This window comes from Mercenaria mercenaria, chromosome 1 (assembly GCF_021730395.1).
Source record: "Mercenaria mercenaria strain notata chromosome 1, MADL_Memer_1, whole genome shotgun sequence".
NCBI classification, from domain to species: Eukaryota; Metazoa; Mollusca; class Bivalvia; order Venerida; family Veneridae; genus Mercenaria; species Mercenaria mercenaria.
Genome location: NC_069361.1, coordinates 23,094,710 through 23,162,811, shown reverse-complemented (window position 1 = coordinate 23,162,811; position 68,102 = coordinate 23,094,710). Strand labels below are relative to the sequence as shown.

The 68,102-nt window shown below is 35.0% G+C and overlaps 2 protein-coding genes across 7 annotated transcripts; both read left to right on the top strand.

The window, feature by feature from the left end:
* Positions 1–5,392: 5,392 nt before the first annotated feature.
* On the top strand, positions 5,393–12,001 carry LOC128556638 (CD209 antigen-like protein B). Its single transcript, XM_053542211.1, has one exon. The coding sequence runs from the start codon at positions 9,934–9,936 to the stop codon at positions 10,966–10,968; it is 1,035 nt and encodes a 344-aa protein (XP_053398186.1). The 5' UTR covers positions 5,393–9,933; the 3' UTR covers positions 10,969–12,001.
* A 19,356-nt stretch (positions 12,002–31,357) lies between these two features.
* On the top strand, positions 31,358–60,076 carry LOC123543810 (extracellular tyrosine-protein kinase PKDCC-like). 6 transcript variants are annotated; one of them, XM_053542175.1, is made up of 7 exons: positions 31,358–31,752; positions 40,540–41,258; positions 41,831–41,953; positions 52,852–53,060; positions 54,146–54,402; positions 54,862–55,038; positions 57,736–60,076. In XM_053542175.1, exons 2-7 carry the CDS (start codon positions 40,635–40,637, stop codon positions 57,822–57,824), a joined length of 1,479 nt encoding a protein of 492 aa, XP_053398150.1. In that variant the 5' UTR covers positions 31,358–31,752; positions 40,540–40,634; the 3' UTR covers positions 57,825–60,076. The 6 variants fall into 6 exon arrangements, with proteins under 6 accessions (XP_053398150.1, XP_053398146.1, XP_053398162.1 ...); XM_053542171.1 differs by having other exon boundaries at positions 31,358–31,805; XM_053542187.1 differs by lacking the exon at positions 31,358–31,752 and adding an exon at positions 32,881–33,001.
* Positions 60,077–68,102: the final 8,026 nt, after the last annotated feature.

Sequence of the window (68,102 nt, the reverse complement as noted above, 5' to 3'; positions counted from 1 at the left end):
TGGAATCACCCAGTGCAGTGACTGTATACTGGAATCACCCAGCGCAGTCACTGTATACTGGAATCACCCAGTGCAGTGACTGTATACTGGAATCACCAAGCGCAGTAACTGTATACTGGAACCACCCAGTGCAGTGACTGTATACTGGAATCACCAAGTGCAGTGACTGTATACTGGAATCACCCAGTGCAGTGACTGTATACTGGAATCACCCAGCGCAGTGACTGTATACTGGAATCACCCAGTGCAGTCACTGTATACTGGAATCACCCAGCGCAGTGACTGTATACTGGAATCACCAAGTGCAGTCACTGTATACTGGAATCACCCAGCGCAGTGACTGTATACTGGAATCACCCAGCGCAGTGCAGTGACTGTATACTGGAATCACCCAGCGCAGTAACTGTATACTGGACTCATCTAGTGCAGTGACTGTATACTGGACTCATCTAGCGCAGTAACTGTATACTGGAATCACCCAGCGCAGTAACTGTATACTGGACTCATCTAGCGCAGTAACTGTATACTGGAATCACCCAGCGCAGTAACTGTATACTGGAATCACCCATTGCAGTGACTGTATACTGGAATCACCAAGTGCAGTAACTGTATACTGGAATCACCCAGTGCAGTGACTGTATACTGGAATCACCCAGCGCAGTGACTGTATACTGGAATCACCCAGCGCAGTAACTGTATACTGGAATCACCCAGCGCAGTGACTGTATACTGGAATCACCAAGTGCAGTCACTGTATACTGGAATCACCCCGTGCAGTGACTGTATACTGGAATCACCAAGTGCAGTGACTGTATACTGGAATCACCCGGTGCAGTGACTGTATACTGGAATCACCCAGCGCAGTGACTGTATACTGGAATCACCCAGTGCAGTGACTGTATACTGGAATCACCCAGCGCAGTGACTGTATACTGGAATCACCCAGTGCAGTGACTGTATACTGGACTCAGCTAGTGCAGTGACTGTATACTGGAATCACCAAGTGCAGTAACTGTATACTGGAATCACCAAGTGCAGTGACTGTATACTGGAATCACCAAGTGCAGTAACTGTATACTGGAATCACCAAGTGCAGTAACTGTATACTGGTTTCACCTAGTGAGTAAGAGCTTGCGGGAACCACACAATTTAGTAAATGTTTATGAAACCACAAAGTGCACTACTTGTTTGCTCGAACCACACAGTGAAGTAACTGTTTGGTCGAACCACACAGTGCAGCAACTTTTTGCTCGAACCGCACGGTGAAGTAACTGTTTACTGTGAAGTGTTATTGATGACTTTGCATAAGCTCGGAAAATACCAGCTCGCTGTGTACACACGTAAATACAATAATTGAAATAGGACTTAACGAACGCTAAGCATAATGCAAAAATCTCAAAATATATTTCAGCGATTGTAAGCATCTTGTTAAACCTAACAGGCTTTTATTATTGTTTACATTACACCAGGATGTTTACGTCAGTCTGCTATGTAAGCAGGATACACGTTCTTTTATTTTAGATTGGCATTCACTATATAATGTTTGCATGCCTTTAAGTTTCACTTTTATTATCTACAATCAGAGTATAGTAAGTAAATAACAGGTCTAACGTTTAAATTTGTTAATGGCACAAAACAGACTTTTTTCCATATTTCTCTGTTTTATATGGAAGCTAAGAGGGAGCATGTGAGTTTTATTTTTATGCCACGAGATATAAAAAAGAAAAAAAAATACAAAAAGTTATCTCGTAGTCACGAGATATAAAAAAGAAAAAACAAGACGAAACAACAACGAGATATTAAAAGAAACGAACAAAAACGACATCAACATTCCATGGAACATTAAAATACCGCCACGGCATCAACATTCCATGAAACACTAAAACATTGCCATGACAACAACATTCCGTGAAACACTATATCGCTGCTTTGAAGTAAACATTCCGTGAAACACTATAACACTGCCTTGACAACAACATTCCGTGAAACACTATATCGCTGCCTTGAAGTAAACATTCCGTGAAACGCTATAACACTGCCATGACAACAACATTCCTTCAAACACTATAACGCTGCCTTGATGTAAACATTCCGTTAAAAACACTATAACACCGCCATGAGGTGAACATACCGTGAAACACTATTACACTGCAATGAAATCAGCATTCCGTGAAATACTACAAGACTGCCATTACATCAACATTCCATGAAAGGCTTTAACACTGCCATAACATCAACATTCCGTGAAACACTAAAACACTGCCATGAGCTTAACATACCGTGAAACACTATTACACCGCAGTGGAGTCAGCATACCGTGAAACCCTGTAACTCTGCCATGACATCAACATTCCGTGAAACACTGTAACACTGCCATGAGGTCCACATTCAATGAATCACTATAACGCCGCCTTGAGGTCAACACACCGTGAGTCACTATAATACTGTCATGAGGTGAACATTTCATGTGTTTAACATTGCAGTAAGAAAAACATAATGTGAAACACCATAGCTCCACCATGAAGTCAACACATGGTGAAACTCCATAACATTGCCTTGAGGTCAACATACCGTCTATTCAACATTGAAATGAGGAAAATATACTGTGAAACACTATAACATTGCCATGAAGTCAACACACCGTGAAACACTATAGCTCTGCCATGAGGTCAACATTCCATGAAACACTATAACACTGCCATGAGGTCAACATACCATGTGTTGAACATTGCAATGAGGAAAACATACCGTGGCACATTATCGCTCTGCAGAGAGGACACCATACCGTGAACCACTATAACGTCGTCATGAGGTAAGCATACCGTGAAACACTATTTCACTGCAGTGAAGTTATTATACCGTGAAACACTGTAACTCTGCAATGAGGTAAGCATACCTTGAAACACTATTACACTGTCATAAGGTTAACTTATCATGAAACACTATAACACTGCCATGACGTAATACTAGTATTTCATGGAACACTGTAACACTGCAATGAGGTTAACATTTTGTGAAAAACTGTAACACTGCAGTGAGCTTAATATAATGTAAAACACTATAGCACTGCTATGAAGTCAACTTATCTTGAAACACTGTAACACTGCAATGAAGTCAACGTACCATAGACCACCATAGCACTGCCGGAAGGTCATCATTCCGTACAACACTGAACTGATAAAAATTCCTTGATACTCTGTAACACTGTTGTGAGGTCAACATTCAGTAGCATACTGTAACACTGCCATGATGTCATTATACCTTGAATCATTTTAACACTGCAGTGAGGTGAACATTTCGCAGACCACCGTGACACTGCCATGAGACCAACATTTCGTAGAACATTGTAACACTATGATGAAATCAACATACCTCTGACCACTGTAGCACAGCCGTGAGGTCAACATGCAGTAGAACATCGTAACACCGCAATAACGTCAACGTTTCGTGCACAACGGTACAACTGCCATGAGGTAAACATACCATGAAACACTAACCTTGCCGTGAAGTTAATTCTACCATGGAACACTGTAACCCTGCCGAGAAGTCAACATTCTGTAGAACACTGTAATACTGCCATGAGGTCAACATACCGTGAATCATTTTAACACTGCATAAGGTGAACATTCCATGAACACTGTAACATTGTCGTGATGTCAACATTCCATAAAAAACTGTAACACTCGGAGCAAACATTAGAACTGTTGCACATTATAAAATCGAAAAGAGTGTCCTTTGGAAGAATAGAATGCAACATCTGTTCGACTGAGTATGGTCATGAAAGGTAACGAATTATTCAATACGTCATAACACCAGATTTAGAGGAACTCGGTGACAATATGGCATTAAATGGACTCCATAATTCCAAAGCACCTGCGTTATGATAATAACAAGGAGTATTGGAATGCTTTATACGCTGTTCATTTTTTTTTCAAACAGGTAATAGTTACTATGTATTTTATGAAAATGTTTCCAAGAAAGATCTTTGTATAAAAAACCCCAATATTTATCGTTATTCAAATGTTATTGATAGTGGCTTGAAATAGGGCCATAAAGAAGCTTAAACCGTTATGCTTTTTCTACCATGCAATTGCTGGGATACCATTTCCAGTATAATAACAAGTAAGAATTTCAATATTAGTTATATGATAAACCAACCAACAAATCGCGGAACAGAGCTATTCTCGTCACGGGCAGGTTAAAACAACGAGCTAATTGAGACAATGAACAAACTTTACGATTTGCATGTGTGTACTGTTGTTTACACATCATGTGATGATAGTTCCGGGAAGATTGCACGTAGGAATTTAAAGACGGTATCTTTTCATAATTATAGTTATTCATGTGAAGAAGCAGGATGTATTCAGTAATGATTTTACAAACTCTTACGTAACTGTTTCTTATTTTAAATAATAAAACACAGTCTTCTCGTGTTTTCCAATTAGAGAAACGTATGGATGGAACGACAGTTGTCTCAGGATACATATGCGTTTCGGAAGACATAGACAATATTCAAGAGGTAGTAGGAAATAGTATAAATTGCTCGTCGGAAGTCTCGATGGTACAGAAAAAGGACGTTGAATCCAGTATATCTAATAGGAAAATAGATACTGCGTTGGAAATTGTAAAGAAAGCAATGTCAGAAGAAAAGCAACATATCAGGACTGCTCTAAATCAAATGGGGACGGAAATAGAAGGTATTCAAAACGCATTCACGGGTATGGAAAATAGATTTGTCAAAGAACTTCATGCTCATGATATTGATTTAAAGAAATTGCAGAATGATGTTGTCTTTAAAGGCTCACAGCTTCAGAAAATTAAAGAAGAATTAGAAATGAAAGAAAAAGCAATAGATATGTATCAGCGGTTTAATGTTGAGCTAGAGAAGCAAATTACATCCTTGAGAAACGAATTTCATCAGGAAAAAGACAACTGGGACTTCAAAGTCAAAAAAGTGGAAAAGAAATTAGAACTTGTGGCCACATAGTTCATGGACAAGTTTTGGAACATCATGTTACCATGTCGGGAATGACGCATTAACCTGGGAGGAAGCAAAAGTAAAATGCGAATCGTATGATGGGATACTTGCAGAAGTGGAGAATGACTCTGAAAATACATTCTTGATAGAACTGTCAAAACAAAAAGGTACACGTGGTTCGGGGGCATGGCTAGGTGCTAGCGACCTGGGAACAGAAGGATTATGGATCTGGAGTTCAAGTAAAAGGCAAATTGTTGACGTGTTTTCAAATTTTAAAGGAAGCGAACCAAATGGAAGGGCTCGCGAAAATTGTCTTCACTTATTCAAACAAGCAAACTGGAAATGGAACGATGCAAGTTGTAATTTCAAAATGGGATATATTTGTGAAAGAGAGAATCTATAACGATTTCCGTATTGTATTGAAGTCAAACTGTTCTCGAACAATGTAATTTTATGCAACATTTGAAAACGATGAATTATCGCTTAAAACAAAAACAATAATCGTGGTAGTTAAATTATGAGTAAATGGATTAACACTACGTTACCTGATTCGAGATGAAAATTCTAGATCAAGGGTTTTTATACATTGACCAACTAATGGACATAATTATGACGGTTAAAAACACAAAATGGTTAATTTTTACACAAATTATTGTAATGAGTTAGTTTGACACAATGAGAATATTTTCATTTATCTCTTTTTATAGTGTCAAACAACAAATTAATTTCAAAATAGGTTACGTCCCATTGTTCACTTATACGGCTGTCTTTAAAATTTGACAGAAAAGGGAAATTCGGATTTACTGGCATATCGGCATACAAATATTCCTTGGTCATCTACAACTAGGGCCTATATTAAAACTGATGGCCAAGTTGTCATATATACAGTCAAACCTGCTTAACAGACCAGCTGTATTTAGCAAGATCTTTTGTTATAAAACCATTGATTTTAGGTCCCTCTATAGTGCATTTCATATAGATTGAACCTGTATTAAAAGACCACCTGTCTTATGATACCACTTTCTTGTTCTCCCTTAAGTGGTCTCTTAAAACATATTTCACTGTACATACAAAATTCTTATGAGTTACTGATACTGAAAACATCAAACAGCCAAACAAACGGTTACATACTCTTTAGATTTTTTTTAACGAGCGAATGATCTTAATTTAGAAACCGTAATAATTAAAAGACTGTTCAAAGGTGATAACAATACAGAACATGTCGCTGTGAACTTAGATAGCGTGCAAGTCAGACAAAAGTATATAAAAGAATATTTTCTACTTTAGCACCCTAAAGATTATTTATATTTATCAGACAAAAATCCTCTGAGACTGGCTTCCATTTAACTGATCAATTGATGAAAGTATTTTACAAATAAATTTTATGCCGGGAACGTCATTGTTTTACTCATGACGTTATGCGCGTGAAAAGCGTAAATTGCTGTTAAATAAAAAAAAAAAATAAAAAAAATAAAAAAAAAAAAACAATCTGATTCGAAGGTTACTGTTTGTAAGGACGTGGATAAATTCACCGAAAACGTCAGTACGGTGTTCAAAGTGGTATATATTACATGTATATACTTTCCAGCAAATCATTTTCTCAAGATAAACACTAACGCAAATTTTAAGAAAAGTTATGAATTGCAGAACAAAATGTGCAGCAGAAATTTATGTCCTTCAGAATCATTATAAAAAGGCATTAGATTGAAATCTTGTCGGAAAATCTGCCCATTAACCAAACAGGATAGAGAAATACATGGGCAATTTAGATTTCCTCTTTGCTGTGGATTGCAACATAAAGTTATTTTAACGTGCGGCTTTATTTTAAACAAAAAAAGTATGAATGCAGAAATGATGAATGTTATCTCATTAATCTAACATCTTTTTGACATAAATTCTGCTGCAAATATATCATCATTATTATTATTATTATTATTATTAGTTGTAGTAGTAGTAGTAGTTTTGTTGGGTTTTAGTCACGACACAATTCAGGTCATATGGTGACTTTCGAGCTTTAATGGTGGAAGAAGACCCAAGATGCCCCTCCACCTGGGTAGAACCACTGACCTTCCGTAAGCCAGCTGGATGGCTTCCTCACAGTGCAGTAACTGTTTGCTGCAATCACATAGTGTAGTAACTGTTAGTTGCAACCACCCATTCCAGTAACTTTATACTGGAATCACCCAGTGCAGTGACTGTATACTGGAATCACCCAGCGCAGTAACTGTTTGCTGAAACCACACAATGCAGTAACTGTTTGTGAAACCACAAAGTGCCCTACTTGTTTGCTCGAACCGCACAGTGCAGTAACTGTTTGCTCGAACCACACAGTGCAGTAACTGTTTGCTCGAACCACACAGTGCAGTAACTGTTTGCTCGTACCACAGTGCAGAAATTGTTTCCTGTAGGAGGACTATTCCACTTTGCATATGCTCAGAAAATACCAGCTCACTGTGCACACACGCAAATACAATAATTGAAATAGGACTTAACGAATGCTTAATATAATGCAAAAATCTCAAAATATATTTCAGCAATTGTAAGCATCTCTCGATCTTGTCAGTGTTAAACCTTACAGGCTTTTATTATTGTTTACATTACACCAGGATGTTTCGTCAGTCAGTTCTGTAAGCAGGAAACACGTTTTGTTTTCTTAGATTGGCATATACTATACAAGGTTTGCATGCCTTTAAGTTTCACTTTTATTATCTACACCACTCAGACTCTGGTAAGAAAATAACAGGTGTAAGCTTTAAATTTGCTAATTCAAAGACACAAAACAGATTCCCCCCCCCCCCCCCCCCCCATTTTTTCTATTTTAGGAATTTGCTACCAATTGCAAAATAATTTTTGAATTATTTGAAATGACTTGTACATTATTTTATGGTATAATGGCGTTAATATATTGGTGAAATTATCACCATAACACAAACCGGCAGTATAACACCTTTATCAAACGGCTACATTTAAGACAAAAGTAATTTGCCGATCTGAAAGTTTATGACCTCAGTTTTTCAGTAAAGATCCAGATTCAGTTATCCAAATCGTAGATTTGTTAATGCTGTAAGATTAAAAAGTCTACATATAGTGTTCTAGTTGTTTGTGCATATTGTATGACACTCACCTTGCACAGATCATGTTCATGAAAGAGTTCCGGCACTAGTAGTTTGTATAAGCTGATGGCAATTTTAAACTTTCCAATATTTTCGCAATAACATTAAAAGGATACCGAGTAAATCCTGTAACTCTGTCATGACATCAACATTCCATGAAACACTATAACACTGCTATGAGGTCAGCATACTTTGAAACACTAAAACACTGCCATGAGGTCAACATACCGTGAAACACTATAACACTGCCATGAGGTCAACATACCGTGATACACTATAACAATGCCATGAGTTCAACATACCGTGGAACACTATATCACTGCCATGAGGTAAACATACCGTGATACACTATAACACTTCCATGAGTTCAGCATACCGTGAAACACTATAACTCTGCCATAACATCAACATTCCGAAAACACTATAACACTGGCTTGAGGTCAACATACCGCGAAGCGCAATATCACCGCAGGGAAGTCAACAAGCCATAGAACACTGTAACGCTGCCATACCTTTAAACACTATAACACTGAACATTCCACAGACCCCCGTGACACTTTTATGAGGACACTATAACACTATGATGAGGTCAACATACCTCGGATCACAGTAACACTGCCGCGAGGTCATCATTCTGTACAATATCGTAACATTTCCATGAAGTTAATATGCCGTGGAACACTTTTACACTGCCATGAGAAGACCGCTCGCTTAGCTCAGTAGGTAAGAGCGTTGGTCTACGGATCGCGGGGTCGCGAGTTCGATCCTCGGGCGGGGCGTATGTTCTCCGTGACTTTTTGATAAACGACATTGTGTCTGAAATCATTAGTCCTCCACCTCTGATTCATGTGGGGAAGTTGGCAGTTACTTGCGGAGAACAGGTTTGTACTGGTATAGAATCCAGGAACACTGGTTAGGTTAACTGGCCACCGTTACATGACTGAAATACTGTTGAAAAACGGCGTTAAACCCAAAACAAACAAACAAACAAACAAACAAACAAACAAACACAGCCATGAGATCAACATTTCGTGGAATACTGTAATACTGCTCAGAAGGAGAAGTCAACCACTGCCCTGAGGTCAAGATACAGTGAATCATTTTAATTCTGCCATGAGGTCGGTATTCCGTGAACACTGCAACACTGTTGTGAGGTCAACATTCCATGAAAAACTGTAACACTATCATTAGGTCAACATACCTCAGACCAAATATTAGACCTGTTGCACATTATAAAATCGAAAAGAATAATAGAATGCAACATCTGTTCGACTGAGTACGGTCATGAAAGGTAATAAAAACTTCAATACCCTCACGCCCTCCTAGCACCAGATTAAGAGGATGGCATTGAATGGACTCCATAATTCCAAAGCACCTGAAGTAATAATAACACGAAGTATTGGAATACTTTATACGGCGTTAGTTTTGGGATGTAGGTAATAGTTACTATGTATTTCATGAAAATGTTTCCAAGAAGGATCTTGGTAAAAACATATTTCTTTTTTCAAATGTTATTATACAAAGTGGCTTGAAATAAGTCCAAAACCAAGCTTAAACCGTTGTGTTATTTCTTTCATGTAATTGCTGGGTTACCCCGTCGCATCACAAAAGTAACTTCCGTACCATTTCCGATATAACAAGTAAGGATTTTAATATTACTTATATATAAATATATCAAAGCGTTAGCATTCATAAACCAACCAGAAAATTAACAAAAATTACGATTTGCATGTGCTTACTGTAAGTCGTTTACACATCATGTGATGTTAGTTCCGGGAACTTTGCATGTGGGAATATAAAGGCGGTATCTTTCATAATTTGTTACGCATGTGAAGAAGCAGAATGTATCCAGTAACGATGTTTCGTACTCTTACATTACTGTTTCTTACTTTAACTCATAAAACACAGTCTTCTCATGTTTTCCAATCGGAGAAACGTTTGAATGGAACGAAAGTTGTGTCAGGATACATATGCGTTTCGGAAGACATAGACAATATTCAAGAGATACTAGGAAATAGTATGAATTGCTCGTCGGAAGTCTCGATGGTACAGAAAAAGGACTTTGAATCAAGTATATCTAATAGGAAAATAGATGATGCGCTGGAAACTGTAAAGAAAGCAATATCAGAAGAAAAGCAACATATCAGGACTGCTCTAAATCAAATGGGGACGGAAATAGAAGGTATTCAAAACGCATTCACGGATACGGAAAATAGACTTTTCAAAGAACTTCATGTTCATGATATTGATTTCAAGAAATTGCAGAACGATGTTGTCTTTCAAGGGGCACAGCTGCAGAAAATTAAAGAAGAATTAGAAATGAAAGAAAAAGCAATAGATATGTACCAGCGGCTTAATGTTGAGTTAGAGAAGCAAATTACATCCTTGAGGAAAAAACTTCATCAGGAAAAAGACAACTGGGACTTCAAAGTCAAAACACTGGAAAAGAAATTAGAACTTGTGGCCACACGCCAATGTTCGGATAGCTCATGGACAAGTTTTGGAACATCATGTTACCATGTTGGGAATGACGCATTAACCTGGGAGGAAGCAAAAACGAAGTGCGAATCGTATGATGGGATACTTGCAGAAGTGGAGAATGACTCTGAAAATACTTTCTTGATGGAACTGGCAAAACAGAAAGATACACGTGGTAAGGGGGCATGGCTAGGTGCTAGCGACCTGGAAACAGAAGGATTATGGATCTGGAGTTCAAGTAAAAGGCAAATTTTTGACGTGTTCTCAAATTTCAAAGGAAAGGAACCAAATGGAAGGGCCCGCGAAAATTGTCTTCATTTAAAAAAATCGAAATGGGAATGGAACGATGAAAAATGTCATAACAAAATGGGATATATTTGTGAAAGAGGGAATATATAACGATCTGCGTATTGTATTGACGTCAGACTGTTTTCGAACAATGTAATTTTTATGCAACATTTGAAAACGAAGAATTAAAACAATGATCGTGGTAGCTTAGATATGTAAAGTGTAAAATGTTTGTTTATTATAGTGTCACTCCTACTGAAAGGGCTAGCCAATTTGGCTGATGAGGCATCTACATACATTGAACAGCATTACTTCCCGATCCCTATTTTTAATGCCAGGCACCAGGCAGGTAGGCAATCGGTAATCCGGGGCAGGTACCTTATCCATTAGGTCACCGCAGCTCGACACAAATTTTGCCATAAATTATTGTAATGAGTTTGTTTGATACAATGAGTTTTCCTTTTTATTTATCTCTTTTTATAGTATGGAACATCAAATTAATTTCAAAATAGGTTACGTCCCATTGTTCACTTATACGGATGTCTTTAAAATTTGACAGGAACGGGAAAACTCGGACAAAGATATTATATGGATATACAAAATTCTTAAGGGAGACTAATACTGAAAACATTCAACATCCAAACAAACGGTCGAATACCCTTTCTTTGTCTAACAGGGAGATGACCGTAATGATTAAAGGACTGTTCAAAAGTGAGAACAATACAGAAAATGTCGTTTTGAATTTAAATAACGTGCAAGTCAGACATAAGTAGGAACTTCTTTTTGATTGCGACTAGATACTATTTTTTTCCATTTTATATGGTAATGTTTTCGGAGAGAAAATCACAGTCCAAGTCAATTACTTAGAGGAAAGGTATTGCTAATGTTTCTGAAGGAAACATATTTTAAACACTTGATATCACATCTGTTGCAATTTACAGGGTTTAATTTTGAACAATGTTCAAACGGGAAACTAGCTAGTTAATGTACCTGCTTGCATATGTCTAAGAAAAACTTAGATTTGGAAAGGAATTTATATAAGCTACTAGCTTTTTTTCCAGTCCATGCATTTGAACTGTGAAACTTTGTTGTACATATTATATGTATGTTGTTTCAAAATAAATATTATTTAGACTAAAACCTACATTTTTATATCACTGGACTAGTGAATATTTTCTACTTTACCACCCTTATTATTTATATTTATTTATCAGACAAAAATCTTCTGCGACTGGCTTCCATATAACTGATCAATTGATGAAAGTATTTAACAAATAAATTAAAAATTTCGTGAATACAAGATATTACATTTTGCATTTTTATTCTGCTACCATAATGACAAAAGTACAGATTAATGTTTTATTTATATCTTACCAGCGTCCATAGCCTGGTTAACAAAGCGCAATGGTAGTATGGTAGGACAGTAGGACGGGCGATGGTAGGATGACAGGATGGCATACAACCATCCTACCATCCCACTGACGCTATCCGCCAATCCTACCATCGCTATCCTGTTAACCGATTTTTCGACTATCGCACCATCCTACCATCCTGCTATCCTACCATCATACCATTCTACTGTCCTACCATCCTAGCATTCTACTGTTCTTCTATTCTACAAACGTCTTTCTTCCATTTCTTCCAGCGTTATAATATTTAGTGGCTATTGCCCTACATCAGTCGAGGGTAACTGTTGGCGGCGACGCGGATCTCACCGAAAACGTCAGTACGGTGTATTATATACTTTCAAGCAAATCATTTTCTCAAGATAAACACTAATGCAGTTGTGAATTGAAGAACAAAATGTGCAGCAGAAATTTATGTCCTTCAGAATCATTATAAAAAGGCATTAGATAGGAATCTTGTCGGAAAATTTGCCCATTAACCAAACAGGATAGAGAAATTCATGGGCAATTTAGATTTCCGCTTTGCTGTGGATTGCAACATAAAGTTATTTTAACGTGCGGCTTTATTTTAAACAAACATTAGTATAAATGCGGAAATAATGAATGTTATCTCATTTATTTAACATCTTTTTGTCATAAAATCAGCTGCATTAGTAGTACTCTAGTTTTGTTTGTTTTCTTGTGTCTAACGTTGCATCGACACAATTCAGTTCATATGGTGACTTTCCACTTTCCAGTTTTTATGGTGGAAGAAGACCCCTGCAGGTGCCCCTCCGTGCATTATCTCATCACGGGTGGGCTCGTTGGTAAAACCACCGACCTTCCGTACGCCAGATGGATGGCTTCCTCACGTTTAAAATTGGTCCATCATTCAATTTGGGCAGTACCATTTATTATTCAAAGGGGTGTCACTTAAAATTTGCTGACTGAACAGCGAACAGTGCAGACCATGATCAGCCTGCAGGAAATATTTAGTGGGAAACATCCGAATCAAAATCTTGAACGTATTTGATACTTTCCCCGGAATCACAGATACAAATCCACCTTCACATATTAATTGTGAAAGTTTGAGGATTTTCATACAACGTATTTTCTAAAACTAATATGACAAATAATACAATAGTAACAAGGAAAAATATTTCTTTTAGTGATGCATTGTACATTAAGGAAAATATCTAAGACAAAAAATGATTAAAGAATGCATTCCAGTATAACATAATTAATTACCTATGAATCTATCTGAGGGAAATTTAACAACACGTGTTTTGATAATGCATTTCTTAATAGCCATATGCCTGTTTCTTGAAACAACTGCCTTTAATTTCATAGAAATGTAAAGAAAATAACGGACGTGTCAATGGCACATGCATGTCAAATCGCACATGCGAAATGAATCATGGATGTATGTTTCAGAAAATCTGTGCAGACTTTTCTTGTTTAAAATGCGTACAATTTAACTTTGCTCTAATTTGATAACGTATCATATAACAGGGATGAAAATCGAGGTCTTTTGTTACAAGTGATCTTGGGCGATTCTCTAAATATATAATAGATTCTTGGTTAAACAAACATTTCATAATTCTTTTCTTGTTTCTGAAAGTGAAAGAGATACCGAAATAGAAATGTCATGCACGGATCAAGTGCATCAAATACGCTGCAGTGAAATTTGGTCATTTATGTACAGTTTGTAATCATTTAACTAGACCCATAGGCACCTAAATATGTTGTATTGGAATGCATTCTTAATCATTTTTTTTTGTCTTAGATTTGTATTTAATGTACAATGCATCACTAAAAGAACTATTTTTCCTTTTTATTTTTGTATTGTTTGTCAAATTAGTTTTAGAAAATACGTTTTATGGAAATCCTCAAACGTTCTGAGTCCTGCGGATTCAACCGGTACAATTTATGCAACTCACTTTATCCAACATTTGTTCTGACGTCTGAAAAGTGATTCCAGACAGCTGTTATAACTTACTTATTTTGTTAAACACCTTTCTTCTTTGTTTTAATAAAATAAACAATATAATGAAAGAGGTTTACTCTTGTCACTCTGCTAATATGTCCTTTTTCGTGTACGTTTGAGTAATTTTACAGCGTCTGGTCTACATGCTTTTAACGAAAATAAAAATTTAATATCCTCCTCAGCTTCTTTTTTTTTCAACAAGACTCTCAGAGAAATGTAGATAAATTAGAAAACAAACTAAGGAATTACGGAGCCAAATGTGTGCGTAATGAAGATTAATGGTAGGCCGCTTATCACACAGACTTCAGCAATCACTGATGATATGTTTTTATATACGTCTGGCTGGGTTTGATAAAAGGATTGAAACCAGTGCATTGTACAAATAAATCACTGATAAAACGAAAACGTATGCTTGTATTTCAGATTTTACTGTCTGTGTTATACATGATCCGCCAATTACTGAGAAATATCTCTGGTTAGCAGTGTCATATTTGCAACTGCAAGTAAGTGACAAGTCAGATTTCACGTGATCATTCCAAAGTATATTATTTTGATTGTAACACGTTAATTAAGTAAATGATTAGTAAATACTTATAGATGCATAGAAACGCAACAAGAGCTCAAAGTATTTGTAGTTTTCATCACATTTGTGGAATTATTTTCAATAAGAGTATGATACATTCGCCCATCATTTGCTTGCAGAAATAATTGGATGACAGTGGAAACAAGTGAGAAAACCAGCAATTAATGTATGTTCGTGTGTGTCTGCTTTTGTTTAGACTGCTTGTTTGAGACAAGATACAATGAACTTTTATGGAATGAAATGTCAGACAATAAAATAATTTAATATGAAGATCACGTATTTATGTAAAAAAACAAAGAAAAGTATCAAACAGGGAATGAAAGCCGGTCTTGTCTATAGTCTTTAACATTGTAATTCCGTAGACAGAAATCTTCTTTTCGTATTATCAACTGTATAAAAGTATATGTCTAAACAGAATTTCAAACAACCATTGTATAGTTTACTTTTACTGTCCAAGGCTAAATATTTCGCTTAGGTGTAGTACTTTCCCTCCTGATGACATATGTGTCAATTCATGCCAGCTTGATTTCATTACTTTTAATATGTACAATGTTGCTTTTAGTCCTTCCACTACCATGAATATAAAATTGGTAAACACAGTAAAAACATTTAAACCGTACTGAAAACAAGCAGCAGCATCATACGTTGATACAAGTATTGAACAAACTAAAGTACAATAGGTTTTTTTATATCTTTACAATTGTTACAAAAACGTATGAAAGCAACATCATACTTATTGTACAAGTATAATAGGTATTTAACATCATTACAGTTGTTAAAGAACGTACTGTAAATATGCAGCCGCATGCTATTTAATATAATTACAACAGGCAGCAGTACACTTTCATTTACAAGTATTGAACGACTTAAAGTGCAAAGTGTAGTCGGTATATTATTACTTAAGCGTACTAAAAGCTTGAAATAAGACCATAATTCTGTTGCAAGTAATGTACGATTTAAAGTACTAATCACATCAAAGCGTAACACCGAGTACATTGATGAAGTCTCTGTGAAAGTCGGTGACTCTGTGATAAAATCCACAAAATGTGTTAGGAATCTTGGTGCAGTATTTGACAACAGCATGGATATGGAACAACAAGTCAACTCTGTGTGCCGGGCTGGATAAGCACAACTACGCAAAATAGGTCACATCCGACCAGTGATGCCACAAAGACCCTTATCAACAGCATGGTTACTTCACGGTTAGACTATAGTAATGCATTTTTATGTGGTATTCCAAACAGCACACTTAACAAGTTGCAACATGTCCAGAACACGGCAGCTTGCGTCATCACTAAGACGCACCGTCGCAATCATATAACACCGGTTCTGAAGGAGCTCTATTGGTTGCCAGTGAAATATAGGGTGCAGTACAAGGTTCTGACCCACACATTTAAGGCTTTACACTATCAGTCCCCTGCCTATATTAGGGATATGATAGAAGTTTATAAACCGGTCAGAAATCTAAGACCACAAGACACGCTGTCGCTGGTTATGCCAAAAACTAAAACCATGATGTATGGCAATCGCAACTTTTCGTTAACTGCTCCAAAGCTTTGGAACTCCCTTCCCGTTAAGATCAGGGAAGCTCACACGCTAGCTGCTATGAAAAGCCTGTTTAAAACCCACTTCATTGTACAATATTTTGTTAACTGACCGATACATTGATGTTTTTTGTCTTCTTCATAAAACAGCGTAGAACAGTATTTTATCCTAGGGTCACTTAAATACTTTCAAATATGTATGTAGGGATAACGCATGTTTTTTCGTGTTATAATATCTGCAGAATCCCGAGGGATTGGTTGGTGCCCGAGCCCGTTAGGGCGAGGGTACCAACGTATCCCAACGGATTCTGCAAATGTTATAACACGAAATGAACATGCGCTAACGCTTATCTAGCATAACACGCGTTAAAACTGATAAATGAATAAAATGTCACTCAACGTCATTAAATATCCACGAAATGCACGGGAATGTCTGAGTTGTTTTTTTACTTTGAGGTCATTTCGTTTTGAATTATCCGTTTTAGGACCGAATGACGTTTACGCTTTGCCACGGAACGCGCATATATAAAAAGGTGTTATAACAGCACGCGAGCGCGAGAATCTCTCTGTTAACACACGTTTTCTCTCCTGTTAAAACACCCCCGAAAAGTGACAATAACAGCAGTTTTATGCTAGAATGTATGTTTGTCTTGTTTTATCTTTATGTTTTACATTCATGATTTTTGTTAATGTGGAATGCATTATTTTTGTATGCGTATTTGTTTGTATTGTTTGCAATTTATTCTGTAAAGCACTTTTGAACGTGTGCATGTGCATGAAAAGAGTGCTATATAGATGTGGTATAATAATAATAATAATAATAATAATAATGATAACAACAATAATAATAGTATACAAAATAGCGCGTGAATTGTAAGTAAAATGTTCTGAAAACTTGAAGCAGCAGCATGTTACTGTTACAAGTATTGAACGACTGTTTTATACTGATAAAAATGTTACAACTTGACTATAGAAATAAGAATTCTACCTGACAGTACATGATTGCATTTGCCGATAGAAATGTTGTGTTAGCTTCAAACTTGTGTTGGCTTCAAACGAATGAGATACAAAATTCGAAGAAATTTGCTTCAGCAACCAAGGGCATCAGCCAGAGTAAAACAGTCTAACGCATGTGCTTTCCAGTCCTAAAACTGCTATTTCACTAGGAGACTGAGCAAGTGCAAGTTGATAATCCGACTGCTTTTTGTCTTTTGCTACCTAAGTACAACTACAAATTATGAAGACATTTATTGATATGTATGCGTTCTATGTACATTAAATGAAATTCAGGTGTAATTTCCAGCGAAAACCATCAAGTTTATCCTAGCTCGTCCTTTTGTTCTAAACAAGGAAGTTGTGACGGCTTAAAGAGCGTATAAGTAATGGTGTACAAATAACTTTTGAATACATTTAGTACAAGGATTATCTCTATTTGAACGTTTTTGGGACATATATTCCTTACTCGACGAAACAAACTTCACTGTAGGTAGCGCTGAAGTTAGGTGCTTTTTACTGCAGATCTTACTTTATGATCGGGTACTAATTGATTCCAGTCCTATGATTCGTTTGAGTTATCGTCATGTAGCGTCAGATTCAACACCATGTAAAGAACCACAGCAATCTGTAGCCTTCTGCAGCCTTCCATAGCCTTCTGTAGCCTTCTGCAGCCTTCTGTAGCCTTCTGATTGTTAACTATGACGGGGAAATAATTGTTATATAACATTTACATGAAATGGATTAATTCCGTCTGTGTACCGTCTGCAAAGGCAGAATCAGTCGTGTCCAGCATGGTAAGGGTTAAACGATTTGTAAAAGTAACAGTAAAAGTTGTCCTATAATTGAATTATATATTACTTCGGATTGAGATTTTGCATACAATGTAAAATGTAAATATCTGTAAAGTTCCTATCAGTACTGCTCACGGAATTATATTTATTTTCTTTAAAGGCAGACTGCATTTTTAATCTGATGCATTTTATTTACAGTAAATCTTATTGAGTGACTATTATTTCGTTTGTTCCATTGAATTCTATACATTCCTGTATAAGGCGAACATATCAGAATAACAAAACATTCACAAGGAATGGATTGTCTGTCTATTCCTAGGCAATTAGCACAGTATGTTATATGCCATCTTCAACGAAAACATAGACCAAGCTCAAGATATTAACATTGGATACAAATTGAAATATAACGATTGTTTATGAGTTAAAATGCATCTTGTTTTCGTATAAAACGTTGCATATTATTTGGCTAACTATGTATAAAGTTATACTGAATACAGGAGAGGATATGGCATCAATAGCTGAAACGAATGAGCCGCTCCATCAGAAAACCAGCATTTGCGACCAGCATGGATCCAGACCAGCCTATATGCTGTTCGCTAACAGTTTCTCTACTTGCAATAGGCCCTGAAAGCGAACAGCATGGATCCTGACCAGACTGCGCGCAGGCTGGTCTGAACCCATGCTGGTCGCAAATGCATTATGTTGGTTTTTTCTCATGGTGCAGCTCAAATGATTTGTTTTTAAGGGACTTAAATATGACTTCGAGATTTAATATTTAGGACAAGATTTGATTTATGAATAAATAGCGCTCCTAAAAGTTTAGCTAGAATGTGGCTATTGAGCTAAATTATCTACAAAAAATAAATAATTTAGAAGAGAAATGCACTGAAGAAATATGTTCAAAGCAGTTAATGCTCAATATGCAATGATCCTTATAATAAGAAATGCAACAATCTCTGCTACGTTGTTAAGTGAGACATCTTTTCAGTTTGCTCCTGAAAAAACTTGCCAGCAGCAATGTTTTGAAAAAGAAAAAATGCAAATCTCCACTTGTTATGGGTCAAAAATACAAAGAAGAGTGCGGATGAATGCTGAAAAAAGCCAAATCAAGTTATTTCTTGGCGCGTATGAAAGCTCATGGCGCGCATGAAAGCTCCGACGCTGCCAAATTGTCCAGTTTTATAGAATAGAAGGAGAATAGTCTGGTTATGATCTGCTGGCGGTAATTACATATGATATGTAATGAATAAAAAGTTTCTTAGACAAATACGTACAACAAATTATTGACTTAAACAAAGATGTCTGTAAATTTATAATATTTTAAAGTAATGTGCACAGTTTTTAGATTTTCCTATCACTATTATTACATGCGCAGGGATCAATTATAGAATCGCCACACAGATTCTGAATAATAGTGGGAAAGGGCTTTTATAGATATTTTGAAGAAGACGATATTGAAACAGATAAGACTGGCTGCAGTCTCGGTCAGTACGTTTCGTTAACACTGACATAATTAAGCAAGTACGTCTGAATAACTGATAATTTCTTTAACTCTGCTTAATATGTCCATTGATGCCAGAATTAAAAGCACCCGTAAAATCTACATAAATTACTTCTTTTACAGAGGAGGGCGTTTTAATTTCTTTTGTTCAGCAATGCGTTCTATCATGTTTTATTTTCATGTGTTTGATCAAAATTAGCAATTTATAAGACTATGATTTTCAACAGTGACTATGTACCTTTCTTTGTAACCGAGTCTTCTATTATTCTTCTTGGTTGCATTTTTTGCTTCCAAAGGATCTTTTTACAGATTTTATTAACTATCATAACAGCATTCTTTAAGTGCCGTGTGGCGGCTGTAAAAAGTCTCCCCGTACTTGGATTCAGTGTTGTTATGTTTTCTGGTGCTTTGGGATCATGGAGTCTATTCAACACAATAAATTATGTGTAATAGAGTTCCACAAGTTTAAGCCGGTGCTAGGGGGCGTGAGAGGTGTTGCACTGTTCATTTCCTCTCATGCACAGACTCAATCAAAACGAGTCTGCTATTATTCTTCTTGGTTGCATTCTTTGCTTCCAAAGGATCTTTTTACAGATTTTATTAACTATCATAACAGCAATCTTTAAGTGCCTTGTGGCGGCTGTAAAAAGTCTCCCCGTACTTGGATTCAGTGTTGTTATGTTTTCTGGTCCTTTAGGATCATGGAGTCCATTCAACACAATAAATTATATGTAATAGAGTTCCACAAGTTTAAGCCGGTGCTAGGGGGCGTGAGAGGTGTTGCACTGTTCATTACCTCTCATGCACAGACTCAATCAAAACGAGTCTGCTATTATTCTTCTTGGTTGCATTCTTGGCTTCCATAGGATCTTTTTACAGATTTTATTGTAAAAAAGAAAAATTTTAATATAATAAGATTCACGAGACTTGTGTAGGTCTTGTGGTTTCCGTCACCTTATTTAAATCCCTTTTCAACTGGAAAGTAATTTAGAGAACTCAAACTGATGACAAACATTCATTCAAGTGATAATTTCCTGATCATGTGCTTAACTGTTATTATATTGCGTCTGGATGAACAGTTCTTTTTACGAAAGCTATAACCGGTGAAATTTTACTACTTCTAATGTTTCTGCTGCTGAAGACCACATTTGATTACGAGTCTGGTTTGAAGTACCTAATAACTGGATTTCTATGAATTTGTTCAGATTCAAATTTCAATGGTCTTTATTTACCGTTTAAAGCTAATATTGATGAATAGAATGTGACTGGAATAGCTTGTATTAGAACAAAGATTTCGAAATTCTATTCATTCAGTTTGTGTTTAAAATACTCAAATACATATTTTGTATGACTGTCTGTTGCTTAAACTAACACTATCAAATGGTCTTAATTTATTGTCTTCTATCTCTTGTATTGATATACTGATATTAAGATTGACACTACTCCGCCACCTGTGTTATTCCTAAAATTGTTGCAAAGTTTTCCTATTCCGTTTGTTTAGTGTTAGCCAGATATTCACTGTAATTGTTTCGTCTTCTGGTTCTGAATAATGAAAAAGTTTATATAGATTTCTTTCTTGTGATCCCCTTGCATATATGCGAGTATTATTTGTATCTTGAGGATCTTTGAAGAACGGCATTTTGCCGTCAAAACACTTCATAAGAAACCAGTCCAATTGTGTGCTTTCTTTCCCACCGAGAATGAGAAACTTCTTTTGTTGTATTTCTGTAGGTTTGATAGCGCTGGTAAATTCGTTTAGAAATAATAACCACCGAAATATTGATATCCTTGTGAGACTTGAATTGACTTTTCATTTATATAGCGGGTCAATTTGTCAATATTGTGTTGCTAGCATGTCTACCAACCTGCTAGCGAATGTATCTAGTTTCTTCAAAACACTGGAGCAAGACTGTTCATTTTCTGAGTTTCCATCGAAGTATTTTTCTTTTGTACGGGTTGCTCGTTACTTTTCCCTTGCTTTGGCATTTACTTCCGTGTTGCGTAAGTGAATTACGTCCACAATTACGGGGATAAATATATACAAAGTTAATTTAGTAAGTTTGTATGTAGATGATGATGTGAATAGATTTCACGAGTTAAATGTTGAAATTTGTATTTCTGTAGTTTAAAAAGCCAACCTCCTGACATATCTACATTTATGAATTACTTATTGTAGTTATAAAAGACAAACAATTTTATTATACGGTTTGGCATTGTTTCACTGGTTTAAGTACATCACAAACGCCCATTTGACTTTAATGCTAAAAAAAATACTGGCAGTAGCTTCGCAAATGTTATGCGCAAATAACCAATCTGCACGTTTTGTAAATAACCAATTTGCAATTAGCTCAACGATTGGTAAATTCTGGTCTTGATAACATCTTAACTAAGTTTGAAACTCAGTCATTTCGGTTGAACAACTACGTCACAAGACTGAATTTAAGAACAACCTTGTATACAGAATACATTTCATTCAATATACCGAAACTTAGAAAGGCATTTGTTTTTCTCCAACATTCATGAACCCCCATTAGACTGTCTATTTGCCTAAGGTATACAACGAAGACACCAGCATCTTTATATCACTTCCTGTTCTACACTGCTTTGTTAGGCGCGGAGTTTCCTTTAGCTCAATCTTGCTGCAACTTTCGTACTTGTATCATACGATGCTGATATTGAGATATTTGAGCCGCGCCATGAGAAAACCAACAAAGTGCGTTTGCGACCAGCATTTATCCAGACCAGCCTGCGCATGCGCGCAGTCTGGTCAGGATCCGCATGCTGTTCGCTTTCAAAGCCTATTGCAATTAGAAAAACTGTTAGCGAACAGCATGGATCCAGGCGCGGATGCGCAGGCTGGTCTGGATCCATGCTGGTCGCAAACGCACTATGTTTCTTTTTCTCATGGGGCGGCTCATTTCTCGTATGTTTGGTTTGGTAGAATAATGGATTAAAACCGGTGCACACACATATACATTACCGATAAAGTGAACAGACTTGATAATATTTAGATCTTGATGTTTTCTCTCAGCATAATACCTGAAATGTTGCCGCCAGTTAATTGATCGCAAGAACTCTTCGGGTGATTTGTTTGCTTTTGTTTAGTCTGATAATTAGTGTCAAGATATTTTGAAGTAATAAACGCTGTAGAATTTGATCTATAATAAATGAGACAAAACACAAAACAAAGCTTCTTTAATTCTGATCTAGAATTTTTCGACATTTAAGTACATGCGTGTAACACCGCCTCAGTAGTCAGAGGTTTGTGTTATTAATTTTTAGAAATTAAATAAACGTATATGTCCAGGCAGATTTTTTTCACACTCATTTTTCAAAAGTTTTAGCGCTTTCTATGTTGGCCTTATCAGTTAGTTATGTCTTAAAAATCTTTAAGAGTTTTGTAATTGTACTTAATAAATAGAATAGGTTAACATGTCGTCTTCTTTAAAGTAAATTCTAAAATACATAGCACAGCATTTATCAAGAATTAAATGCTATATTTGTGTTTTATACGGGTACAAACAGCACTGAGACTTCTTGCAAATTCATGAATCGCACTAATGTCGATTCAGTTTTGATCTGTATCGTTACAAAAATAATTTTACCAATATTTTAATATTCCTTTTGAAATTTTGGCGTCAAAATTTGAAATAATATTTCGATTTAAATGACATAGAATTGCGCATGCAATCTCGATGAAAGGGCCTAGTCCAATAATGATAACACGAAAATACTTTTTTTTTCTCCCATTCAAATATACAGTGAATGTAAAGATTGAAGTATAAAAGCAAAAATCGGAAGACAATGTTCAGTAACAAGTAACGTTTACAGGGAAAATTAACAGATTCTTTTTATTATCTAATACCGTGTTCACACTAGCAGAACGGTTTTATTTTTATTAGGCACTAATTGGCTATAATTGGTATTTGACATTCAAAACCCATCAAAATATAATCTAGTTTGCGTCCACACTAGGCAAAGAAATATGGTTTAAATATGTACATGCAATGTTGGAAGTTAACAAATATCTTGCAATAAGCAAAAAAGGTTTCAAAGAATTGAGGCTAACAGAAACAAGAAGGGGTCATCAATATTTAAACTTCTGTGTTCATCTAAGAATTTCTGTTCATTCCATCTATTGTCCATTTTGAGCGTCAGCATGACTCCATATCGCAATTTAATGTTTTTGTTTCAACAACAGTCCAGTTACTTTTGCCAGCCACAGCATCAATTGTTTGATAAAAAAGAGAAACACATGGTATTCTTCCTCCAAAAGGTAAGATCTGTGGATTTGGGATTGTAAAACCAGTTATAACCCACATTTGCGTTCACATTTGTAAAATAATGTAGCATTACTTTTTAATGTAGTATTAAAACCACCTCCCGAGGTAGTTTTAATGCTACATTACAGAAACCACCTGACCTTTACAAAATTCACGTTTTACACCACATATAGTGTGGACGCAAACGAGTTTAAAAAATAAACCCAAGTTAATGTAGGATTAAAAACGTAGTCTGAACACGGTATAAGAGTAATTTCGTATCAGCAGAGGATAGACAAGAAATTCTCATGTCAGCTTCGTTTATCTGCACATTAAATAACTAATAAGCTAAATTGACGTTTGTTTCGCTCACTTGAAAATAAACACAACGTTTTGATTGTATGATAGATGCATTTATTACACTGAGTGAATTCCTAGTGTGCTAGAAATTCAGAACATTTGGAATGATTCGGCGTTAAGGAAACAGAGATAATAAATGAGCCGCGCCATGAGAAAATCAACATAGTGCGTTTGCGAACAGCATGAATCCAGACCAGCCTGCGCATCCGCGCAGTCTGGTCAGGATCTATGCTGTTCGCTAACGGTTTCTCTAATTGCAATAGGTTTTGAATGCGAACAGCATCGCACAGTCTGGTCTGGATCCATGCTGTTCGCAAACGCACTATGCTGGTTTTTCTCATGGTGCGGCTCAAATTATATTTTAAGAGTATTTCACTTTTATCAAAAGTAGATACGCACTGCGCATTTCCATTAAATGCAGTCAAATGCATGTTCGTGTAATTTGTATTGTTATATCTGTCTTTGGCAATTTAATTCTCATAGAGATTAGACGTTCAGAGTAGAAGTTAACACTACATGCTTAGTTTAATATCATATATTAATAATTTCTTACGTAGGCCTAGTTTACTTTTATTTGGTAAAATGCTAAATGAATGTTTATAATTTCATTCCTGATTACAAATCTGGAAAATCTAAACGTGGTTACTAATTCACACGTTCAAGTTATCATGATTTGCTTTCAAACTGATTTTAAAAAATGGCTCCTACTACAGATCTACCTAAAGTCAAGGTCGAATCACTTAGACCTTAAAAGCCGCCACTGTACCATACAGTATTGAGGTAGACTAGAATAGTGTAGACTAATTTTTAATTTTTATCGTGGTTGCTCTAAAAAACACAGGTGCCTGTCCAGTCTTGGTGCCCATATGGGTGCTGCCCCCTAAAAAATTTAAAAAACACTGTTTTAATCCGAAAACGAAAAAAAAAAAAAAAAAAAAATTTGAAAAAAAAAAAAAATTCCTATACATACTCTTATATGGAAAAGGTGCTTGTCTTGCCGTAACGCTATGGAGGTTTACTAGGACATGCTGTGGAACAACCAAAAAGTCCAGTTCAGTACCAATGCAAGCTACCCTGCTGCCGTTTACACATTGGGCATTTAGAAAACAGTAAACAATCCTATTCTACCTAATATACAACATTAAATAACTTACATTTAAATTCTAAGATGCCAAGAACTGGATAGGTTTTCTACTTTCGTTTTGAAACAAAATGGCCGATCGTCACTGTTATTTTGCAAGTGTCCAGACAAGTTGGCTTGTTTGAATTTAAATGTAAGTTATTTAAGGCTGTTGACTAGGCAGAATAAGATTGTTTACTATTTTATAAATGCATGATGTGTAAATTGCAGCAGGGTAGCCTCTATTGGTACTGAACTGGACATTTTGGATGTTCCACAGCGTGTCCTAGTAAACCTCCATAGCGTTATGGCAAGACAAGCACCTTTTCCATAAAAGCGTTTTTTTGTTTTTTGTTTTAAACTTTTTTTAGGGGGCGGCACGCATATAGACACCAAGACTGGACGGGCGCCTGTGCTAAAAAACTGATAAAATGTTCGACCGATCGTCACAACGTCACAATCATCCTTCGAATCCTGACGCCATTGATATTGTAATGACTTGACCGTATAAATGTAAAACTGATACGACAGGTAGATATCGGCCTGATAAATGCATAGTGATATAATAAAATTTACCCCAAAAAATTGTTTTAGATGTTTATTCATATCAAACAGCACTTCGGCTGTAAACTTAGTTTAGTTTCTTTTTTTTTTACTGACTGACCTATGAACTGTAGATTGCATATTGTACATATTGCGCATAGAACAGAATATAAGTAATCGTTTTCATCTTTTAAGTATTGACTTGATTGATTTAATTCAAGATCTTTAAAAAAATGAATCTTAACAAGGCCAGTTTTTATTCATATTATTATTATTCATTCAATTATTTGTCATTATGGAAGATATAAGAAGAACTGAGAAAAATAAAACGTTTAATGCTTAACACCATTTTGTTACATTCCTCCTACCCAACGGGACACCTCCATGTCTCAAAGCAATCATCGCCGTTGTTGTTGAAAGATACATTAACCTCGCGTTGCCGCTAAAAGAACTGGAAAAACAAATTTGTAGTAATAAAAATGCAAGGATGAATATCCAACAGCGAATGCCACGTTCCAAAAGCGCATCATTCCCAAATCGCAACTCAAGTATGCAGGCGTGCACAAACACGCACACACAAACAAAAACACACACTAACACATACAGGGCAAACACACGGGGACAAAAAGATAAAGGAACACAGTGGGGCACCGCCTTGAAAGGGTCAGTGGCGAAAACACTACTGGCGAGCTGAAACCAGTTTATGGTGCGCACATTACGACACTCATACCCCCATCATGTTTCAAAGTCACGGAACAGTCAAAATAAAAGTAATTCCCGCCAGGTGAATGCCTAACACACGCAATGGCACTAGAAGGCATGACATGTAAAACAAGAAATTGTTCTTGTAAATTTATATGAAAAGCAAACCTTAAGAACTAAAAACGCATAAACTCAGTGCCTTTGCAGAAGAGAAACGGCCGTGCCGTAAGGGCCCAAGAAGAGAGAAATCAAAACAATCCAGTCCCGGTTGGTTTTAAAATGTCCTCCGCCTCTTCCGTCAGACAGAATCAAATAAGTAAGCGTATCGTTTAAATGTAAAAGGGTTAAACACTTAACATGCGGTGTATCTCAAAACAGTTGGGTCATAACCGCTTTTTAAAAAACTTTTATTTATGATCTTATCAGATGCAGTTGGAAAATTGCCATGATTGCAGTTAAGAAATATAAAAAAATAAAAATGTTGTGTTCACGCTCAATCTTAAGACATGCGCATTGGTCAGTTTCAAAATTTTAGGTAAATGTCTCATATTGTTTCCACATATCCCCATAGGGATTAATTTATGATCACTTTGAAGGACATAGATAGGCTTGCAAAAGAAACATAAATATGCTTTAAGATTTAGTTGCATTAGTTAAAGCGGTGAAGTTTTTAAAATGGCCAATATTTTTCAAAATCTACCAAATTCTTCAATCTTTATCAGATAAAAATTGAACGACAGGAAGTATAAGATTGTTTTCGATTTTTACATTCCAGATCCAAACGAAATAAATTGATAGGTGAATGAATTCATCTTAAGCAATTATAACATACTTTTACCTAATAATATAACTGTTTTGAAAGTATAACCGTCTTACTTCTAAGCACAAGAAGAATTTTCGCACAAATGAAAGTCTGAAACATCTTAAAGCTATAGTATGGCATATGCATGCTCTCAGATTAAAAACTATATAAAATATGCATGACAAAAAATCTCGTCAAATGCCGAACCTGTTTTCCTGTTCTGTGCTAAAAATAAAAAAAGCAAGTTCTACCTACTTAAAATAGCCTTATATTCATTGATACACTTACTTTGAAGTAGGACTTCACCAGTCACAGCAAAAAGTGTTACATTGTGCTTTCTGCCGTTTGATTTGTATGTTTCTGATATAAGATACTTTTGGGAAATACTTTTTTCTTTTAAAAGTGATTGGTCACGTAAACCAATGCAAAGCAATCCTTAGAGCTAAACAGATTTCTGGTGATAACTCATGCTCTTCAAAGGAATCACAAATTTTCCAAATTGGATTATTCGAAAAATTACTAGAAATTTACCTATGTATAGTAAACTTTTCAAACGAACTTTTATACGTCAACTGTAGTAAAGGAAAGACAACTCTGCATGGAGGTTGAAAATCCAGGGACATCTGTATCAAGAAGTCAATGAAGGCAACGGAATTGTGAAGGCAATTTGATCAAAACAGAAGATACCGTAATTTCATTGTGTTATGATTATTTCATAAATAGTATTGTTATTGCATCATATAAAGCTATCGATCATTTCGAATTCAAGAGAAAGCAGTCATAATAAAATGTACTTGAAGTTCCTAGAAATCCGAACAGTCGTAAACCTGCAAGGCAAGCATGATTATCGATGCCAGGTTTCTCTGGCTGCGACAACCTGTACAGTGCCGTATCCGATCGTTTTTGAGGCTACAAATGTGTTCAAGGATTTTTTGTTAAAAGCTAAATTTCCAGCTAACATTTGTCAGCACTACCAAAAACATATTCTGGTACTAGAACATTCTACTAAATATAGCAATTGATTAATAAATATGACATTTGAAATATTAGACAGCTAATACAAAATCTTGTCATTAATTTTGTCCTTGTTGTACTGATAACTGTTGACGAATTACAGTTAATAGCGGCAGTGAAATTGTAATTCAAATGTTTGAAGGTTTGTATATGGATAAGGGTGTGGGATGAGAAATTGTTTAGCTGATCTACGTGAACATGCAATATCATTTAATGTAAAATATTGAACAACAAATAATAAAACCATGTATGAAGCAGATAACATTGTTTCGAGTACATGGTTTGAAGTACGGGTTACACTGTAAAATGTACACTTTTTATATCCAATTTGCTTAACATAATCATGTCAATTCGGAAGGCGAAAAGACGACGTTTGGCGGGGTGACGTTCAGAGGGGCGATATTCGGCGGGGCGACGTTTGGCGGGGTGACATTCAGCGGGTCGACGTTTGTCGGGGCGCCATAACGTCGTTCGGCGGGGCGACATTCGTCGGGGCGACGTTCGGCGGAGCGCCATAACAAAGTTTGTCATTGCGACAGAACGAAATAACGAAATGGCACAAATCAGCCACCATAATCTTTAGATATTTTACCAAGCGTATGTGTATGGTACATCTGGTCATTGAGTCACGCAATTTATGATATTGCATAGGAAGCATTTCCTTCTTGTTTTTTTTTTTTAATTTAGAGGAGAATTTATTTTCTCAAGATGAACGCTAAAACAATTGTTAACAATGATCTCAGATTGCAGAGTAAGGTGCAGCAGTAATGGCCTCCTTAATCATGTTTAACAGGCATTAGACTGTAATCGTATTTGAAATCCGTCCATTAACCAAGCAGGATAAAGAGATTCACGGGCACCTTACTGTGAATTGAGTACTGCTACTTACCATGCAGTAATGTGGCAGTCTGTTCATATAGCAGAGGTACGTGCAATATTGACAGAATCTGTCGATATTTCAAACTCAAAGCTTCCTATATTCGAGTTATCCTCACACTTTGGATAAAGGACTTTCATCATGAACGCAAACCCATTGATATTTCAACAATTAGAGCACCTAAAAAAGTTGACCATTACATCGCTCTTAAAAGTTAGATACAAGATACAAATTTTAGATACAAATTTTATTTAAAGTCGGTGTTAATATACAGACAACATTAGCTATGTATAGCTATTGACCGACATAAATAAAAATAGTATATTTAATAACATAATAAAAATGTACCTATTAAAAGAGTTACAACAATTAGCAAATCAAGTTTATAAATAGTACATGAGTTATACATACAAATTGGTTAAACCTGAAATACATCTGTTAATCTTGGCCTAGGCCTAAAAACTAGTTAAAAGCAAAAGATGGTAAAACACTGAACTGAAAAAGAACACTAATGCGTTTTTAGAAAATGGTTTAAGACATCTACCACATCAAATCAAATTTGTTATGGACTGATTAACAGCTGTATTTCAGAAGTCAATAAAAGAAACTTAAGGACTACTTAAATGATTAGTTTATTTACAGTATGCTTATTTTTACGTTAAAGGCTTACTTTTGTTGCCAGTTTCGTGCTGCCCGTGCTAAATATGATTTACTATACACACAATAGTGGTAATTGTCATCTTAAGGAATCTAAGGTTCTGTTCTGGCCGTCCGCTATCACCTCTTACAATTTAAGGGGCTGCTATCACTTCTTGCAATCTAAGGTTCAGCTATTACTTCTTGCAATCTAAGGTTCAGCTATCACTTCTTGCAATCTTAGGTTCAGCTTTGGCCGTGCGCTATCATTTCTTGCAATCTAAGGTTCAGCTTCGGCCGTGCGCTATCACTTCTTGTAATCTAAGGTTCAGCTTTGGCCGTGCGCTATCACTTCTTGCAATCTTAGGTTCAGCTTTGGCCGTGCGCTATCACTTCTTGCAATCTTAGGTTCAGCTTTGGCCGTGCGCTATCATTTCTTTTAATCTAAGGTTCAGCTTTGGCTGTGCGCTATCACTTCTTGCAATCTAAGGTTCAGCTATTACTTCTTGCAATCTAAGGTTCAGCTATCACTTCTTGCAATCTAAGGTTCAGCTTTGGCCGTGTGCTATCACTTCTTGCAATCGAAGGTTCAGCTTTGGCCGTGCGCTATCATTTCTTGCAATCTAAGGTTCAGCTATTACTTCTTGCAATCTAAGGTTCAGCTATCACTTCTTGCAATCTAAGGTTCAGCTTTGGCCGTGCGCTATCACTTCTTGCAATCTAAGGCTCGGCTTTGGCCGTGCGCTATCACTTCTTGCAATCTAAGGTTCAGCTTTGGCCGTGCGCTATCACTTCTCACTTCTGCTCTAGTCGTGTGCTATCACCTCATGCAAACAAAGGTTGTAGCGCACGACAAGTGCAGAAACTTGGATTGCATGATTACGCTTGGCCAGAGGTTCTGCTCTGCTCGTACGCTACGATCTCGTGCAATTCAAAGTTCTGCTCTGGCCGTGCGCAATCATGAGAATCTCATGTAATTCAAAGTTCTGCTCTGGTCAAGCGTAATCACCTTATGAAGTCCCAATGTTCTGCTCTTGTCGTGTGCTATTACATCGTCCAAGGTTCTGGATGTCAATTATACAAAAGCCTTTTCACATTACTCTTCACGCATTAAGCTGGAAGCTATGCCCACTGTTTAACTCTGTTATATAATGAAGAAAACATGCGTATCTGAGTAAATTATAAGATATCGTTTTTCAAAACATTTCCACAGAATGCGTTTTCAAAATGTTAATGTTTCATCTCATTAACTCTGGTGTATTGCATAAACAGACTGTTTGCAAACAGATATTTTAGAAAAAGTTTACAATGTTTTTATAAAAATGTATCTTGTAATGAATCACTTGAGTTTTTTTCCATTCCTTCTATACCGTCCTTGATATGTTATTGTTCTTACCTTAGAACTTATTTATCAAACTTTCTTGTACAGGGATATTTGAACTCGCTTTTCTTTTCGTTTAATACCCCGAATCTTTTGCGCAAGGAGTAAGGCGGATAACCCTGCATATGAATACTTGGAATTTAATGTATGATAAAAATTAGTGTTGTTATAAAAAATTGCCGGCAAACACATGTACACGTTATTGATATCTGAGCAGTTACAAATCACTGTTGATCTGAATAGCCACAAACAGTGCTCGTGACGTGTAAAATATATTTTATTTCACTCAACAGAAGACAGACGTTCTGTCGTATCTGCATTACGTTGCCGTATCTATAGAATGTATTTATAAAATAATAGAGTATTGTAAGCTGGGATCTATTAAAACTTCCTGTATCAACTGTGTTGAAAGTAAGTGTTCTTACGATGTGGATAATACTTTTGGATTTTATAAAATAAACGAGGTAAATTTTGATATAATCTTAAATACTTTATAGGCATGGTTGCTGCAACGAAAAAAAAAACACAGATGCAATTAAAATGTGTTCATTTCTTACTTTAAATATCGACTCTGACGCATAAATATTTCTGATTTGTTAACAAACCTATTAAAATAATGGTTCTTTGGATAAGACCTTTCATTCAAAAATATGAAATTACTGTAAATAGTTCAGTATTTTGAGTTACAAGATATTTAGTGCAAAAGTACTGTATCATTTAGTTTAATGTATTTTCCTGATTAATTTCAGTACAAATAGCAGCCAATTTATTGAAAGGTGTATTTATTGAAATGAGTCATTTGCAAAACAAAGAATCGAAGTACAAAATAAGGCTGTAAAAAACAAACAAAAATATTTATGGACCGCGCCATGAGAAAACCAGCATAATGCATTTGCGACCAGCATGGATCCTGGCCAGTCTGTTCGCTAACGGTTTCTCTAATTGCAACAGGCTATGCACAGTCTGGTTCTGGATCCATGCTGGTCACAAACGTCTCATGGTGCGGCTCATATTGATTGCATAAAATCATTCAATTTTGTCGGCATAAAATCTTGCTGGAAAGTACCCTTCGTGGATTATACACATTTATAAAAGAATCCCCTTAAATCTGTATGATTAAATTTAGTGGACATATCGGAAATAACTGTTTATGTTACATAATTGAATTTTTACATTATTATGTTATTAAAGAGTTTATTGTTTTTTTGTTTTTGTTTTTTTTAAAATAGATGACCATATGTTAGACTCGCTATAGCCAAATATGTTATGCTCTTGAAATAAAGCTATTATTATTAGAATTATTATCATAAATTAATCCATCACGAATATCAATGACTTATCTAAATTTCACGTTTATAAGATAATTATTAGGCTTTCATGTTTGTTATAAATCATGTGTAAATAGTACGCGAAAACAATCCAGTATATTATACATCGCACAGATTTCAAATTTCTTCTAGATGTATTCAACTTTATACAAAACAGGGAAAAGCCTGCCAAAGTGTCTAGATTTTGACAGGCCTGATGGGTTTATTATCTCAAATTTCGGCTAAACTTTGCTGAAATTTTACGCTTTTAAGATTAACTGCAACAAACAATTACAGTTTTATTAGTCATTTATCGCATTACATTTTGCATATGATATGGTGTAGGTCGTTCGGTAAGATTTAAACACTTTACATTTATTCAGCATTTGCTTTTATGATAAAAATGGATTTAAATGTAAATAAAGTTGTTTGTTTATTATAGTTTGGGAGATAACATTCTGTGTGGTAAAATGTCATATTCAGTTAACAAAATATATAATGCGGAATATTTGTGTTAGTTCAAAATTGTTTGGGTTTGAACAGGTAAGCAGATAGATTAGTTAGGAAGAAAACCGAACTTTATTTTGACAGTAATCACGGATATGCAATATTAATTATATATATATAAAAAAAATTCATGTGGCGGATGTTTCGATGACAGAAAATCAGGTAGTTTATCCCCGACTTTGGATGTCGGTCACTGAAAGATATGATTTCTGACAAGTTCTGAGCAATGTTGAGGACGAATTCTTTGTTATTTGCCGCCTCCGAGAACGAAAGTAGGCTGGCCTTTTACAGAGTTAATTTGTCTACTGAATATATATATTCTGTTTTTGATAATAAAGTTTTATTTTGCCTCAAAAAGTGATTACCACTGAACAAATTATGTAAATAGCAAAATAAACATAATGTCATATTCTTTTTTAAATGACGAGCCATTTTTCTATGTTATGGATAATTATAATTGAGCCGCGCCATGATAAAACCAAATAGTGGTTTTGCGACCAGCATGGATCCAGACCAGCCTGCGCATCCGCTGACGGTTACTCTAATTGCAATAGGCTTTGAAAGCGAACAGCATGGATCCATGCTGGTCGCAAAACCACTATTTGGTTTTATCATGGCGCGGGTCATTTATGATGAAGTGTGTATGGCAGAGGAGTCGATGGTTGCAATTCCGCCTCGCAGGAAGTGAATACTGTGGTTGGTTAGTGTGTTTTATATAGCCATGACAAACATTGACTAAAACATATGAGAACTACATTTGATGTAAAATGAATAAATGTCTGCTAACCTACAAACTGGTAACATTTCTGAAGTTTGTTCACGCATTGTTTCATGCAAAATACGCAATTTGCAAAACAATATATTCAAATAAGTGTCATGTTCAGTCCCATAAGTTTAATCCAAACCTACACATGTACAAAGCCCTACAGATTACTCTTATGGTAGAACTATACGATTTAGTATTTGTAATGATCCTTTGGTATGTCTGACTGAAATTTCGTTCAAAATTTGAAAGAAAATGTTTGCATGTAAAGTCTACAATCCTGTCCTTGGTTTTCATCGTGCAGCGACGAAAACAATTATAAGACAAACTAACTTTGTTGAGATATCGCTTTAAGTGACAGCTTATCGACACCTGCTATATTTTTTTTTGTTCTGTTGTAGGTGCTTTATCAGGTTTTATCAAGGAAAGAAAATATGGTATTAAAATCTTATTTTGTGCAATAAAAAATCGCTATAGATGTTCAAGAAAAAGCAACAAAGAGAAAGACATATTTTATTTTTTTTACAAAATATACCACACATATATTACAAGAATGAGTCTAAATATTGGCGATACGCCTTTAACTATACCCAACATTGGTAAGATAACTTTTATCACAATATGTCCTACGCTTTTTGTGTTACACAGAGATATATGAATGTCTGACGTTTAATGAATTAATAAGCAAGTTATAAATGCGGAAGGGAAAATGGTAAGTTCTAATCGATATTTTATTATAAACGAACTATTTTTATGAGCACGTACATATTTTTATGACAGCTTTAATTTAGTGTTATTCTTCCAAATACCTTGCAACGGCACACCTATTTGTTAAGTAAATCATAAAGTTCATCAAACAATAGGTCGTTTTAGTGTTCTCTTAATATATAATTAACATTTGTCAATATCAATGCTATGATAAATACACTTTGAACACAAAATCTCTTTCTCTTTGTTACTCTAGTGGTATTATGTTGTTCGTTGTTTTATTAAGGAACCGAGTGTTTTACCATTAAAATTTTATATTCTAATATCGCATTACCTTATGAGTAATAGTGTTTTCTGATAATTTTAGCTGTTGTAAAGTTCAATTAATAGTTGTATGAACAAATATTATGGTTGATATTATACATTTCCACTTTATATTTCAGTTGACACTGCCGCTATATTTTGCAGCAATGTCAAAAAGCTCACACGTAATATTTTGTTTAATTGTATATTCTATAGAGATAGTATAACATTTATAGTAAATAGCAAATTCCTTAAAAAAGAATAATTGAAACATCATTTTTAGAATCAGTTCTATGAACATTACACAATGAATTATAGATAAACACATGCTTTCTGTGCAAATTGTTTTATCCTCTATCAGATTCAAGAAAAAGAAGTAGTAGATTTTTGTATTTTCAAAGAAAGCAGATATATTCAAGTTGAAAATAATTGGTTGTTATTGAAAATATTTTAGTAAGATTATAAGATTCTTTCACTGGTTGTAGGTGCAGATGGGAATTTCCGGCCTCGAGGGTAACTGTTTAGGCGGTAACGAGGTTCCTACCGAGTTACCGCCTAAACAGTTACCCGAGAGCCGGATATTCCCATCTGCACATATAACCAGTGAAAGAATCTTTTTCTTGCATACCGATATCAAGATATAATAATAAAAATAAAATCAGTCGAACGGCTTTAATTTAGAACTATTTCTTATAGAATAGTATTTAAACAAAGCGCGGGAAATCAACGTCCGTAAACAGGAAAGACGTCATGACGTTTCAAAGACAAATAACAATGTTTAGTTCCGGTTTTGTTTTATCAGTTCCAGCGTAACTGTATGAATATTTGATAAAATAACGTGTTTTGAATCGAGAAATATACTATCAGGAACAAAGAGGAACTGTCAAGGTATTGGACTTTTATTCCGTTTTTCGAAATAAGATATAGGGGACACTTAAAGAAATACTGTTGAGTAATATTTTAGAAAGACAAAATATAAACTTGATTTATTGATATTTCAGTATGCGCAACCTATATAATATATGACGAATATAAACTTTTACAAATACCTGATAACCTGTGATTAACTATAAATCAATTAAACATTGGTCAAGTGTCCCAAGTTACCCCACCCAGTTGGGGTAACTTGGGACATTTTAGTTTTATTAGAATTTATGTATATTACAGTCGCATTTATGACAAATGAAACCATTCATGTCCACAGTTCAAAAAAGAAGTCTAAACTGAAAATATAGCTCAGTATTAATTACAATTTATGACCTTTTTGTAAAACAAGGATGTATAAAGAAATCAATATGTCCAATTTTTGCCTAAATTATGTCATTATTTGTTTCAATATATACTTATTATATAAATCGTTTAAAATAAAAAAATGTTATAAGTGTAAATAACTATGTATGAATTAAACATAAACTTGACATAATCCATTATGTACTTATATATGTGATTTTTACACTTGAAACTGATCAAAAGTTTTAAACAGTCTTAAAACATAGATTTTATCAAATGTTAACGGGACAATTAAAATGTGTGCCTTTTTTCACAAAGAAATAAGGACATTAACTAGCTTTTTGCATACAGGAAGACCCGGAGAGGAGGGGATGAAATGTGAGGGGAATGAAGGTAGAGTTAAGGAGATCTAGAGGGACACATGGGCATACGCTCTCGGAAACTATTGGCAACTGTACCCAAAATGTGTTTGGTGTTTGCTTTAGCCTGAATATTTAACACAATGTCATCTTTTAAAAGAGTAATTAACTAAAAGAACTACCATGTTGGCTTGACTGTCAGTTGGTTCCTGCGCTTCACCTAGTATAAATACTACTTATTAATATAAGATTTGCAGACAGTTTCTTTAAACATGAAAGAAATATCAGTATTAGCCTATTAGACTATCAAAAATTCTAAACTCACCAGATTTTACGCGGAATTAGTGGGAGGGGTTCACGGAACGACCTCCCTTTAAATAAACGTATGTGACTAAACAGTGACTTAGATCATGTAAACTTGGTATCGGGTAGAAAATTCAGTAGTTGCACCAGAGTTAAGCTAATATTATATTATGACCACGCCTGTGAACTAGTGGTATACTTACAAAATATCAGAGTTTCGTCATTACTAGACTTTCTTTCCTATTTTCATTTCATTTGTGGAAAAAGATTAAAAGTTGACGATTTATATTGGTTATGTCCAGTTATGTACAACAATTTATGTACTGTCCATTGGAGTATATCCCCTTTTTCTTCCAGCATCCAGTTTGTTCAAAAACAAAATCATGGAGCACTTTGTTCTTAACGACAGTGTCCCACTTGCCCCAATACATTGGGGTAAGTGGGACACTTTTGAAAAGGAACGTTCAAAAATAAAGTATGTTGTAATTTCTCAAAAACAAATCTCATTGTATGAAATAGTAATGTGATACTTACAGTTTTGCAACTCTTCCCATAACTGAAGGTATCAACACATACCAATATAAATATTTTGGACATGCCATATTTCACAAACAAGCACCTGTTTTATAACGTCGTTGTCTGACGTCAACGCAACGGTTCATGACAGGCCACTTTATTATTCAAAATGAAAGTCAATAAAACAAAATTATTATACTTTTTTTAAAGAATTTTAAAAAAAATAATTCCATGTCCTTGATTTGCAATGATACATAATACGCTTCAATATTTCAAACAAGTTAAATGCGATATTACATGTATACGAGAACCAGCTTCTTGCGTCAAAATTGACGTCACATTTATGGTCAAGCCGTTACGGTACCGAAATTAAATATCTTTAAGATCTTATTGATGTACCGACCACATGTAAGCAAATATATCTAGAAAGTCAGACGACTATTTCTACTGTGCGTTTCACTAGACAGGAACATAACGAGAATATTTTAATGCACCATCTGAAAAAATAGGCATAATTATTTACAGCGTGTAATTTTATGTTTTCTTATTTTCATTTAATTAGTAATACTCTCAACATATGTCTAAGAAAATCGATGCTTAAAATATTTTCCAATCCATCGGCAGAAAAGTTTTGTCATAATAGGCTTTAACACTGAATGTTCTTTTTCAACATATGATCTTATTTAGGGAACGTAACCAATATTTACCCAATTTACTGAAAAGTGTCAAGTGTCCCAGTTTCCCCATTGTCCCAGTTACCCCATTTTACCCAAATCTTCTACATATATGTAGTTCGTAATACGTCATTTAAAGCACGAGAGTCATCTTACACCCCGGGGTGTAAGATGGTCTTTTCCAGCACCGGTAAAAAAACCAGAAATCCCCGTCTGGTATGCAAGAAAAATCAAGCTGAACATATCTAGAGAAAATGTCATAGGATGTCATGGTAAGCAGAGTAGGATCCATGGTATTGTGTTGGGGCGGTAGGGTGGGGAGAGGCGTGACTTTTTGGTGCTTTTAAAGTTAAACTTTGCGGGATATATAAGAATACTGGTTGATTCTGTTCATTCATTTTGGAATAAATAATACTGCATAAAATACGAGCGTTTTATGCATTAGTCTTTCATTTGCAGAGAAATATCCACCCCCTTAAAAAATAATGTTACGTGAGCAGTAGGTTTTTGCCGTGTTCCTGAATTATCACCTAAAAAGGTTGCAATATAATTATGAATTTGTATGATTTTTTTTTTAAAACTTTCAATTTCATAGGAATATCTCAACTGTGATAATTATAACGAGCGATCACGTGCGAGCGAAGTGAAAAGAATGTTTAGTATGCTGTTAAATTTCACATAAGGAGAAAAACGAAATCCCTATTTTGATTTTGATCCGAAAAAAAACAACTATAAATTAAAATTTACACGTGTCTTCTCATTGCAGAAAATGGTCATTTAAAGCATGCAAGTATGTGTATTCATATTGAAAGGATTCAAACAGTTTTTCATTCAGAAAGCAGAACCCGTACGTTTATGAAATGTGTAACATTAATTTTACTTTAATCTTCATATAAAGTAAAATTTGAGTATGTCGCTACAAGCAAAGAGTTTTAGCGATTGTTACTTGTACATAAATCTAAATTATATATATAAAAAAATGAACGTTGTGTTTACACACAGAATAATGCAGTGCCCGAACACGTATAATAATAAATGTCAGTCTCACACTCTCGATTTTCTTTGCATAATATTTTACACATGATCAGCAGATACTTAACTTCTAAAAATTTTAACGATATTAAATACTAGTACTAGAGTTTTACAAGTCTCGTGCGCAAAGCCGTCTTATTAACTAAGAATTTCAAACCTACAATAATATTTCAAAATGGCAATTTCATACTTGCATATGTGCATGTGTATACATTTTTTTCATATTTCAATAAACGTTCGAGGTGTTCGTACTTTAAATTTTGTTTTAAGTATGAAACGGGCAGTTTATAACAGACATTCACTAGAAGATATAAAGATTTACCACACGTCACGTGCATATGCACATATTGAAATTACAAATGGAAATTAAAGACTATTGAAAGGTTGAGAAGTCTGCTTGCACGCGTATTGTTCTAAATCTCGATACAAAATGAAAAGCATCCGAGGATTTGTCAGTCAGAACATTTTGAAGTCTAAATGTTTGCTACATATAATTCTAAATATTTTAGACATTTTAAAGAATGGCATGTAGAGTTTGCAAGTACATTATGAAAGTGTACGGACAAATTTTGTGCAATTTTCGGACTTCGGGTACCTCAAACATATATTGGAATAAACACTGTGATAGTTTAGCTACGAGTGCCTTACAAGTATGATTTCATCGCCTGTTTATCCAATAATAATATTTCTTTGAAAACGTTTTCATTGATAAAGACAAGAAAGTATATATCTATAGAAAGCGGCAGTCGCTGTGATTTTAAATTGATTGTGCAGAAAGTTAATGGAAAACACGTAGTAAGCTATAAAAACTGATTAAAATAATTGCCGAAATTTTAAGTGGCATGTTTAAGACTATATTGAAGACTTCTCAAAAATTAGCAAAATGTATGTATTGGTATAATTATATAAATGATAGAGAGAGAAATAGAGAGAGAGGGCCCGTTCACCAAATTAGCACCAGATCAGGCAAATACGTTATTTCGCGAGAGCGGCGAAAATGTAAGATGTGATATGACAGATTTTTGTTGTTGTATATTTTGCAGCTTGTTAGTGTACATGTATTAAGAATCAACCAATTAACTGTAAAACTTTATCGACAGCTATATCCTCGTGAGCTCTTATAATTTCTTCCTTGAAGACAGCACACACCATATTGTGACAGATAATAGACAATCAATATCCGAGCTTCCTTCTGTTCAACTATAATCGTCTTATATAGACGTATAGTATAGAAATAATAAGCACGGTTGGAATAACTTTGTTGAAAATATAAAATGATCTGTTCAGTTTCAATTATGATGTAATGTGCTGCATGTATGCGCGCGTGCACGCGTGCTTGCACGTGCTTATGTATGCGTTTTCATTTTGTATTGACAGTTAGATAAGAAAAAACATTTGAATATGCTTTTTCAGTATGTACATGTGTAATGATTTTTTTTTGGTGCATGTAAGTAATTGCATAATATATTATTGTTGTTTTTCTCTTATTGTGGTAGGGTGTATCAACAGAGTACAGAATAATGCAACGTCGGAGTATCATCTCAAGCATTTAGTTAAATACTAACACTTCTGGAAAAAATATTATCATCAAATGGACATGCTTTGGCAATTAAAGAGACGTCATAGAAACAACATTTGGAAACACGGGTTGTATTATAGTAGCGCTGTGATATTTTTCTTTCTTGTCATCAATATCATGACATTTAAAAGACATTCCACATTTCTAGGAGGCGAAAATAATGTTGACCCTGGTGGCACACAGTTCGTGTCTAAATTTGGAATAAGTGATATAAAATACAACGTCTTTCAAGAAAGAAAGTTGAAGTTCCATAACAGTCGGCGGTATATGTTTAAAGATAAATTAAGGACGCTTCTGGATATATTAGAAAACAATTTAGAGAACAAGGCCACTTATGGCTCTTCAGAAAATACAATTTTATACAGGAGATATTTTTCTGAGCGTCTGCTCTACTGTGATGAGGTTTCAAGTATATCTGACATGACATATATGGCATCTGGTTGGACAAAAGCTGTTTACAAGGGGACATATAAGGGGATACCTGTCGCTATAAAAACAGTTGATGTCAAAGGTCAAGATGTTACTACCTGCATGGATTCTGGAAAGTCACAAACAGCGTGTTATGTGAAAGCTGCCAAAAAGATTGTCAAAGAGATGGTGGTGCTACAGGCATTAGCCGGTGAAAATACTTTAAAGGTAGAATATAATTTTGAAAACTACTAATAAAGATACTGCTATTTTTGTTGCTTGGCAATCATTTTGTAATGTAAACAAATACATATTTTGTCTTTAGTCTTTATAAAGTAATTTTTGCCTACGAAACTGTTGGTCACAATTTCTTTCAAATTAAAAAGAAATAAATGAGTCGCGCTATGGGAAAAGCAACATAAACCAAATAGTAGTGCATTTGCGACCAGCATGGATCCAGGCCATCCATGTTGTTCGCTTTCAAAGCCTATTGCAATTAGAGAAACCGATAGCGAACATCATGGATCCTGACCAGACTGAGCAAATGCACTATATTGGTTTTCTCATGGCGCGGCTCAAATTTGTTTCCTTTGTTCACTATTGTCGTTGTTTCGATTTCGAAAAGCATGGTTAAAAGTACAAGTATGTTATCTGATTACTAGACTCCTAGGGAATGACTTATAACCGACGCCCATCTTTGGGAATGAACACGACGTTTCATCCTAAACACAATTAAGAAAAGAACATAATCACAAATCTTGTCAGACAGATGTACTATAATTTTAATCTATATTGCGCAGGTACTCGGTTTTTGTCTTCCACGAAATGCAGACGACAGTCTGTGGGTTGCTATGGTAACGGAATTAGGAGAAGCTGTGGATTTAATCAAATTGCTTCAAATGTCATGGGAAGACAGACTTAAAGTAAGTATAATTTGTATTGAGTAGTTTACACCAAAGACCAGACAATATTTTGACACAGTAGGAACAATTGTTGCTGAAATCTAATAGGGATAAAATGTCAAGTCTGTGTTTGAGGTATAGTGTTTTGAAATATATTATCACATGGCATGAAAGATTGGGAACATAATACCTTAATTTTATAATTCATGAAACACTTACAATAAGTTTGGTGATGGCAGTTTTGACATATTCAAACAACATAATTATTATATATATATATTATATATATTTTATTTATTATAGTCTCATCAATGTACACATTCAACACATCATAATAAAAGCAAAAGCATAAAATACATTACATTGCCATTCAGTTATTGAATTACAAGAGACTATTAACAATTTATATACATAATAAAACTATATTAAATTTTTATAAATTTATCTTTACCATGCAAATCATAAAAGAAGTTTTAAAAACAAAAACAACTAGAGATGCTTTTGAGAAAAGCGCATGTCTCCCACAACTGCCCCTATGAAAAATGTCTAGTGTCTCTAGATGGCTTAGATGAGTGGATCCAATTAGATGGTAAGGACAAGTGGATCCAATCAGTAATTCAAGGGCAATAAATCAAAAAGCCTGGGCGGATTTGGCTAGTTATCGAACTTGGCTAAGGTCTTATGGCCAAACACATTTTGTTCAAGTTTGGTGAAGTTCGGATGAAAAATGTTCGACTTAGAGAGCGGACAAGTGAAAAAAGCAGATTTTTCAGTAATTCAAGGGCCGTAACTCCCAAATGCCTGGACCAATTTCGCTAGTTATCGAACTTGGCCGAGGTCTTATGGTCAAACATATTTTGTTCAAGTTTGGTGAAGATCGGATGAGAAATGTTCGACTTAGAGTGCGGACAAGAGTAAAAAGGCAGATTTTTCAATAATTCAAGGGCTGTAACTCCAAAATGCCTGGACCGATTTGGCTAGTTATTGAACTTGGCTGAGGTCTCATGGTCAAACACATTTTGTTCAAGTTTGGTGAGGATTGGATGAGAAATGTTGGAATTAGAGTGCGGACAAGAGTAAAAAGGCCGTTTATTGGTAATTCAAGGGCCATAACTCCAAGACGCCTGGACCGATTTGGCTAGTTATCGAACTTGGCCAAGGTCTCATGGTCAAACACATTTTGTTCAAGTTTGGGGAAAATCGGATGAGAAATGTTCGACTTAGAGTGCGGACAAGCTTTGTGAAAGACACACACAGAAACTGGAGTAAATCAATATGTCTCCCACACCACTGTGTGGTGGGAGACATAATAAAACACTACACGGAGTACAGCTTTTCCCTACGACGTTTTAAAATTTGAAAACAGGATTTTGCCGCCAGACGTATAATTCTATGATCGGACAAAACGAAATTCAACTTTTCATTTTCAGACAAATTTATAAAGTGACTATCTATTAAGCTAGCTTTGCTGAGCAAGTCATTCCTTATATCGAGATATTCTTTACAGTACAACAAAACATGTTTTTCGTCCTCCACTACATGTTCATTAACACAGAAAGGACATACTCTATCATTTAACATTAACCTTTCATATCTGCCCGTTTCCAGGCGAACTGGCGCTACACCACATCTAAACTGGACCAGAGCCGACCTATGCTTAACCGGTAAAATTGTATTTACATATGGTTCTGTACCAAAAGAAGTTTTAAAATTCCTGTATGTTCTCAGTTTGTTCTGTCCTATTCTACTATTACCCTGTACAGCATTTATATTCTCAGACCAGCACTGTTTAAACTTCCTTATACATGACTTTGCATAATGTTTTCTTTCAGTATTATACCTAGTATTACCACCAAACTTGCTTTTGTTTTAAGTGATATTTTGAAGGGATCTTAGTTTTTTTTTAATAAAATAATATCATCGTTTATTTTAAAATTTTAAAAACATGGAACATCACTATTAAATTTATATGCTAAACCTAATTTTAATAAGAATAACTAGAAAAGTAACTAAAAATATGATACTGTAACAAAAAAAAAACATAGAAGATTTTTTTTTAAATTATAATAATGAAGAAGAAATACAGAAACTACAAGCCAAATTTTCACTAGGGAGTATGTTTGTACATGGAAAACTAACAGATGTCTTTAATTACGTAAGAGTCATCTTGCATCAACAGAGGCTATAGGCAATAAATTTTCCTGTCAGCTTCGTTCATCTGCACAGTAAATAACTAATAAGCTAAATTGGCATTTGTTTCGCTTACTTGAAAATAACTCAACGTTTTAATTGTATGATAGATGCATTTTCTTCACCAAGGGAGTTCCTAGTGCGCCTGAAATTCAGAACATTTAGAAATTTTCGGCGTCAAGGAAGCAGTTTAGGATGCAATGATGCAATTCGAATCAAGTGTTTTGTCATAAAATAAACAATGATTTTCACGTAAGGTATAATTTACTATCAATTTTTAGGGCGTACTTCGGTATTTTACACTGAATGCTGTAATGTAGAAGGTAGGTATTAAATGTTTTGAACTCCCATATACTTTTCGAATTATAAAGCATCGTTTTCTGTTAATTAAAAAGTGCCGTTAGCAAAGCCTTAACTTTTAAATTGGATGTGGCGTAACATAAATACACCAGTTTTCCTTCCTGTTATAAAGTTATAAAATTATGTTTGATACATCTAAATTAGACACGCGTACTCTTTATAATGATATAAATAGTATAGTTGATTTTTCACAACTTACAAATGACAACATAAACTTGTTATCTATGTAAATGTTACTATTTGCTGATGATATTGCATTATTTACTACCAGTCCTGATACTCTTCAACTCCAACTCAATAATCTTTTTGAATATTCACGCAAATGGGGATTGAAAATAAATGTTAATAAAACTAAAATTTGTATATTTGAAAAGAGAAAATCTGGAAATAATTATAGATGGTTTATAAATGGAGAACATGTCGAAATTGTAGATTCTTTTTGCTATCTTGGAGTGAAATTTAATAACACAGGTACTATGTTAAATGCTGTTAAAACGCTAAATGACCAGGCTCTTAAAGCATATAATAACCTGTTGTCAGTATTAAATCGAATTAAGATGGACATTAAAACAAAATTGTCTTTGTTCGATTCTCTTGTAACTCCAATAATTTTGTATGGTTCAGAAGTATGGGGAATATATAACTACAAAGAAATCGACAAAATTCATCTCAGGTTCTGTAAAATCATTCTAGGAGTTCGTCCTCAGACTTCCAATGCGGCTGTTCTTGGTGAGCTTGGTCGTTTCCCTCTTTCAGTTATATGTAAAGAGCGATCTCTAAAGTATTGGTTAAATATAATGAAAACTCCCCAGTCACTTGTACACAAAATTTTTATAGAACAGTGTGATTTGTTAAATAACAATATTGAATCTACTTTGGCTTCAGCTGTTAAAAGACAACTGGATATCTTAGGATATAGTTATTTGTGGAATAATCAGAACTATGATATTAATTATATGCCAATGTTAAAACAAAGGTTACGTGACCAGTATGTACAAGACTGGAATGATGTGATAAGTAACCAGTCCAAATTGTTTTATTATAGAAAGTTTAAAACGGTGTACAAATTTGAAAAATATTTAGATGTAGTAGGTAACGATTTACATAGAAAAGAAATGTCTCGTTTTAGGCTTTGTTCTCATAATCTTGAAATTGAAAGTGGAAGATTTTCTGGAGTTGAAAGAAACTTACGTGTTTGTAAACTTTGTACACAAAATGTAGAATCTGAATATCATTTTCTGTTATGCTGTCCAATTTATAGAAATCTTCGTCAAAAGTATGGTATTGTTCAGTCATTTCCATGTATAAATAAATTTACAAAGACATTATCTTCAAGTAATAATAAAGATATAAGAAATACAGCCAAATATGTATATTATGCTATGCAATTAAGAAAGGAAAAACTTACAGATATTGCTGCTTCTTAATGATTAATATATATATTTAGAACCTATAGTTGTTTTTTACTGTATATTTTGTGATATCTTGGCCATCCTTTTTATTTCTGTAAATGGCCAAAGGTATATTGTATATGCCGATATGCCAATAAATCTTAAACAAACTATAATGCTTGATGTTCAAAAATGATTGAAAATAATTCCTCATGCATTGTCTCTATTCGCTTCACGTCATAAGTCAAACAAGACTTGTATGCACAAAGGTTAGCACACGGTATTACCGCTTATGTCTATATACTTCGATTACAAAATATAATTATCGAAATAGATACATTTTGATTAACAAAAGTCATATAAAAATATTATTGTATATTTTATTTTTCTTTTACCTTTTTCTTACAGAGTTGTAATTTCAAATAACACGAACTTAACTTTTTCGTGCATCTGTAATTTTTAGGCGATATGCTGTATTTATTTGCAATAATATCTATCTGTATTAACAATATGCTTTGTTAATGACAAAATAACTGTCCCTGTGTTCATTACAGAAAACTATGCTAATTGTACTATTGCTAAGGGAAAACCCACACTTTATTTACTTAATTCACTCATACCGTTACATTATGTGGCCTGACTTAAATAAAAGTAATTGTTGTTGTTATTGTTGTAAAAAATTGAAGATATTTTTGTCAATCGTATTAAAGGCGTGGGGTGGGAAGAAACGAACCTGAATTTGCAAGACAGTTTATCAGCAAACATAAATATAACTGCATACTCAAGTTTTTACCTTTTTATATCACCAAAATTATTTTTAGTTTTTTCCACTCTAAATTTTTTATTACTATTTTCTTTTTCTTTTTGATTTTGACGCGCAAAACGTCAACGTTCACGCAAGGGGTTTGACGTCAACGGCAGATAGATAGATTCTTAACGCTGATACAGTGCTTCGTTCGTGCGTTGTTATTAAAAATCGCATCTCTCTTAGTTGATGGCCTACTGCTGGTAAATTTAATTACATTAGTTGAACAACAGGGAACTTACTAAATTGATAGTGCAACCAAATTCAGGCGAAATGCTTTAAAACATGTTAGCATTAGTACTCATATCTAATAACTTATCACTATGACATATAATGTTTGGTTAATTCACTATTTAGTTTAATCACTATACCAAATGTAATGTAAGATATTGTCAGACTTTTTTGGTAAAAAATTGTCATGGCCGTAAATTCACTTTAATTTGTATTATGGACAGTGTTATAGTATTTTACTGTCAGTTGCCAAATAACGTTGACTTGACTTGAGTTGAGATAATTCATTTTGAATTTCAGGTGTTTATCAAATAGCTGTCCATTTAAGCTTTAGCTATTTGTTATAAGTTTTAAGGTACAGAAATGTTTTACCAAAACAGCCTGTCGTTCCGTAATCAACATCAGAATGTAAATCCAAATCAATGCTTTTGAATACAGACGATCTACTAAAATGTTTTATCAATTTTTAAGAAATGTGCTTGCGTGAAAAAAGTGTCGAAATGTCTTTAGTCTAAATCTTTATAATCTAATTTTGTTTTAAGGTGTGGTAGAGAATCTATTTTCCTGCCAACCTAGTGGGAAAAAACAAGGCTACCCAGGTAGTAAGTAACCTTACCTTTTCCCTAGGGAATGACAAGCTACACGGGCGCCTTGTTACGTCATAAACTACATTCACCATTTCATAATTTACAACAGCTTTTAAAAAATCGCAGTTGAAGGTAGGAAAAATGATCTTACATGTCTGCTTGTGTCAGAAAGATGTTTTGGCCTGGACAGAGGGGGTAAGAAACATCGCTACCGCTCAGTATCTTATTCCCCGCTGTCCCACAGGTTGGGAAAGTTATGTTCTACTCACATATAGTAATCATTACTAAACTCGTAATCTTGGATCAAATTCATGTCGGAAAATTATCTAAGGGATACGTTCTTCACTTCGTTAACAAAATTAAGAATAAAATATATCGATTTTAATTATATCATTATTGATATGACAAACTTACTTTAAATACTTACAAAACAATTAGATCCTAGATAGATGTTCAAAATATGTTGCGTTTTAAACTTGACTAAATGTCTTAAAACACTGATAAAAGATGGAAAGGATATTTGTTTGTTTCAGTATTATATCGGAATATTATTCACCGAATGAACACCGCCGCAATATTTTCACGAGTAGCGCAGCCACGAGTGAAATATAAATCATTGTTTGTCATGGAGACTAGATCTATGTTAAAAAAATTCAAATAGTTCTAAGAAGTTTCCAGATTCTTTTACATTGTAATACGATGTAGAGTAGGGCCTACATTCTTATGTTCATGCTGGTATTTAGATACATGAGCATCTATTTATTTTACTGGGGTATATTTTACAAAACAATCCTATTATATTATATACATGTTGTGTATTATAATTCATATTCTTTTGCATTCGAGTGTAGTTCTGTACCACAGAAAAGTAAAAATGATGTTTTAGCTGCTTTGAAACAGTGGAAATATTTTTTATATCACTGATGTATTTCAGTATTTCACTGAAAAGCTTATAATAAAATGTATAGAGACAAATTAAGCAGAATGTTCAGTTAAGCCCTCCGTAAGTGCTTGTCATTATAACTCGCTAAAGTGCTGTTTGTTATGTCTTTTTTTTTGCAGACGGTTGGTTTATGTTAGTTGTTTTCTAAACAACATTTAGCAATATTTTAGTCTGAAAGATTCCTTGGTGATCCGTAAAAACATAAACTGAAGTTAGCATCTGCCAATCAAGCGCGTATAAAGCTTCCAGTCCTTCATTAATGTTTACATTTCAACAGAATGTTTTCGATTATTCTAATTTCGCAGACTGTTCTGTTACGCGAACAGCAACCAGGATTTGTTAGCATGCCTCATTACATATTTTATCTTCAGGTCTTAACTAGATGATTTCGTTTCTGTTTCTTTATTCTGTTTTTTAGGCTGGCGAATTTATTCGCCAGACTATTATAACCATAAATCGAAATTCTGCAAAGTTCAACAAAAGTTCAAAGGTGCTGAGACTGACAACACAAAACCATTTCATGCGCAATTCAAATAGTTCGCCACGTTTATCAGTTTTGCCACAGAGTTGTATAAAGATTGTTAAACTTACCTGTTTCAGTAAATCTATTTGCTTTAACATGTTATATTAATGTTTTATTTTTCTAACGGTAAATACTAAAAAGATAATATTAGAATATATTACATAATGATGGTAAATTAATTCGCCCCTATGAATGAAATGTCTGTATGAATGGAACTTTTTCATAACTCAACACTGTTGACCGTTTCGTTATAGATTATGACCCGGTCTGCAAATAGCTAATTAAACAAACGCTGGTTCCAAGAAACAATTGTCGATTTGAGTTATACTGGGCATTATTCGACGACCTGACATAACATGGAAAATGAGAAATATGAAATATCAATTAAAATGAACTTATAGTGATACGAGTTATGTCAGGTGTTATATTTAGGGCTAAAGTTGTAAGAATCTATTCTTTCAGATCATTTGCTATAGGTATTAAGGGACGTAATCGCTGCATGGAATTGCCACAGTAACGTGAGAAGAAACAAATGACCACTTTCTACGAGTTGTATGTCTAAAGAGTGACCATGCTATATATTCTTTTTTTCTTTCTTTCTTTTTTTCTTTTTTGCTATTTCTATATTAAATTCATTTTAGAAACATTCTGGCGAATGCTGAAAGATATATTGCAAAAAGTGCCTTGTCGCCATTTTGTTTAAAGGGCGTAGATGTAAGCGATTTTTGTTTAAACACACGTTTTCAGCTGTATTTCAGGTTATTTTAAGATAGTGGACCCGTAACGGTATTACCGTAATGTTTAACAAATGCATTAATTGATACAGTCCTAAGTTAACACTGTTTCGCACTGTGTTGCATCTTTAAACGACTTTTTCTGTGTCGTTGTTGTTTGATTGTTTTTTTTTTATTTGTAAATCTTGTATAAATTATGTTTTTTCCTCCAGCTGAAACAGAGACAAGTTTCAGAGTGATAGGCTTTGCGCAAAACGATCGCAGAGAAGTCATTTTACCTCATATTTTTCTAAATGAAACCTCATAGTATTGCGTAACAATTATAAAACACAAAATAAAATTGACAATTTGTCTTGGGAGCCTCGAGTAAGAGAATTTAATCGGACAGAAATTAAGCTCCAACTCTTAAGAATTATAGCCTTGCTCTCTACATTCAAAAAGAACCATAGGGCAGAAGTAAGACCTACCTACATTTCTTCCAAACCTTGTAAACTAAAGAATAGATGCAAAATCAAGAACTTATGCAAAATGTAACAAAGTATTTTCAAAGATGTCTAAACATTCACCCTTCAGGTTAAATTCAATTTAAACAGCAAGAAATGGCTAATCAAATGAAAAATGTCCGCTTTTGTACGACAAATCAATGATAATAAGTACTGTAAAAAAAACAACAGTTTTTCTTACTAGAAAGAAGAAATATAATGAACAAAGATTGGTCCTAGTGGGGCTTGAACCTACGCCTTCCTGAAAAATTAGTTAAAGCAGCCTATGGTAGGAATGGAATACTTTTCAAAAAAAGGAGGTACACTATTACGGATCCGGCAATTTTCCTAATTATCATATTAGGGAAGGAACAGAACTAGACCATAATCATTAACAGTCCGGTTTATAGTGGTATTCCCTCATACCGACAAGAAAATCACCCCATCTGATCAGTGTTCATACATTCATAAATGTGTTTATGTATGTGTGTGGGTGGGGAGGGGGTTGCATATCGAAGTATAGATGTTGTTTGCTACCTTTATACTTTATCTGATATTATGTCCCTCAATGTTTATTATTGCTTCTTTATAAACATATATAAACGGTTATGGCACGCCAATTGCCCAATTATAACGTGAACCCAGATTCATGATCGAATCAAAGTACTGAAAGTACAGCAAGGCTGGCTACCACAAACACTGAATGAAAATTGTGCGGGAAAGATGTTTGCAAAATCTTAGAAATTATGGGTTTTCCATATCAAACTAAGGCGAGCATAGAATATTGTTGTGATGAACCATCTTGATTAACTTGTGCATCAAAGTAAAAGTTCAATCTAGAAACCTAGTTTATCGGACGTAAACATGGGTTCAAGAGTGTAAACTATAGTTGACGCCCGTTATCCTCGTGTTCGCTCGAAAATTTATGTTAGTATTCGTTAATCCTAGTTTTTCGACCAAGAATGTAATTATTTGATAATTTGATTGCCGAGAACCATTGTTTACGGACGTGAACCTATGTTTACGGGCATGAACTTGGGTTTAGGAGCGTGAACCATAGTTTACGAACTTGAACCTAGGTTTACGTTCGAAAAACTTGGTTTCTCGAACAAAACTATGATTTCTGGTCATTATCCCATGTTCACCAGCGTAAACCTATGTTTACGGTCGTAAACCCATGTTCACGGTCGTAAACGTAAGTTCTCGATCGTTAACATATGTTCACGTTCGTAAACTATGGTTTACACTCGTGAACCCTGGTTTACTCCCGTAAACATAGATCAACGCTCGTGAACTTAGAATAACGGCCGAAATTCAAAGTTCAATTGAAAAACCTAGTTGAACATGGGTTCACGGGCGTGTTTTCGCTCGAAAATATGGGTATGTGTTAGTAGAAAAACCTAGTTTTACATTCGAAAACCCTAGTTTATCTATTGTTAATCCTAGTTTTTCAACCGTGAACCTGTGTTCACGTTATTATTGAACAATTGGCGTGCCATAACCGTTTATATATGTTTCTAAAGAAGCGATAATAAACATTGAGGGACATTATATCAGATAAAATATAAAGGTAACAAAATCCGCATCTATATTTCGATATGCAATCCCAACCACACACACACATCATGTATGAATGTATGAACACTGATCAGATGCGGCGATTTTCTTGTCGGTATGAGGGAAATTTTGGGCTCGAACCCGGCTATAAACCGGACTGTTAATGATTATTGTTTAGTCATGTTCCTTCCCTATACGATGGTTAGGAAAACTGACGTACCCGTAATAATGTACCAGTGTTTTGTGGTAGGCAGCCTTTCTGTACTTTCAGTACTTTGATTATTATATACACTCCGGTGAAAAAAAAAATACTAAACTTCCAAATAATCTCGTTAAAGTTCAGTTTAGTTGAAAAGCGATAGTTTTTGCGTTAAAGGCACTGACCTCCAGATCGTACGTCAAGAAAAATAATAGGTATCAGGTAAATTCTTTGAAACTTAATTACTGACACACTATATGTTATGGAAATACACGGGAATTAGTTGCTTTTGATAATTTTTACAATGGAAATCGAAAAGCGTTTGTAACGCTTTACTCGATTTTTTATTTATTTTGTTGGGTTTAACGCCGCACCGTCACAATTATAGGTCATATGGCGACATTCCAGCTTTGATGGTGGAGGAAGACCCCAGGTGCCCCTCCGTACGTTATTTCATCACAACTGGGCAACTGGGTAGAACCATCAACCTTCCGTTAGCCAGCTGGATGGCTTCCTCACATGAAGAAATCAACGTCCCGAGTGAGGTTCGAACCCACATCGATAAGGGGCAAGTGATTTGAAGTTAGCGACCTTAACCACTCGGCCACGGAGGCCCAGTACGTGGTAAACTGTCTTAATTGTAAATATCTATATTTATCACTTGTTGTAAGTGCGAATTAACACAAAATCCGCCGTTACGGTATTGGTAACGACAGCGGAAAGGTTTTTATCGTCGCGGCGGCTAGGGTTCGATTCCCAACGTGGGCATATTTTTTCCTTGATTTGGCATTTTTAAGATACTTTAGAAACAAAACCTCATATTCCAATATTCAAAATATGACTAAACTTCGATTTTTAAGAAAGATCATTTAGCCAAAATCTGGAGGTCAGTGCCTTTAACAGAATTTATATCACAGGTATGTTTGGATATAACGAAGATTGTAAACTTCATGAGCCAGACACCGTACGGTTCCATGTCTATGAGCGACTTCCGGCGCCAGCAGTTTGTCCTAGTTGACGGCAACTTGAAGCTTTCCGACGTTGACGACACAGGGTTCGAGGATCCTACATGTCAGACCTCTGACGGCTGTGATGTAACATTTTCCAGTGCTAACTTCTCTCAGAGGTATGTTACGTAACGGGTAGAAAAATGCCAACTTTAAATCACCTGTATAATACTGACTCAGGGTTATGGTTAGATTTAACAAAGGTTTAGTAGTGTATTTCCAAAGCGCGCGTACAATGTATGCTGACCGTATAGAAGTAAGGACATAACCATGTATTAGCTTTGTTTTCCCACCGACCGTACCAAAGTTGTGCTCCACTGTGTTTTTATGTTTGTCTGTTTCGTCATTGTGTGTTAGGCTTTGTCTGTGTATTGTTGTGTGTTTTCGATCGTGTACACCGTCGTGCATGCACTGCTGTAGGGTTGCGGGTAAGACGGGTGTGAATATGTAGGGGTGGCTTAATTCCTGGAAAGTGCTGTTCCCTATTGTTTTTACATGTTTTTTTTTTTTTTGTTGTGTAAAATTAAGGACATTGTGTACAGGAATTGTAAGTCAAGGTAAAAACTTTATCGTAAAATAAAATGTAACTACATTTACTCAAAGATAATTTACAATTACATGTATTGTTATTTGGTGTCCGGAGTATAATGCTTTTGCCATTCAATGTATTGACTTCAGTCATAGCATGTAGGTAAGTGGCGATGAGATGATGTATAAGGCACATGAACTTCAAGTCTTGGTATTTGTACTTTATGTTTCATGTCTGGAGCACAACAAAAACTGTTATTAACTGGGAAAATATATACATTACTCCGCTCCCACTTCCCCAAAGCCGACATAAATACACCCTCTCCAAAACACCACCCAAACAATCACTTTTAGTTTCTTCGCCAAAAAACCTACTCCACGGACACACACTACAAAAAATCTTGTTTTTTTTGTTCTTCTTCGTCTTTTCATTTAAAAATTAGAGCATTTGCCCCGCTTTGCGGAGCTCTTACTCCTCGCCTTTAGTATGACGCGTCCACGGATCGAACTCCGATCTCCCTTACTCAAAGTGTACACTCTAGCACTAGGATATTAAGGCTGTGTGTTGATGTATTACGTGTTTGCCTCCTCATTCGATAAATTCAAGATGTTGATTCTATATTTTAAATATATAGAAACACTCGGATAAAGAAAGACCTGTTTATTCTAATTATAGGACCCTGTGCCGTCATGGACGATGTGTGCAATACAATGAAAAGAAGAATCTTTTCAATGCCGGCCGCCATTTTGTTACTTTTCTCCTTCCCCACGGTGCACCCCGACGTCTCCAGTCAATCATCGCCAGCGTTGTTAAAGGATACACTAATCTCACGTTGTCATCAGAACAACTTCTGAAACGAATGAATATGATTGTGAAATTGTATCGGTCAGGGTGGTACCTAAATAGAACGAAATCCAAGAAATATAATTCCAGTAAGATTTACAATTATAATGAAAAAAAAAAAAAAACAACACTTTTGTTTCACATTTAGTTTTATTCCCAACATTGTTGTCTTTGTTGCTGAAGAAAGAGAACGTAAGCTATGTAAGGCGGTTCAATGTCTGGAGAAAACACATCATGGGCGATAAAGTGACCAGACTTGTGAAAACATAACCGAAACGAACAAAAACCGTTCTTTCATAGCAGTAGCATGGCATATACTCCAAACATTAATCAATATAAATATACAACAGTATTAAAGTACAGAATTACATTATTATAACGTCGTGATTTTTTGACTTCGATTAGAAGCATTACAGTAAGATGGGATCAGCATACGTTGGAACGAAATTGAATGCGTATTGCTTCTTTTGCATAGACCGTACTGTACAGAATATTGTGATTTTTAAACCCAATGTGCAAGCAGTCATCATAAAATGTTTATATTTCAGGTTACAAGAAACTAGAACAGTCTGACCTGCCGGGTCAGCACGACTACCGTTGTCAACTGTCTATCTCCATGGCAACTTGTACAGTGTCTGTGTTTGATCTTTGGGAAGCTGAAGATGTGTGCAATAACGACAATAAGTGTCAGGGTTTTGTTGTTACGCAACAGAAAACGTGGACGGGTAAAGAAAACAACTACGATTATTATTATTATTATTATATTCATTATTATTATTCCAGATTTATATAACACCCTTTTCATGATAAACACGTTCAAAAGCGCTTTACATATAGCAAACGCAGCCACACAGGGCGCGAAATTCATCCTCTACTAGTACAGACACAGATGACCAGACGGACAGAGTAGAACAGATAGAAAGAAATCCTTTTTAGATACAGGCCTGTCCGGCTAGCTCTTTGCGAAAAGACAGTCTGGTTCTTTAACGTGCCCGGTATATAGCACCGATACACGCGAAGCCGTCTTTCCTGGGAAGAAACAGTACAGACCTCATAGTTAGGTGGGAGACACTCGAGAGAATCTCAGAAATTTCCGGCGCCTTGACCGGGTCTTTAAACTAATGATTGTATTGCTGCTGTTTAGATATATTATAAAAGAAGAATAACAAAGCAGTATTGAGTAGTATTTGAAGATGACTATAAGAATCTTACATACCTGCCTGTGTAAGACGGGGTTTTCCCTACCCGAGGGACAGTATGGAATGAAAAACCGGGTTTTTTTTATCCAGTCTGTCCTGAGGGTTGGAGAAAAAGCTGTCTTTTAAAGCCCTCAACAGACGGTAGGTTTTTGTTGTACAACACCAATTAAATTTAAGATGTACAGCCAAATATTATCGTGTGTACGATACTATTCCTTGATTTCGTAAATCTTAAGTCTTGACTTACAGATTAGGACATGTTCTATTTCGTAAGCCCTCTACAGATGGTAGGTTTTTGTTGTACAACACTAATTATCTCAAAGATGTACAATTTTGAAATTGTACATTTTTCACATACAGACAGTATTCCATTCCCATATAAATCACGGAGATTTACCTAGTAAACATAGTGCGTCAGGTACTGAAAAGAATGTAACTATTAATAATAAAAATAATATTCACCTTTTTATGTCCCATGAATTGATTACGCATGACACAAAGGAGCCACGCCATGAGAAAACCAACATAGTGGCTTTGCGACCAGCATGGATGCAGACCAGCCTGTGCATCCGCACAGTCTGGTCAGGATCAATGATGTTTGCTTTCAAAGACTATTGCAATTAGAGAAACCGTTAGCGAACAGCATGGACCAGACTGCGCGGATGCTGGTCGGAAACGCACTATGTTGGTTTTCTCATGGCGCGGCACAAATCATTTAACTTTTCAGTGTCATCCTTTTTCCATTATGCATTAGAAGCCATTTTATATTCAGATTTGTGTTTATTTTTTGGGCAATTGTTTCTGGAATTTCATTCACTTGCCTCTTATCAACTAATTATTTACCAATTTGTTGCTTGTCAACGTGGGTGGTACGTAAGGCAAAACTTACGAAATAGAACATGTCCTAATCTGTAAGTCAAGACTTAAGATTTACGAAATCAAGGAATAGCATCATACACACGATAATATTTGGCTGTACATCTTGAATTTAATTGGTGTTGTACAACAAAAACCTACCGTCTGTAGAGGGCTTAAGTTTTGCCTTACGTACCATCCACGTTGACAAGGAACAAATTGGTAAATAATTAGTTGATAAGAGGCAAGTGAATGAAATTCCAGAAACAATTGCTCAAAAAATAAACACAAATCTGAATATAAAATGGCTTCCAATGCATAATGGAAAAAGGATGACACTGAAAAGTTAAATGATTTGAGCCGCGCCATGAGAAAACCAACATAGTGCGTTTCCGACCAGCATCCGCGCAGTCTGGTCCATGCTGTTCGCTAACGGTTTCTCTAATTGCAATAGGCTTTGAAAGCAAACATCATTGATCCTGACCAGACTGCGCGGATGCACAGGCTGGTCTGGATCCATGCTGGTTGCAAAGCCACTATGTTGGTTTTCTCATGGCGTGGCTCATTTGTGTCATAGTAATCAAATTCATGGGACACAAATATATTCTATACATAAATATTATTTTTTATCATTAATGGTTACATTCTTTTCAGTACCTGATGCACTATGTTTACTAGGTAAATATCTGTGATTTATATGGGAGTGGAATACTGTCTGAATGTGAAAGATGTACAGTTTTAAAATTGTACATCTTTGAGATAATTAGTGTTGTACAACTAGAACCTACCGTCTGTTGAGGCCTTACACAGACAGACATATTAGATCAGTTTTCTTGCTTAGCACGACCGAAAGAGGTCGTACCGATTGGTACACAAGACAGTTTCATCTCATGTGATTTTACGACATCGGTTTAGGTGTACCTAATACTTTGTTTAAAAGCAGCCGATCTTGTTGACCCATTATACTTTGCGAAGGTAGAGTGTCTGCTTTCTTTATGGTTGTGGTGGTGACTCACTCTCCTTATCAAACCTATGTGCTTGTAAGAAAAACCGATGTCGTTGAAAGTTGATAAAAAGTTTCTATATCATTGACGAAAACATGGAATGGTCTCTTTGCGATAAGAAACATTGAGCAGAAGTGACTGGTTCACGGCTATGGCAGATAAATTATCAATTGTTCTATATGCATTTTACCCATTTTTCAGGTTGAAATAAGCTAGCTTATTTTCTCGTTCATGACCACGGGTCTGAAAGTATGGTAGGGGTAGGGTATAACATGTAATTTTCTTTCTGGTTTGTTGCATGTGGTGAAATCATTTCAAAAATGCTACGCCTTTAATCGATAATTATATCTATGTATATCTTCAGGTCGGCATCTGATACATTTAAAGAATAATATAGGTCCGCCATCATTCCAGCAAAATACAACATTATACATCAAACCAACAGGAAGGTGACGGGAGAAGTCCAAAGCACCATTAGATATCTTTAGATATAAAATAAAGTCAATTTGTGATTGTCTTTCTACATTCCCAAGATGAATGGTGAAATCAAACATTCGTCTTTGTAGTTTTTAATGTTGATTAGACTTTCCAGGTAAGAAGTCAAACAAGATCAAATGATGGACGTCACATCTGCATGAAATCTTACCTGCGGAGAAGGTTGATATTGATAGTGATTGGTATTTTCGAAAATAAAATTCAAAAATTTTATTGCGGCAATACTAGGAAGTCCTGAGCTAAACGATCAGGATTGACAGGACAGCCAGGATTACCAGGATTATCAGGATTGTCAGGACTATCAGGATTATCAGTATTATTAGGATTGTCAGGATTGTCAGGATTATCAGCAATTTTTCGGATTGTCAGGATTACCAGGATTGCCAGGATATCCGGGTAGTCAGGATTATCAGTATTATTAGGATCGCCAGGAAAGCCAGGATTGTCAGAATCATCAGGATTGTCAGGACTATCAGGATTATCAGCACTTTTTCGGAATGTCAGGATTATCAGGATTTCAGGATTGCGAGGAATGCAATGATTGTCAAGATGTCAGGATTGCCAAAGAGCTTACTACCAAAACAATCACAAGTTCATTCGGCACTAAATTTATATGTCCATGTGTTCAAAGTCTTTAAAGACAGTTTGTGGAAACATATAAAATGTTCTCGGCTGGTCATTACATGATAGTGTTTACTGTTTAGACAGAAAAATGTCATTTGTTCCTAGTATGTTCAAGGTATGTCTATCGGCAAAAAATGTGGAAATAAAACGTATAATAGATATCTGTGTCTTTAGTAGATTGTAATAGACGCGAATGTAATCCTTTAACGGACACTATCATTTCTTTGCAAAATCGAGCAACACTGTCATAAAAATAAGGTTGTATATGCAATTGACAGCATGATTGGTGTTCATGCTATGAATGATATAGAAAACATGGATGGTAGTAAAGGAAAATAGGGCCTTTGTGCAGATTTAGACGATATAAATCGAATAGTGCATCATTGTGATATGATTATTTTCCATTTCAGCATTTTTGTATGTCTATATCAATGTATTTCTGAGCTGGATTTTATCTGAAAGTGTTATACATGTATTGTATTTAAATATGTTATATTTTATCTGACCATGTTATGAACATGTTATAGCGTATCTAGGGACCGCCTCCGTGGCCAAGTGGTTAACGTTGCTGACTTCGATTCGCTTGAACCAGACCGATATGGGTTGACACCTATCTTTGGGATGGGGATGTGGGCGGTGGGGGTGCGGGGGTGGTGGTGGGGAGGGGTAGAATTCTGTATGGGAAGAAGCCATCCAACTGACTTACGGAAGGTCGATGGAACTGCAAAGGTACCCGTCCATGTATTAAACAATGCCTGGAGGGGCACCTTTGTCTTCCTCCACCAAGGAAAACTGAAAAAGTCGTCTTATGACCTAAATTGTGTCAGTGTGACTCTAAACCAAACCAAATAATTAGATATTGTATCTGAACATGTTATGTTGTATCTGAACATGTTATATTGTATCTGAGAATTTATTTTTGTTAAGATTGTGTCGGATTATTTGATGGATGTTGCTCATTTCCGACCTGGAGTGGTCTTCTGCGCATGTCCGGAAGTGATTATCAGTTGGAGCGCACGACAAAAATACGCAAATTATTGCATGTCCGCACGCATTTAGTGTAAAATATGTATAGTATACTGACTAAAAGTTAGGGTTAGTATTACCATTGTTATAAAATATATACATTAAAGATACTTATCATTCAAATCACTTGAATCCGGTATATACCGGAGTCTGTAATTTATCACATGTGCTCCGGGTCTGCAGTAGGTCACAATCGATAATGTAAGAATTATTGTTACAAATGTACTTTATTAAAAAAGTATTGTTCGTTTTTTTTTGAGTTCGTCCGCTCATAAAATGGACATTTGTCGAAAATATGTGATTCAATTTACACTCTATACTTTGTATCAAATACAGATATTATAGTTTTATATCAGTAGACATTTTATGTTCTAACCAAGTACTTAACGAATATTTAAATTTAAAAAAGTAAAACGGTTTGGTTATTTTTGTTATTAGTTTCTTTGCTTATTAACATTAACAAAGTGCAGTATGATGATGCTTCCTTAAAAAAGGAATACTTGTTAAGATTTTAACTTTATTAAAAGTGATACTTTAACAAAATGTGTCTTGCTTACTTCTTCTTGCCTATAACCCACATATTCTTGAATTGTTTGGTGTTTTTCTCAGCGACATTTTATGTCTTCATGTTATTTCTTGTGCGTTTAGACGGGTACAAGACATATTGGGGATTCAGGCAAACCATTGAAAAACTGCGGTAACATTCACTTCTTAGGTGTTACGGTAAATGCAAGTGACATGTACAGATCAGCTCAAGCGGAAAACCCACTTTCCGTTTTTCCTTGCATAGTGAGGAATTCCTCCGAGTACTGCCTTATTCTGACTCGGAGTACCGACTGTTATAGTTTTATTTCTTTAGCGGAATTTCGTCGAGTCACTCCGAGAAATTACTTGACGGAACTCCGAGTCGAAATTATACAGGTAACACTATAATATGTACAGGTATTTTATGGCTACTCCGCGCTACTCCGAGTCTGTAATAAACAATTAATCGGTCATCTCGAGTGTCGCGAAATGATTTCACGAAACTCCGAGGCAGTAATCCCTTACCTGGATGATTTTTTTTATATAATTAGCTTGTTCCTTTTACTGTTTAAAATTAGTGAATTTTGATATTGAAATAGTTTCTGATCATGCAAATTAGATTTAGAAGTAAATTTATGTAAAATGGACTAAATTATTAATCATATAAAATTACACAAACTCATAAATGACCGCCGTTAAAAAAAGTGATGTGTTAAATTTTGATATTGAAAAAAATTCTGACTTTGCGAATTAAATTTAGAAACAAAGTTATGTAGAATGCACTAAATTAAGAATAATTTATAACTGGATAAACTTTAAAATAACATCCGCTAAAAAAAGTAAATTGTGAAGTATGATATTGAAATACTTTCTGACTATGCTATCTAAATTAGAAATAAATTTATGTAAAATGGATTAAATTTAAGAATAATACAAAACTTAACAAACCGTTAAGGAATAGTGATTTATCAAATATTATATTGAAATCGTTTCTGACAGTGCAAATTAAATTTAGAAACACATTTATGTAAAATGGACTAAATAATGAACTATATAAAACTAAATAAACTTTAAGATAATGATCTTTATTATTAAAGCATAGGAGAAATGATTTTTTTTTCATTATGATAATGGTCTTTCTTTTATTTATTTAGAAGGAATTATAAAAAGGAGAAAGCAATTACTGCCCTATCCACTCAAAAAGTAAAAGCATATTATAAGTGAACAGAAAAAATCTGGTTTGTTTTAACGTAAAATAAAGATACTATTATTATAATTCACAGCCAAATACTGTGGGTTTTATTCGCGTATCAGTACGTAAAATATAATTATCCTACTCCGATTAATCTGAAATCTGTCCTCGAAGTTACTCGAAGTGCCAATTAAATTTCTATTCGTCTCGGAGTCACTCGAAGGAATTCCGATTCCTTGACGGGAAATGGCTGAATCGAAGAAACTTCGAGTCGGAGCATTGGTACTCGTTTTGGCCGTCCTCCGAGGATCGAGTAGAATGGGTTTTCCGCGTGAGCTGATCTGTATTCTGAAAATGTATGAAATAAACTTTCATATTTGAACTTTTAAATTCATATTTTGAATCTGAAAGAGGACAATATGATAAATTTATGTAAAATAAATGTAAAATAAAAACAAAAAATGTCCAAGGAATGTCCGTTAGCTACTCAGTGTGTCCTAATTTTAAGCCTGCACAATAGTTTATACATACAAACATATTTATTCTACGTTTACACAGATGCATACCTATTTTTGATTTCGAATATGTAATTTGTGTATAAGAAACATTAACGTACCATTCCACTATACATATTAAATATAAGTCCTCAGTAAGCTTGTTGATTTATATATATATACTTGACAACAGTGTATGATTATGACTATTTTCTTCAGATTTATTTCAGTGTTCAGAACAGGTTGTCCATGATAGCACTCACGCAAGCATGCACGCACGCATTTAAAGAGAATAGATTTATGACACTAACCGGCCACCATAACACGTAGTATGCGTCCAAATTCGAAATGACGTAAAATCAATCGAAATAAATATGATTACTTACTATTAGTGTTGGGTCAGGTGTGATGGTGTTTACTCAAGTATTGAAATGCTTCATCGACAGAGCATATATGAGCCGTGCCATGGAAAAACCAACATAGTGGGTGTGCGACCAGCATGGATCCAGACCAGCCTGCGCATCCGCGCAGTCTGGTCAGGCTCCATGCTGTTCGCTTTTAAAGCCTATTGGAATTGGAGAAACTGTTAGCGAACAGCATGGATCCTGACCAGATTGCGCGGATGCGCAGGCTGGTCTGGATCCATGCTGGTCGCAAACCCACTATGTTGGTTTTCTCATGGCACGGCTCAATTATCATCTGGAGCTACATAACAAGGTCTAGGGGACTGTCTTCCATCAAAATGCTTTAATGCCTCTTATCGACCTATGAAGTGATGACTCAAATTTTACATTTTCAAGAAAAAACATGTACTAAACCTATCTAATAGCGACACACGATTATTTATCACAGCAGTGTTCTGAAAGTTTATTCCGATCATAAGGCAATATATTGTGAAGTTTAAGTCGCTTTCCTTCAAATGCGATTAGTAATTTAAATTCCTTCATGGTAGTTTCAGACTATCTCAATGGCTGCATATAGTTCGATTTGATATAAATATGAATGAAGTGGAACGGACTATTAATTAATTAGACTAGTAGCATGAGTGTTCATGCAATACTTACAAGTTCTGCTGTAATTTCTTTCATATTCTGATTGTATATTGCAGTACAGCATTCAAATAATTATTAACAAAGCCAGAGCTTTAGGTAATTGTTGGAAGGATTAGATTCAAGAAATTAAATGTGTTTAACGGCAAAATAAATCATATTATGACATTTTAAAGGCATAGAGTGAAATCGTACTTGAAATGTGTTCGTTATCTTCGGCAATATAAATACCTTGAAGGAATTTAAGAATTTTGCCAATAATCTAGGGTTGTAGAGTCCTGTTATGTATAGGTCATTCATTTACCTTTTATCAATACTATGATGAATACTATTCGAACAACTACAAATGTATGGAGAGAAATAGTTGAAAATAATAACAGCAAATTGGAACGGCCAGTAAACATTGAAAAGAAACGAATGATTTAAACGCGTTTTAGACATGTCAGTCTTACACTTTAATAGAAGAGACATTCCAAAAAAGGTAATTTCGCGCTGATATAAACTGAAACATGAGAGACCAAATGACCAATTAGTTCCTATCAATAGATAATATTTTAATATTTCGATGCCTTGTGACCCAATGTTTTTGTATCATTTGAAAGAGTTGTGTTTGCTGAACAAGAATTAGTTAATAAGATGACCATAAATAATATGCTCAAATGACTACATATAGTCGTATTTTTGACTGCGAAATGATAAATCGTACACTGTAATAACTGGATTTCTGTTGAAGTATCATTGAAAACTATAAAGTAAAAAAATAAAATTCTATAACATATTTTTGTCATGTAATTTATATTTTCTTTTTCAGCAGACAATACACTTTCAAATGATACCAAAATTATATCAGCTTACCAGGCATCAATATTTGATATATTTCAATAGCACTATTATATAGAATTCGCTTATTTGTGGACCGAATACCGTAAAGACAAAAGGAACACAAAGGACCTGTCCGAGGTATCACTACTCATTATTGACACAATTGAAAATCAAACGTGTGAGTCTTAAAATTGACGTTCGGGGCACATCTTCTTAACCACTTGAAATTCCATAAACTTTCATTGAACGTTCCACTAACTAAGATAACTTGTGGAATAAAATCTGAAAAGTAGATCCCTCGGAAGCACCGAGAACAAGACAAAAGTGAAAATTGCAGACTCGGTTTGATTGAGTTTGTTCATGAGCAGTAATGGAAAATGCAACACTGCCCGCGTCCCCTAGCGTATATGGAAGCCGCATGTCTTTCCCAACGCCAATGTAATGTTGAGTCACCGCTTGAATGATAAACATTGGTTGAATATTCTACTAATTTTAAAACGTCTGGTTACATTTTACCGAAATTTGTTCTACAAACGTTTGTGATACCAAACTATATACATGCAAAACATATTTTATGATATTTATACGTAGTTTTGGTTTATGAATGTTAGTCATAATTCTGACTAACATACTGCTTACTGACATTAACATGTTATTAAAGAAAACAATCCCATCAAGTGTACAGTACAGTTGTAATGCGTACAGAATCAATGAAACAGGTTTTCATTATTATTTATTCAATTTTAGCGTTTGTTTTTAAAATGTCTCAAGCTCGTATTAAGTCGTCATTGAAGGTGGTAAATGGGGTTTCTAACTTAGATGCTTAAAATCGTTTATAATCACTTATATAGACGACGTGTACAAAAGTAATAGTGAAAACAAGAAGTCAAAGTTTGTTCTTCCTTTGTAACCATTAACAAATACAGCGTTTCAATGTTATTTAAGTTAAGCGTTGTAGGCTAGATGTTAACCTTTAGCCTGCTGGCGGCAAGTGATTTTTGCCTTTGCTATCAGTGCAGACCAAGATCAGCTTGCATGGACGTACAGGCTGATATTGGTCTGCACTGTTCGCTATTCAGTCACAAAATGTTTAAGTCCATTTATGGAATTTAGTTGAGTAAAAGTTCAGACATTTTGTAAGCATTGAGGTGATATGTTTCCAGAAACTTTACAGAAAATAATTACGATCCGAAGTACCATTAAAACTGAATAAGATGAAAACTTGTGCCACATTTTCAAACTGTTAAAATAATTGTTTCGAGATTTTTGCATCTTTTGCGCTTTGAAAACATATTTCAAATTACGACAATTTTAGATAAACCGCTGTTGTAAAACGCTTTTCATGTTTTGTGTAATTAAATTGAATTAGTTTTATGGTCGCGGATGCTTAAAACTGTCTCTTAAAATCAGAATTTATCAAAAATATTTTCATTATGTGTTTATCGTTTCAGTTTTCGTCTGGTACTAGAAAGGGGGTTGATATGTTGATCTGAACACAACCATGTTAAATAAGCCAGTCATATTTCTATATTACAACAAGCAAAATCAGTGAATTTATACCCCCCACCGATTGTGAATGAGGGGGCTATATTTGAAAGATATTTAATTTTCAGATATACAAAAGTTATGCATAATAGGACAGTGCAATAGTTTGTTGGTTCCTAAGTTTTACCAAATCAAGGGGAAAACTGCGATGATTCATAAATATGTTACTTTGTTTTGCGAGAATTTATGCATTTTAAAACAAACAAAAAATATCTCTGCAGAGATTCTAATGAAAGTTGTGCACAAACTGTTTTATCACATATAGTAAAAGAAAGTAGAATTTTTGATGTTTCGACAGGAAAAGCTAACATGTGATAAAAAGAATATTACATTTGCGACTCGGCAGAGCCTCGCATTTTATTATATTATTCATCTCGTTTAATAAATTCAATATGAAAAGACACTGATATAATATTCTCTATAAATTTCATTAAGATCCGTAAACGAATTATTTGTTATATGTGATTTTTTGTAAAACAAATAAAGCGCACTTATTCTGGTTGGTTATAGAAATGATTCTGACGAAAATTGCGCTTACACCACTGTCCTATAGTGATCTACATTTGTATGAAAATTCGTGAAGATCCACCAATATGTTCAAAATTCCTATTTTTTACCAACCCTGAAAATTACAGTATGGCAAATTCACTGTCTATCATACGGCCAAATAATATGACTAAGTCAATTTGCTTATATTTGAGTTTTTTTTTAGATATTTGCCCATAAATTTAGAAGCCTGCAAATTTTGAGTGAACTTAATAGCATTATTTCAAATTATTTCTCAGCATTTAATGCCATTACGAAGAAAGTAATGTGGTCATTTATAAACATACACATGAGATTATATTTATACGCAGGAAAATGTTCGTTTCCATACTCCAGGTCCAAGTTTTAAACATGAATTTTGTTTAATGTCCCAAATGATTGTGCCACACTTTCTATGATTGCAGAGGAAGCATTTCTGTGTTTTAACGTCGTGTCTTCACAAGATGAATACTTATACGAGTTATTTACGACAGTTTTAGATTGAAGAAAGATGTGCAGCAGTAATACCCTTCATAATTATTTAAAAGAAAAACAAAACATTACACTGAAATCATGATTGAAATCTAGCCATTAACGATGCAGGATAGAGTGTTTTAAAGGTAATTTAGATTTACATCATACTATGACTTGCTGAACTATTCTGTTTATTATTCACCTTGTTTTTGATATATAATTGGGAAAACATGCGCACATTTTGAGATATCGTTTTTCAAAACATTTCCGCAGTTTGCATTTTAAAAGTATTACTGCTTTATCCCATTAATTCTGATGTATGGCAGGAACATCCTGTTTGGAAACAGATATACCAAATGTTTTGATAATAAATTCCATTTAATATAAGGTAAAAAAAATATTTTGAATTTCCCAGGCTTTATAATTATGTGATTGGCCTGCTGGAATTTTGAAAAATAAACTTATCAAACTTATAATCATTATGTGAGGCAACCGAGCTAATCACACAATGAAAGAACCAGATCAATCCGACAATATGAGTGATTCAAGAGTAAATCACGTGTTTGTAATTACATGTACAATGTAGCCCGGTATGCAGGAAACCGTAGACATGAATCAGTTGTATTTCTTACACCCCTCCCATACCAAGCCGAATGAACTCAAGATCCCCGCTGTCGAACCGTGGTATGCGCCGGCGTGCTCAAACTGGGTACGATCAACAGAGAATTTATAGGTTATTAGATTTGTTTCTAGAAATATGCACGACTTCTGCAGCGGAAATATTGCGCGACTTTAGGAGCGCAATATTATTCCGCGAAAGAACGAGTGCACATTTCTTGATGCATATGATAATATTCTCATTACATACGCATTTCTGCTTAAAATTATTATAAAAATGATATAAAGTTGTTCTTAAGCCCGAGTAAAACTGAAAATAACTAAAATAACTTTTAAATGCGACGAGAAACTGACGTCACCAATGACGCCACACCCGATATGAAATTCGAACGTCACGATTTAGGTTGCATTGAAACTTGACGGAGTTTGTAAATGAGTATGTAATAATGTCTGCATCCGAGGACCCACGAAAAACACTTTCAGTCGATGCGGCAGATCTCAGCAAAACCCCATCAGGACAATGGGGGAATGTCCAAAGTTTTATGAAAGACTGTAATTTGACATTCGCCTCGTAGATTCGCTCCATCATTTTCGTGGTATCGTACTGTGGTGTCATCACCATCGTGTTATTGCTGCCGTGTTTCGTATTACCTCTTTCCTGTCTGACATGCGCAAACAAAAGAAAACAATGGAAGCAAGCAGTATTAGCGGTCATTTTGTGTCTGGATACACATACATGAAACGATGTGCTAACGCTTGAATCGGCTCAGTAGGTTTATGGTCAATGTCATAAATTGAGCTTAAAGGTCAAAACTGTCCATCAAATGTTGTTTCCGAAGCGTAACTAAATAATCATGCAAGGTATTGACTTCAAACTTGGCATGTAGGTAGGTGGCGATGGGACAATTTGCAGAGAACATAAAACGAGTCTGTAGGTCAAAGGTCAAGGTCACAAATTGAGCTCAAAAGTCAAATCTGTCCGTCATATTTCGTGTACAGAGTATAACTTATTAACCATTAATGTTATTGACTTTAAACTTGGGATGTAGGTAGGTGGTGATAAGACAATGTATACAGCGCATGAACCAGGGTGGTAGATCAAAGGTCAAGGTCACAGCAAGGTCAAATCTACCCATCATATTTTGTGTCCAGAGCATAACTTAAAAATATTAAAGGTATTGACTTGAAATTTGGAAAATAAGCAGGTAGTGATGAGACGATGTGCAGACTGCAACAATCTACATAGCTATCCCCCTCCATTACCCATCCCTACCATCAAAACAAAAGTAAATACCTTTAACATATTATGTTATACTGTGTACACGAAAAAAGAAATTAGGCA

What these genes read in the sequence shown, in the direction of transcription:
- LOC128556638 (XM_053542211.1), top strand. Translation starts at nt 9,934, where the DNA reads ATGTATCCAGTAACGATGTTTCGTACTCTTACATTACTGTTTCTTACT.
- LOC123543810 (XM_053542175.1), top strand. Translation starts at nt 40,635, where the DNA reads ATGGACATGCTTTGGCAATTAAAGAGACGTCATAGAAACAACATTTGG. An exon ending in AGTGCTAACTTCTCTCAGAG is followed by an intron (nt 53,061 to 54,145) that starts GTATGTTACGTA and finishes TTCTAATTATAG; the next exon opens with GACCCTGTGCCGTCATGGAC. An exon ending in ATCCAAGAAATATAATTCCA is followed by an intron (nt 54,403 to 54,861) that starts GTAAGATTTACA and finishes TTTATATTTCAG; the next exon opens with GTTACAAGAAACTAGAACAG.